Below are 69,035 nucleotides of genomic sequence, written 5' to 3'. Positions count from 1 at the left end.
TAGACAAATGCAGTGTTCTGAATTCGGGTTGTTATAACACAAGTGATAAATGCAAAATGGGAAACATATTTAGAAGAGGTTACTTGTGAAAAAGACTTAAGGTTTTTTTACAGTACTGTACAGTATGTTGGCACATCGTTTACATCTTTCAGACAACGCGGGGAATCAATACAATTTGCAAACTGGGTGTGAGAATACCTAATCAGAAGTGTAGAACAAAACGATGTTATTTAAAAATTGTTTCATTTACTAGTAAGGCTTCATTGAGAATATTTCGTGCAATTTGGGACAACACGTGTTAGTTTTGAATAGAGAAGACTAGGAGGGGGACCAGATACAAGTGTTCAAGATCCTCAAAGGCAGTAAAAAAATTAACTACAGACTCTGATACCGCGGTAAAGTTAGCTTGAAGTTCGAAATTTATTTTGGAACGTCAATAACAATAATTAGAGTTATGAAAACACTTACATTGTGCATAAGGTGATTTGGGAAAAGTCTGAGGTTCTGCCTAGTGTGTAAAATATGCAGGTGGTTCGCGTGAACACCTGTTGAGCAGTATTTCTCGCACTGTGAACTTGTGGACACAGCTGTCCCGCAGTGCTCCAGTTGGTGCGTAATTGCGCGTCAATCAAAAAGCAAAGGTTTAAAAAAAGACAATTACAGGAGCTGACTGCTAAGGTTATGGAAAGGTTGTGATAATGTTCACAAATCGCGGTCTTTAAAATGCTTGCGGTTTGAAGGCTTTAAGTGTTTCCCTTTCAAAGGTTTTGGCAACAGAATATTTGTGTGTGGGCAGAAAAAAACGGCGTAAAATGGACAAAGTGAAGGCTGAGAAAACATTCACAAATCGCCTTATGTGTAAACAAGACCAGTGTTTTCGTAACTCTCGTAGGTATCGTGACAGCGCTCTTGACGTTCCGAAGTGAATTGTGATCTTCGAGCTAACTTTACTGCGGTGAGCAAAGTCCGTCCATGTTTGTAGACCAAGCCGATACGCTATCTTAATTCCTTTAAGGCTATCCACACAATGCCAGAATCGTCCAATGGCAGTGCAGGCGAGGCGGAGACTCCTGCTTATTGTAAGGATTGCTTCTGTAAAGACCGGGCGCTCCACTGAGCTCCGAGCTGCAGTTTTGTCTCCTGCGCGCCCGCGTCCGCCCGCCCGTCTCCATGGCCACCGCCTCCGAGGTCGAGTCCATCGACGAGTTTCTCTTCAAGTACAGGGGCTTCGTCTTCCCCCGAGAAGGCGACATCTCCCCGGAATACATCGACTCGCTGGAAGACTTCGAGATACGCGACAGTGACGTGTTCCTGGTAACTTTTCCCAAGTCTGGTAAGCTCTTTTCCAAAATTTCCAAGAAAGGATCTGTAGGGCGAGTAACGTTTCAGAAGCAGGCGATATATGAGCTTCAGTGTCCGACTTATTAAGACTTACTAAGGCAGCTGCCTTGATACAAAGCTGATACAGTCCCACCTGTGTCTGTTCATCCTAAACTATTCAGCGGTTAAGAGCTGTTCAGTCAGTAGTGTAGGAACAAATGCTTGTGCAGAAATCAGTGGAGAACTTGAACACCGTCGCCTTTCACCACAGTGCAGCACACACAGGTCAAGTCTGCTGCGCAAGCTTGTGAGTGTCTGTCTAGTGCTCTGAATGGGCAGACAGGGTATGAAAGCAGGTAGCAGCAGCAGGCTCAGATGAAATACAGTGTTATAAAGCTGTCAGTAAGTATCCAGCTCTCTAAAACCTGTTCTACAAATGCTGTGTGTCTTTGAATGTTCTGTAAGGTATGGCTTGTTGTACAATTGCCAGCTGGCCTTTTCCATAAGTCCTGTGACAGCGTGGTGTGACCCTGTCAAGCCAGGTGATCCGCTGGAATCTGTCTCATGCGTTTGCTGTCTGTCCCACAGGCACCGTGTGGACCCAGCACATCATCACCCTACTGCACGAAAATGACTACCCAGGCGCCCCAGAGATGCAGACCACCTACGAGCGCATGCCCTGGCTGGAGTTTCGGTACAATGGGCGAGACGACACCACGCGCCCCTCGCCCCGCCTCTTTGCCTCGCACCTGGGACACTACCTGGTGCCCAGGGGGCTGCGTGAGGGGAGGGGGAAAGTGAGTCTGTCTGAGTGGGGAGTGGGGGGTGGGGGGTGGGGGGGGGGGGGGGGGAGGGGGATCTCTGTGGTCCAGATAGGCCTGGAGGTCTTCCCAGGGAGCTGACAGCACAAGACGTAGGGCCACAGGGCACAGGGCAGCCCCAGGCGATTGGCTGTTACACATGAATAAAGCTAAAACGCACCCCAGCCGGGCTGTGTAGGCACTGCAGCTACTGCACAGTTGTGTGAAAGTTTCAGTCACACATTAAGTGACCCCCACAGTTTGCTCAGTTTGCCTCCACAGGTGTATTACAATAGCGTTGAGTGGTACTGGTGCAGTTCAGTCCTCTGTACTGGACAGGTGTCCCAACCAGGGTGTACACACTGCCCTGTGCCCGCTAGCTCACCACAACCCTCTATTGATAAAAGCGATGAATAAAAACGGATGAATGGAATACTACAGCTTCGTCTAGGTGAGAGGAATCGAGCTCGCCCTTCAGGGAGATTCAGTTCACCTTGAACAGAAACATAATGAGGTGCTGTACATGTGGGGAGCGAGTATGAGGTGTTGTAGCAGCTAATCCATAATCGTATCTACCTGGTTTGTCCGCATGAACATGATTTTGATCCTCTCTGCACACTGTTAAAGGATTCCTTTTTGCACAACAGAATAGAGATCTAACAGGACTTGGCTGGCAGCCGCAAACAGCAATTTGGTAGAAGATCGCCGAAGATCATGACCGATCTGTTCTTATGCATAACGAAGGAGCAGCGATGAGTTGAGTTGAGAAAAGTAGAGTGTCTAAGACTTCTGCACAGCAGTGTATATGTGCTGCGATCTGTTGGCTCGGGTTTGCTGGTTCAAACCCGGGCAATATCATTGGGTCATGGTGACTGGAATTGTTCAGGCTGTCCTGTGTGAGTGCTGGAGATCTGCCAGGATGGTGTGGGATTATAGTTGGAAAGGATGCAGAGTTATCTCTGTGGCTGTTCAGGGCCCCTGGCAGTTAATAGTGTAATTAGATCTCTGTAAGACCTGGCAAATCCAGATTGGGTGTGCGTGTAAAAGGGTGTTGGAAGGATTTAAAAAGAAACAAATAAGCCGTAATTATCAATCCACTGAAGCAATAACAGAATAGAACTGACCTCAGGCACAATCAGGAAGAGATTTAACTGAAAACCAGTCTGAGACCATGACCAAAAGCAGATTTTCATGGCTCACATCTGCAGCTGGGGGATACAGTTCAAGTGACCAGCTATTAACTGGACTTCTGAACTGAACTTGGACTGGAGACTTGGGGGGCGTTGACCTGTTCTGGCATGTGTTTGCACTGTGACACTGTGCTCTGCTGAATCTCATACGAGAAAAACCAATGTCAGGGTGCAAAGAGGAACCAAAGGTTACCGTACAAGCCTCTGTGGTCTTACAGTGACGCCATTGCCCTCTCTAACTCTTCGCCCAGTGGCGTTATAATGAATATGTCCCTGTAGATCAACATGTTGAAGGTCAAGGGTGACAATATTCACGTCGGCAGCTCTGTGCAGTTTGCAGTGCAGTCAGATCCTGTAGATATCGGTGAAAGACCCTTGTCCTGTTAGGGCAGTCTGTACACACAAAGCTCACACAGACTCTAAAAGGTAAAGTCTAGGAGTGTTTATTTCAGTTCCTTTTCAGGCCACAATACAAGAAACACAAAGACAGCTTTAAAAACAAGACATCCAACACCACTATATCTATGCGCACCCTTTTTGCACTAAAAAAGCATCATTGCACCCATGTGACAATGTACATTCCTAAACATCTAACCGATTAACCAACTAATCCCCACAGAGAGAGATCTTTGTGTATCATTTCAATTTCAAGTCAATTTTCCTACTTGTAGCGCATTAACAGTTTTGTTGTCTCCTTTTGCTTTGTCTGCTTGGTTTGTTTATTTTAGGTCATTTATGTCATCCGGAACCCCAAAGATATCTGCGTTTCTTACTATCATTTCTCCAAAATCATGGTCAGATTTGTTACACCGAAGGACTTTGATGAATCGCTGGATCGGTTCCTGAGTGGCAGGAGTAAGTTCAGTTCATGTTTCTCCAGACCTGGAAAAGAAGGGCTAGGATTCAGAGGGGTTTTTCCATTAAGGAGCCTGGGGATCACATCCAAGGCCTTATTCCAGAATGATCCCTACAGTCTGGAGATCACAGCCAGGGTCCCAGTCCAGGATGAGCCCCTACAGCCTGGAGATCACAGCCAGGGTCCCAGTCCAGGATGAGCCCCTACAGCCTGGAGATCACAGCCAGGGTCCCAGTCCAGGATGAGCCCCTACAGCCTGGAGATCACAGCCAGGGTCCCAGTCCAGGATGAGCCCCTACAGCCTGGAGATCACAGCCAGGGTCCCAGTCCAGGATGAGCCCCTATAGCCTGGAGATCACAGCCAGGGTCCCAGTCCAGGATGAGCCCCTATAGCCTGGAGATCACAGCCAGGGTCCCAGTCCAGGATGAGCCCCTACAGCGTGGAGATCACAGCCAGGGTCCCAGTCCAGGATGAGCCCCTACAGCCTGATGTTAAGTGCTGTAAAAATCCACAAAAGGGTCCAGTGTCCAAAAAAGTATACAAGACTCCATAGGGTATAGATCTTTTAAAATCATTTTTCACTTGGTGACTCATCATCTACCTTCTTGTTGACAACGTGAGTCATCTTGCCTGATGAGGTGACTGTGAGATCTCCCTTGATCTTTTCCAGTGGTCTCTGGATCCTGGTTCGACCACGTCCGGGGATGGTACACTCACAAAGATGACTTTAACATCCTTTTCTTAACCTACGAGGAGATGCTCAAGGTACGTATCGACTCACCATGGCTGTGATCATGTCTGTGTTGGGTTCCTGACAAATCTTGCATCATGAGGATGCTGGAGAGCACTGTGGATTTTAAGTCTTACAGAGGAGTTCTCAACTGATAGAAAAGCATGTGCAATCAGATTGTCATTAAAAATATGGTTGCTTATCTTTTGTTTTTTACCAAAGTTGATTTCTTTCCACTGAACAGCCCCACCGGTCACACGCACAGCAGATCAGTGCTTTCTGCATAGTATCTGCAAAGGAGGGGTGCAAAATACAGTATGTGCAACTGCTCCAAAATATAAAATGCATTTACAGAAATATTCAGGATGATGGATGTAGAAGGGTAATTTGGTAAAGAGCTGGTGCCAAAATGAAATTTTATTTAAATTTGGAGACATCTTTTGAAAATTCCTCTGTTAGGCTCTTCTCAGAAAACCACACGACTCTGGTCCATCAAGCTGGAGATTTGTTTATTATAATAAAGGCAGGAGGATGTGAGCTCTCTCTGCATGCTGTTCCCCTCAGGATCTGCGCTCCGCAGTGGTGAAGATCAGCGAGTTCCTGGGGAAGAATCTGGACGACTCGGCCATTGACAGGATCGTGCAGAAGGCCACCTTCAAAAACATGAAGGAGGACCCCAAAGCCAACTACGAGTTACTGCCAGAAGATTTCATTGACAAGAGCAAGGGGAGGTTTCTGCGCAAAGGTAAAAGTGAAAGTGTTGTCCCACTCATTGCTGTGCTGCTGGTCTGCTGCACTGGGCCTTGGGACAGCACAGCATTTGGCTTCACCTTCTCAGCCAAGGCTGAGCATCTGTAATGGTTCTCTCCTCATTGCATCCTGACATGTTTTTTTCAACTTGGAGGAAAATCAGATCGTTTTCAGCACAGCAATGTCCTCCTGGTGAGACTGTTGTCCGAATATTACATCAAGTTCTGGAAGAAATTTTCTATTGCTATTATCCCCAAACATGTGTGCTTCATTGTTTATTATGCTTCATTAGTTTTAGTACTTTATATTGTTGGGGATAATTGATGCAGGTGCTTCTGGCACCAGCTGGGAAGTAACTGAGTGGCTGAGAGCAGAGGACTCACAAACAGGACAGTTCCAGGAATAGGACAGATGCATCCTGGGATAAGAGTCTCAGTTCTTCTTCTCTGATTCTGCTGTTGGAAATGCAGGCACCATCGGCGACTGGAAGAACAGTTTCACCGTGGCGCAGAACGAGCGCTTTGACCAGGTGTACCGGGAGAAGATGAAAGGGCTCCCCCTGCAGTTCATCTGGGATATCACCGAGCTGCAGGCCTGAGGCACCGGCCCTGTTGCCCGGGCAACGGCTGTGGAAGGGGGCGTGTCTCACATTGCTTTCTGGGTGTCCAAGCTAACGACCAAATCCATACTGTGATCAAGCTCGTTTTCTGTCTTTCTAGACAACAATTCCCAAATTGTTCTCCAGGGTGTTCTGGAAGTCTCTCAGGCAGCTCTGTGAAGTTGGCCCTCTACAAACAACACACACAATAAAACACAGCAGGAGAAGGAAATGGTGCAGGAAAACTGAACCAGTCTCATTCGGTAGCGATCAGCCAGTGCTGGTCTGTACCGCTGCAAACAGCACCCGAGATGCTTTCGTTTTCAAAATATAGCGCCTTCCTTAGTGGGGAGTCACATGACTCTTGGTGCTGTCATGGGGGTGGGGGGGAGAGTTGAGTGATGTTATGGCCCCAGAAAAGAAGGTGCTGCTGTTCCCTGGAACAAAAGCACCTCAGACACTACTTTCAACAGCACAACCCCCCCACAGACAGAGCACTAGCGAATGTGGGGTGCGTTTCATTGGTCGTGCTGTTTTTAGGGGGGCCAGCTTCACTGTGCTGGGACGCTGCCTCAAAAAGAAACTTCTCCCTGCCTCTTTCCTGGCCTTTTCCTCATAGTGCTGAATGAGTTTCTTAATCTCCCTCCTGTGTCTCTCCTCCCTGTCTCCTCCCCAGCTCCCTCTCCTCTCTCAATCCCAAATTCACTCTTTTCAGCCTCTGTCTCTCCGCTCGCTCTTTTGCCAGCTCCTCCACCAGCACTCTTCTCCTCTCCTCGCCCCTCTCCTCCCTCAGCCTCTTCTCTAGCTCTGCAATCCGTTCCTCCAGCTCACTGATCTTCTCCTGCCCTTTCTGGATCTGCAGATCCTTCCTCTTGAGTTCATTCTGCATTTCCTTCTGGTGCTTCTCCCTTAATCCCTCCACTTCCCTCTGCTTGACCTCTGCCCTCTCCCTCAATATCTCCTCCTGCCTCTGTCTGATCTGAGCCTCTGCCTGCTGGTGCATCTCACTGCTGTAGTTGCTGCCCTTATTTCCTGTGAACACGTGCTCTACTTTCTCCAGGAGCTCTGTGACCTGACTGCTGTCACACCCTCTGCAGCCAGAGGGTGCTCCTACTCTGTCCTGTCCCTTGTTTCCTGTGCTTTGCTCTCCTTCCGGTGTCTCTCTCTCTGGGGCTATATATTTCTGGGTCTCTCATTCACCTTCGCTCAGCATTGACGTTTGGATGTCCTGAGACCCGCCAGGCATCAAGTCGCCCCACGTCCGCTGCCTGAGGGCATTGATTTCTATACGACTCCTGAACAGCTGAGCCTGGGCTAACCCCCTGTTCCGCCACTACTCACATGGGTCTTTTTCCACTCTCCTGCCATTCCACAGTTTGTCCCTTCCGACGTCCGTGACAACTGCGATCATCCATGTTGTTGTTGTTGAGGACGTGATACCTGTTCCCACATCTCTCCACAAGCCATTTCAGGTCTTTGCTGCCTTCCTGGAGAAACTCCTCGATTGTCTTCCCCTTAAGCTCATCCATGTGAGTTAAAATGACCAAGGTGTGCTCCACAGCCCCCCTCCCCGAAAATCTCCTGGACCATCTCCAGTAGGCTCTTCTCTACCCCTGATGACCGGCCCACTGGAATCACCAGGAGAAAAGCGTGGGGGCCTGGGGAGGACAGGTTAATACAGAGCCCCACATCCTTCTTCACTTCTTCCTGAGAGAGTTCTGTGTGGATCCAGTCCGGCGTGTCCACCACAGCCACCCGCCTCCTGGCCACTCGTCCCTTCCTCTTCTCACTGTGTCTCGTCACCGGAGAGCTGCTGGCTTCAGAGGAAAACAGCTCTGCACCCAGAACGGTGTTTCCTGCTGCACTTTTCCCAGCCCCAGCCCCAGTCTGTCCCAGCAGCACCAGTCTGAGGTCGGACTTACTGGAAGGCTCTGGGATGTCAGGACTGGAAGACAGACCAGGGCTTGTCTCTGGAACTGCACCTCCAGTCACTGCAGGACAACAGCAGAAGCATGGTTACACCTTTTGGACAACCCTCGTCACTTCAAAGAAAAACATTCTTGGGCAGTGTAAGCTGCAGCCTTCTTTGCTCTCATGAGTGTAGAGAAAGGAAGTCACTAGCAGTTTCTGGAGGGTTAGTATTTCTCTTTAGCTGGAGCTAACCATTTACTTGACCTTAACCTTACTTGACCTGATTTAATCTAAGTGTCACATTTTTCTACTCATGTATTTACTGCATCTAAACAGATGATGGTTTGAACGAAAGCCTGAAGACCCTAGTTTAGAACCTGCAGTAGCTGAGTGTATTGCCCCTGATACATATTAATGAGGAACACCAGTACAATCATTGGCTGATCGTTTATACAGCATGAATTGCACTCACTGCTAGGACGGTCATCATCAAAGCTGCTCCTCCTCTTCTTCGGTAGAAGATTTTTCTCTGCCTCTCTCGTCATCTCCTCTCCCTCCAGTGCTGTTCTGATCTCCCCTTTTCTCTTTCTCATACCCTCTTCATGCCCGAGTTCCCTCTCTCTGCTATCAGCCCTTATTTTCAGCTCCTCCTCTTGTGCACCCAGGCTTTTCTCATCTTCAAGATGACTCTTTTCCCTGAGGAAGACCTCTCCTTGGATTCCTGCCATCATCTCCTCTATTTTCTCCAGGAGCTCTGTGACCTGGGTGCGATCCTCCACATTTTTGTTGTTGAGAACATGATACCTGTTCCCACATTTCTCAATAAACCTTTGGAGGTTCACTCCTGCTCTCTCGATGTGCTGTTCAATGCTTGTGTTTCTCAGTTCATCTATTCCCTGACAGTATGCAAGTACCCCCACTGTTGTTTCATAGATACATCTGTAATAAAAAGTGATGGCTCTCACTGAGACCCAGTTAATGTCGTCAAAGAAATGAATACCGAAATTGTTCTTCCATGAACCGTTATTTGTTTTCATCAATAATGGCGAAACTCTCACAAACATAGTGTACAATGATGAGGATGAAGACTAAATGGCTTTACAATTTTTTTGGAGGGTATTAGGACGAGACAAAAGGACCTGTTTGGCTAAATGAATTTCATTATATTAGGTCCACTGTTCTTAAAGGACAGGGCAAATAGCAAGGTGATCGTAATGGGTACAGTCTTAGTGCTACAACTGTATGTGGATGGCAAGGTGGCCAGTCGAGCTCATACCGTATAATAGTGTGCAAGTGCTGTTGTGTACCATTTTGTGCTGTGTCTTTTGCATCAGTCCCTTATTCCCAGTGGGTCTTATCCACCCACCAGCATCAGGAACCCTTTTTCCTTTTAACTGATTGGCACCCAGACAATGACGAGATTTTTTATGCTGTATTAATTACAGAAAACAAGAGCACCATGGTGGTAAAAAGAAAACCCTCTAATAGGCAAAAAAAAGACATTTACTGTAGTCAATCTCTCCCTGGTACAAACTAGTTTGGCTTTAATGAACCTCACCTGGGTAGGGCTGGGATTCAAGAGAGTGAGATCTTGTTGTTGATAGGCTTTGGCTTTCTTGTGGGCAAGTTTCACACAGTGAAAACATGGGTGTTGGGATACATACAGTTACATACATACATCTATGAGTTCATGAATTAAAGGATGTGCTGTATGTATTGCTCAGACTGTCTGATTGTTATTATATTTGTAAGTAACTCATGTGAAACTTTCCTATAGTTATTGCAAATTCAGTACTGGCAGGGGACACTGCTGGATAAATTAGCAATAGTTTAGCCTGTAGTATTTATTATTATTATTATTATTATTATTATTATTATTGCCAAAATAGACTTCTAATTCAGAAATATTACCATGTCTTTGTAGAACATTTTTTTTTCAATTTTGTTTTGAATTTGATCTTTGTCCTCTAGGGGGATCAATATACTCTACAATGAACAACTTGACTGTTTTAACTTACACATACAGTAAATGTACATGAGATCATGTACTGTAATTATACAGTGGATAAGAGGCATTCTTGGCTTTGACTCAGAAGGCCAATTCATAGATTGCTTATCTGAGTCCTTACTGTATCTATAGAGACCTTTTCCATAACTATACAAGAGGCTGAACTGATTCCAAACTCTAAAGAATAATAAGAGATTATAGTTCTTTATACGCACTTCAGTGTCAGTCTGAGTCTCAGTCTCTCTTTTCTTCTCAAAGAGAAAAGGGAAAATAAGCTGCCTTAGTTGTAGCTGTAAGAAGTGGCTTTCAGGCTCTCACACTGGAAAACAAACAGCCTCCAGCCTCATGGAACCTGTCTGGGGCAGTAGGTAGGGTGATCTGGCAGTGTTCCGATTCTGCTCCTGGGCATCACCCTCTCCATGTCTGCTCTGTGCTCCATTGATCCTGTCTGGCACTAGGATGTGTAGCTGATCTTGCTCCATTGACTGCTGGCGTCCTGTCAAACTGCCCGTGATCTGTGCATTGCCATCTTGGGCAGGGGAAATATTAGAAAAAGAAAGATCGAAACCGCAGGTAAAGCTTCACAGTCTATATAAACCAACCAAGGTTATGTAGAGGTTATTTACCTCTCTCTGAAACTCCATCCTAACCCCTCCAAATCTCTGTGTGCCCTGTAAAACCCATAAATGAAACCTGGCACACCACTGCTGTTAACAATGTTAGTGGTGTAAGCGTGGGTTTTAATGAAGACAACGAGATCCACCTGCAGAGAACAAGTCTTTATCGTGGCAGAGACAGGACATACATTCATACAACCAAGACACAGTGGCAAAACTGATGCCACACTGGCCTCTTGCCCCACGGCCTCACAGGGACAGGAAATGACACCAAACAGACTCATCACTGCAGGGACATACTACACATGTGACGCAAAATTAGTTAACCAAATCAAACCTATCCTACAAATACCTTTACTAACTACCTGCTATACTGTAGTAGGTTTTGTTGGGGAAACATTTGTCCCTTCAGTAAACTTCTCTTTAGATTTCTATTAAGAACTCAATAGACCTCTCCTCTCCAGATACAAGGTTCAATTATCTTGTAGAATTAATTTTTTTTTTTTCCCTAAAGCATGCATTATTATAGAATAAACAATTTCATTAAATAATAACCCGTTTATGATCATGTCAGGCTAATTCGAACCATGAGTCATATAAGGCATTCAAGGGAAATATGTTTAATTTCTGTATGTTTCAATAACAGCGGAATTACTGTACGGTGTTATAAGTTGATATTTATTTTATTTAGAGACTAGGAATTCAGTAGAATTAAGATGCCCAGTTTCCAGTCAAATCGTCAGGCAGAACGTGGGCAAACAGCTGGTGGATGAAGCCGATTGTAGACGCGTACAGGGTTTTGCATTTCGGTAGTTAGTAAACTAGACGCGTCTAAAGATGAGGCCAATTTAGCAGGATCTGCAAATACTCTAGACACAGCAAATGAAAATCAAACGGATTTAGGTCAAACTCAGGAAAACACCTGGCAGATAACGTTTAATGTACTGTAGACAAATGCAGTGTTCTGAATTCGGGTTGTTATAACACAAGTGATAAATGCAAAATGGGAAACATATTTAGAAGAGGTTACTTGTGAAAAAGACTTAAGGTTTTTTTTACAGTACTGTACAGTATGTTGGCACATCGTTTACATCTTTCAGACAACGCGGGGAATCAATACAATTTGCAAACTGGGTGTGAGAATACCTAATCAGAAGTGTAGAACAAAACGATGTTTACTAGTAAGGCTTCATTGAGAATATTTCGTGCAATTTGGGACAACACGTGTTAGTTTTGAATAGAGAAGACTAGGAGGGGGACCAGATACAAGTGTTCAAGATCCTCAAAGGCAGTAAAAAAATTAACTACAGACTCTGATACCGCGGTAAAGTTAGCTTGAAGTTCGAAATTTATTTTGGAACGTCAATAACAATAATTAGAGTTATGAAAACACTTACATTGTGCATAAGGTGATTTGGGAAAAGTCTGAGGTTCTGCCTAGTGTGTAAAATATGCAGGTGGTTCGCGTGAACACCTGTTGAGCAGTATTTCTCGCACTGTGAACTTGTGGACACAGCTGTCCCGCAGTGCTCCAGTTGGTGCGTAATTGCGCGTCAATCAAAAAGCAAAGGTTTAAAAAAGACAATTAGCTGACTGCTAATTTTATGTAAATGTTGTGAAAACTTTCACAAATCGCGGTCTTTAAAATGCGTTTGGTTTGAAGGCTTTACTGTATGTGTTTCCCTTCCAAAGGTTTTGGCAACAGGAAATTTCGTGTAAGGGCACAAAAAGACGGCGTAAAATCCACAAAGTGAGAAAGGCTGAGCAAACATTCACAAATCGCCTTATGCACAAGACCAATGTTTTCATAACTCTCGTAGGTTTCGTGACAGCGCTCTTTACTGCGGTGAGTAAAGTCCGTCCATGTTTGTAGACCAAGCCGATACGCTATCTTAATTCCTTTAAGGCTATCCACACAATGCCAGAATCGTCCAATGGCAGTGCAGGCGAGGCGGAGACTCCTGCTTATTGTAAGGATTGCTTCTGTAAAGACCGGGCGCTCCACTGAGCTCCGAGCTGCAGTTTTGTCTCCTGCGCGCCCGCGTCCGCCCGCCCGTCTCCATGGCCACCGGCTCCGAGGTCGAGTCCATCGACGAGTTTCTCTTCAAGTACAGGGGCTTCGTCTTCCCCCGAGAAGGCGACATCTCCCCGGAATTCATCGACTCGCTGGAAGACTTCGAGATACGCGACAGTGACGTGTTCCTGGTAACTTTTCCCAAGTCTGGTAAGCTCTTTTCCAAAATTTCCAAGAAAGGATCTGTAGGGCGAGTAACGTTTCAGAAGCAGGCGATATATGAGCTTCAGTGTCCGACTTATTAAGACTTACTAAGGCAGCTGCCTTGATACAGTGCTGATACAGTCCCACCTGTGTCTGTTCATCCTAAACTATTCAGCGGTTAAGAGCTGTTCAGTCAGTAGTGTAGGAGCAAATGCTTGTGCAGAAATCAGTGGAGAACTTGAACACCATTGCCTTTCACCACAGTGCAGCACACACAGGTCAAGTCTGCTGTGCAAGCTTGTGAGTGTCTGTCTAGTGCTCTGAATGGGCAGACAGGGTATGAAAGCAAGTAGCAGCAGCAGGCTCAGATGAAATACAATGTTATAAAGCTGTCAGTAAGTATCCAGCTCTCTAAAACCTGTTCTACAAATGCTGTGTGTCTTTGAATGTTCTGTAAGGTATGGCTTGTTGTACAATTGCCAGCTGGCCTTTTCCATAAGTCCTGTGACAGCGTGGTGTGACCCTGTCAAGCCAGGTGATCCGCTGGAATCTGTCTCATGCGTTTGCTGTCTGTCCCACAGGCACCGTGTGGACCCAGCACATCATCACCCTACTGCACGAAAATGACTACCCAGGCGCCCCAGAGATGCAGACCACCTACGAGCGCATGCCCTGGCTGGAGTTTCGGTACAATGGGCGAGACGACACCACGCGCCCCTCGCCCCGCCTCTTCGCCTCGCACCTGGGACACTACCTGGTGCCCAGGGGGCTGCGTGAGGGGAGGGGGAAAGTGAGTCTGTCTGAGTGGGGGGTGGGGGGGGAGGGGGATCTCTGTGGTCCAGATAGGCCTGGAGGTCTTCCCAGGGAGCTGACAGCACAAGACGTAGGGCCACAGGGCACAGGGCAGCCCCAGGCGATTGGCTGTTACACATGAATAAAGCTAAAACGCACCCCAGCCGGGCTGTGTAGGCACTGCAGCTACTGCACAGTTGTGTGAAAGTTTCAGTCACACATTAAGTGACCCCCACAGTTTGCTCAGTTTGCCTCCACAGGTGTATTACAATAGCGTTGAGTGGTACTGGTGCAGTTCAGTCCTCTGTACTGGACAGGTGTCCCAACCAGGGTGTACACACTGCCCTGTGCCCGCTGGCTCACCACAACCCTCTATTGATAAAAGCGATGAATAAAAACGGATGAATGGAATACTACAGCTTCGTCTAGGTGAGAGGAATCGAGCTCGCCCTTCAGGGAGATTCAGTTCACCTTGAACAGAAACATAATGAGGTGCTGTACATGTGGGGAGCGAGTATGAGGTGTTGTAGCAGCTAATCCATAATCGTATCTACCTGGTTTGTCCGCATGAACATGATTTTGATCCTCTCTGCACACTGTTAAAGGATTCCTTTTTGCACAACAGAATAGAGATCTAACAGGACTTGGCTGGCAGCCGCAAACAGCAATTTGGTAGAAGATCGCCAAAGATCATGACCGATCTGTTCTTATGCATAACGAAGGAGCAGCGATGAGTTGAGTTGAGAAAAGTAGAGTGTCTAAGACTTCTGCACAGCAGTGTATATGTGCTGCGATCTGTTGGCTCGGGTTTGCTGGTTCAAACCCGGGCAATATCATTGGGTCATGGTGACTGGAATTGTTCAGGCTGTCCTGTGTGAGTGCTGGAGATCTGCCAGGATGGTGTGGGATTATAGTTGGAAAGGATGCAGAGTTATCTCTGTGGCTGTTCAGGGCCCCTGGCAGTTAATAGTGTAATTAGATCTCTGTAAGACCTGGCAAATCCAGATTGGGTGTGCGTGTAAAAGGGTGTTGGAAGGATTTAAAAAGAAACAAATAAGCCGTAATTATCAATCCACTGAAGCAATAACAGAATAGAACTGACCTCAGGCACAATCAGGAAGAGATTTAACTGAAAACCAGTCTGAGACCATGACCAAAAGCAGATTTTCATGGCTCACATCTGCAGCTGGGGGATACAGTTCAAGTGACCAGCTATTAACTGGACTTCTGAACTGAACTTGGACTGGAGACTTGGGGGGCGTTGACCTGTTCTGGCATGTGTTTGCACTGTGACACTGTGCTCTGCTGAATCTCATACGAGAAAAACCAATGTCAGGGTGCAAAGAGGAACCAAAGGTTACCGTACAAGCCTCTGTGGTCTTACAGTGACGCCATTGCCCTCTCTAACTCTTCGCCCAGTGGCGTTATAATGAATATGTCCCTGTAGATCAACATGTTGAAGGTCAAGGGTGACAATATTCACGTCGGCAGCTCTGTGCAGTTTGCAGTGCAGTCAGATCCTGTAGATATCGGTGAAAGACCCTTGTCCTGTTCACACCCTTGTCCTTAGAGTCTGTACACACAAAGCTCACACAGACTCTAAAAGGTAAAGTCTAGGAGTGTTTATTTCAGTTCCTTTTCAGGCCACAATACAAGAAACACAAAGACAGCTTTAAAAACAAGACATCCAACACCACTATATCTATGCGCACCCTTTTTGCACTAAAAAAGCATCATTGCACCCATGTGACAATGTACATTCCTAAACATCTAACCGATTAACCAACTAATCCCCACAGAGAGAGATCTTTGTGTATCATTTCAATTTCAAGTCAATTTTCCTACTTGTAGCGCATTAACAGTTTTGTTGTCTCCTTTTGCTTTGTCTGCTTGGTTTGTTTATTTTAGGTCATTTATGTCATCCGGAACCCCAAAGATATCTGCGTTTCTTACTATCATTTCTCCAAAATCATGGTCAGATTTGTTACACCGAAGGACTTTGATGAATCGCTGGATCGGTTCCTGAGTGGCAGGAGTAAGTTCAGTTCATGTTTCTCCAGACCTGGAAAAGAAGGGCTAGGATTCAGAGGGGTTTTTCCATTAAGGAGCCTGGGGATCACATCCAAGGCCTTATTCCAGAATGATCCCCTACAGCCTGGAGATCACAGCCAGGGTCCCAGACCAGGATGAGCCCCTACAGCCTGATGTTCAGTGCTGTAAAATCCATGAGTCCAGTGTCCAAAAAAGTATACAAGACTCCTAGGGTATAGAGATCTTATTAAATGGCAGATTTTCAAGCAAAATCATTTTTAAAGGACAGACTGTAGAGGATAGGAAGACATTCTGGTTATCATTTTTCACTTGGTGAGTCATCATCTACCTTCTTATTGACAAGTGACCATGAGATCTCCCTTGATCTTTTCCAGTGGTCGCTGGATCCTGGTTCGACCACGTCCGGGGATGGTACACTCACAAAGATGACTTTAACATCCTCTTCTTAACCTACGAGGAGATGCTCAAGGTACGTATTGGCTCTCCATGGCTGTGATCATATCTGTGTTAGGTTCCTGACAAATCTTGCATCATGAGGATGCTGGAGAGCACTGTGGATTTTAAGTCTTATAGAGGAATTCTCAACTGATAGAAAAGCATGTGCAATCAGATTTTCATTAAAAAATATGGTTGCTTATCTTTTGTTGGTACCAAAGTTGATTTCTTTCTATTGAACAGCCCCACCGGTCACACACACAGCAGATCAGTGCTAACTGCATAGTAGCTGCAAAGGATGGTCGCAAAAGACAATAATGAGTGCAAAATACAGTATGTGCAACTGCTCCAAAATATAAAATGCATTTACAGAAATATTCAGGATGATGGATGTAGAAGGGTAATTTGGTAAAGAGCTGGTGCCAAAATGAAATTTTATTTAAATTTGGAAACATCTTTTGAAAATTCCTCTGTTAGGCTCTTCTCAGAAAACCACACGACTCTGGTCCATCAAGCTGGAGATTTGTTTATTATAATAAAGGCAGGAGGATGTGAGGTCTCTCTGCATGCTGTTCCCCTCAGGATCTGCGCTCCGCGGTGGTGAAGATCAGTGAGTTCCTGGGGAAGAATCTGGACGACTCGGCCATTGACAGGATCGTGCAGAAGGCCACCTTCAAAAACATGAAGGAGGACCCCAAAGCCAACTACGAGTTCATGACAGAAGAGGTCCTGGACAAGAGCAAGGGGAGGTTTCTGCGCAAAGGTAAAAGTGAAAGTGTTGTCCCACTCATTGCTGTGCTGCTGGTCTGCTGCACTGGGCCTTGGGACAGCACAGCATTTGGCTTCACCTTCTCAGCCAAGGCTGAGCATCTGTAATGGTTCTCTCCTCATTGCATCCTGACATGTTTTTTTCAACTTGGAGGAAAATCAGATCGTTTTCAGCACAGCAATGTCCTCCTGGTGAGACTATTGTCCGAATATTACATCAAGTTCTGGACGAAACTTTCTATTGCTATTATCCCCAAACATGTGTGCTTCATTGTTTATTATGCTTCATTAGTTTTAGTACTTTATATTGTTGGGGATAATTGATGCAGGTGCTTCTGGCACCAGCTGGGAAGTAACTGAGTGGCTGAGAGGAGGGGTCTCACAAACAGGACAGTTCCAGGAATAGGACAGATGCATCCTGGGATAAGAGTCTCAGTTCTTCTTCTCTGATTCTGCTGTTGGAAATGCAGGTACCATCGGCGACTGGAAGAACAGTTTCACCGTGGCGCAGAACGAGCGCTTTGAACAGGTGTACCGGGAGAAGATGAAAGGGCTCCCCCTGCAGTTCATCTGGGATATCACCGAGCTGCAGGCCTGAGGCACAGGCCCTGTTGCCCGTGCAACGGCTGCGGAAGGGGAAGTGTCTCACATTGCTTTCTGGGTGTCCAAGCTAACGACCAAATCCATACTGTGATCAAGCTCGTTTTCTGTCTTTCTAGACAACAATTCCCAAATTGTTCTCCAGGGTGTTCTGGAAGTCTCTCAGGCAGCTGTGTGAAGTCGCCCCCCTACAAACAGCACACACAATGAGACACAGCACAGACCAGTCTCATTCGGTAGCGATCAGCCAGTGCTGGTCTGTACCGCTGCAAGCAGCACCCGAGATGGTTTAGTTTCCAAAATATAGCGCCTTCCTTAGTGGGGAGTCACATGACTCTTGGTGCTGTCATGGGGGTGGGGGGGGGGGGGGGTTGGGGCTAAGTGACGTTATACCCCCAGAAAAGAAGGTGCTGCTGTATATCCCTGGAACAAAAGCACCTCAGACACTACTTTCAACAGCACAACCCCCCCACAGACAGAGCACTAGTGAATGTGGGGTGCGTTTCATTGGTTGTGCTGTTTGCGGGCGGGGGGCAGCTTCACGGAGCTCTTTAAGGCAGGACTGTCCAGCCCAGGTCCCACAGAGCCAGTGTCTCTGCAGGGTTTCTGGGACTCCTGACGAGTGCAGGCTGGAAGAGCTGGGAGAAGACTGATCCAGTCAGGACAGCGATGAGCTGATTCAGCTCTTCAGGTGCTGAGTTTGAATGAAAACGTCTGCAGTAGATATACAAGCCCTCCATGACCATGACCAGAGACCCCCGACTTTTAAAACTGCTTCTTACCTCCAGTCTGTCCTGGATGTGGAGAAAGATGGGCTTCTGTCCCCTGTAGGCTATTGAGGGAAAAGAAAATAATGTTGGGAAAATATTTGAAGGAGACAGTGGATTATCTAAAAACCAAAAAAAATAACTGAGGAGCTCTATCTTTGGCAACAAAGAGAGAACCCTGCCATACATTAAAGATTTATCCTGAAGAATTGGAGACAAATGATTCTCTTGGAAAGGCCTGAAATCGGTCACAGGCACGTCAAAATAATTGAATGAGGAAGAAGCTCATTGTTTTCTTTTCTTATCTGAACGTATATTAGATATAGGATATTAGAGTGTGCCGTATGACAGGTTATAATGGGATGAATTTGAAATCTAAGATGATTACAATTGTAAACAGTGGTGTTATTGGGGAAATTTATTTCCAGTAGGTCCGTGAATCATTATAAAGGCACCAGACTTAACAAAAAAAGGCTGGAATGCAAACATCCAAAAGTCAGATGTGCTGGTGCGGTGTACTGCACGTGACCAGCCCAGTTCGAGCACTGACTCCACTCTGGGAAGGGCAGAGATCCTGCAGAATTTCGACCTATCGATTCTTCCATCAGTTTTCCAATTGCTTCATCCCATCCCGGTTCACGCGGGGGGTGGGGGCGAGTCTTTCCCAGCAAGCGGCGGGCACAAGGCGGGATACAGCCTGGCCAGGGATCTCTTTTAATTAGCAAGAGCTGAAGACCCCTCATAGCACGTTAAACTGGTCTGGTTAAGGTACAGTAACGCTCTGCTCAATTAGGAGAGTAAGAGCAGGGTGAAAACCTGTTGACACAGCACCCCCTCCCCCCCTCTTCTCCTAACACTTGTGCATGTCACGGGCCTTGTGGCTGTACAGAATCTCAGGTTGTACTCGGCAATAAAGGACAAGAATGAAATTGCCATGTCTGCTTGATTTCTTCAACCGATTAAAACTAGAACAAAAGAAAACCGTTGTTATTATTATTATTGTTGTTGTTGGTGGTGGTGTTGGTGGTGGTGGTGGTGGTGTTGTTATGGGAATTTATTTTCACACACATAGACAAGCACTTTGCAAATCATCAGATTATGATTTTGTTTGGACGTTAAAGAGTCCAGCGCTCTGAGTGTATTTTTTGGTAGATATGGGCAATATTGCCGGTTACCGTGAGGTGTAGCGCAAAGGCTGTTTCCGGCCGATTCTGATTTCTCACAGTATCACACAGCCGTCTCGCAAACCATCAAAACGCTGCTCCACTCTTTCGGTCCAAGCCAGACAGTTCAGCGTCTCAGTTCAGCGACTTTATTTGCGATAGTTCGGAATAATATTGAGGGAGCTGGCTACCAGCTAAGCAAACGCCTCGGATGTCTTGGTTTTGAGAGATTTCATTCTGAACCTCCGACTACCAGTATGAGGAACGGTAGGAGTGAACCCAGCAAAGCCGGGGTCGGGACCGCATATCTGGGTAACAGCTGGTAATAGTTGGCAATGCTTCTCGCGCAAAAAAAAACAGGGAAGCAACAGACTGGTTGATCTTTAATCCACAATAAACTACCGAGTGTGGTGTGGTTGTATAACCATTATAAGACCCGTCCGGGCGCCCCTTCTCGCTCAGACCTGGCAATCCGCTCAGCTCAGAGCCACAGCTCTTCAAGCGCGTCCGCTGTGTCCGTCCGCCCGCCCGTCTCCATGGCCGCCGGCTCCGAGGTCGAGTCCGTCGACGAGTTTCTCTTCAAGTACAGGGGCTTCGTCTTCCCCAAAGAAGAGGTCACTCCGGAATACATCGACTCTCTGGAAGACTTCGAGATACGCGACAGTGACGTGTTTCTGGTGACTTTCCCGAAGTCCGGTAGGTTCAGAGGGGGCAGAAAACGCAGCGATCCTGTACTGTATCTGTCACTGCGCTCCGATGGGTGCCGTTTTGCTAAAACGCTACCCCCGCTCCGCTTTTCACCCTAACCCCTGCTATAGGCCGGATAGGCTCCGGATCACTTTGACTTGTCCAGGAATCTGCATACTGTATTTCTACGGCAGTTGCGGTATTTTTAGTCAATAAGTATAGACCTCAGAATATGCAGTGTGAATTTTTCAATGTTATTACTATTGCAGACATACACACATAGATAAATCACGCCTTCATCTTACTGCTGATAGCTGGTCTCGACACCCTGTTATCTTCTAGACTATTGATTGATTTCGGTCAATCAGTTGATATTCTGAGGCGCCTTCTTTTCCCATGCAGAGCAGAATGTCAAAGCGCTGTGCCCGGTGAGGGAGAGAATGAGTTAATGGAAGTGACGATAGCTCGCCGTGACACCCACACCCGTGTTTTTTTTTTGTGTGTGTGTGGTATATTTCTGATGTGCTGTGTCCGCTTCTGGGGTCACATTCACAAATTGGCTGCGTGGAACGGACTCGCTGTGCCACGCAGGGCTGCCCATTCTTAATCGTGGGACTCAAAACGAGTTCATTTGCGTTTCCTACTGTATATACAGGAGCTGTCTTTGTGCCCCAGACGTGCAAGCTTTTCGGTGCCTGTTGTGCTTAGGGGTTTGATGTGAAGCTTCTTTTTCCCAGTTCGCAGATTCGATACTCCAGAAACCTGAAAGCAAATCCAGTCCCGTCTCTGACTGGAAGTTCCTCGACGTGAGGAAACAACTCGTTTTATAGTACCTTCGTTTCACTAAGGAAGCTGAATAAAAACGTGCTGTACTATAAAAACTCAGGTTCTACACGGGTTGTACTCTTTGTTGGCACTACGGATTTTTTTTCTGTGCTTTTCTGAGCTCATTGATTCCCCATATTTATTGATAGACACGTAAATCGGTCGATCGAATCTCCGGGACGTGTGGGACTAGTTCCAAGACAATCCTTTGAAAACCCCAAATTTCACAGAAACCAATAAGGATAAAAATAAAACCTAGAAGAGCATTTAAGCCTGGGTGTCAGCATTTAGAACACATATTCTTTACTTTTACAGACCTTATACAAATCTGCTTTTACACGGAAACCTGCTCTTCCTGTACATTGTCGCGGACTGTGCGTCCGATTTTCCCGGGCGATAGTTGGAGAGGGCGCATGTACTGTATACTGCACACTGGTCTCGCCACAGAGCCGACAGATCAATCATGCAGAACCCGGCCTCTCGTGGTAATGCGTTAGGACACTGAGTCAGCCGTGAGGAGCAACAACCTCTGGACACGCGAACGCTATTCATTTACACGGATTGTGCGTGACGCTGGATTTTTATGGACCTGTATGGAAGATTTGTTGATTGTTACTGTGTCAGGAGGGAGCAACTCCCTCTCTCCCCGCCTGCCACGAACTTAGACACGGTGCAAACTCTGCCTTTGGGTTTACTGCCGGTGCATGTGTGTGGGCAGTAGGGGTCCATGCACATGGATGCCAGTGCTACTGTCTTACAGCTCTTGGGTCTGGGGTTCAGTTCGTCTTCTCCTGGGGTTCTCTGTCGTTCATAGTCCGTGCTGCCCTGGTGAATCGATCCCTCCGGTTGAGAATGTTGTGATTCATAGAAAGTGATGATGTTTGCCCAAAAGCGGAATTTCTTCCAAAAGTTGTAAAACTTCTTTATTATTTTTTGACAAATGCGAAAATGCCAGCGACGTGGGAGCGTCTGTCACGATTGCAGCCCCTCCCCCTTAAGGGCGCTCCTGCTCTTTCACTTCCGACCTGATTTTGTGCACGTGCACCTGCCCCTTGTTCTAGCCCCTTCTAAGCCCCCCTTAAAAGCCAATCGTTAAGCCGGGCTCTGCTCTGGTTTCCGCACCAGGCGAGTCCGGGACCTGGAAGCGCCTGGTCCCGTTTCCTGTTTTAATCGTATTAAAACCTGCATGACTTTCCCTGGATCGTGTCATCCGCATAGGGTCCGGATAGAGCTGTCCGTTACAGATTCATCATGAACCTCATCATCACCCCAGATCCATGTTTTTTCCACTTAAAAGCAATTTAAGAGATGCCACGATGAACTTTTTTTTTCCAGAGAGAGACGAAACGAAGCAAATTTCGCAGCAGAGGAAAAAAAATAAATGTCCCCCCCCCCCCCCGTGAGTCTTAAAGGAAAATGTTTTATTTTTGAGAGCAACATAGCGCCCTTTCCAAGCAGAACCAGTGGCTGATCTTGTTTTGCGGGAGGGACAGACAGACTGGCTCTTGACCGGCTCAGACTTGGGCACTACAGCCAGGCAAATACCAGTACAGCAACACGCGTGAACACGGCTTCATCAGCGCCCAGCCCAGTCCCATCAAGAGTACAGCGGAGCTGTGATTGACAGTGTATTGTCAGCGCTCAGGAAATCATTCCGATTGGCTGTGCAGCAGCAAATTACGGGCTCATGAGGAGCCAGGTTGTTGCAATAGGCTGTGTGCATGTCAGTCGATGCTAAATGCTTTAAAATGAATTTAAAATGAACGTGCTGTACACTGGCAGTGTTCCTTTAATGTTAGGCGTCTCTCACTGTATCATATGGTTTGCATTGGCATGTTTGTACAGGTGCTTTGGAAAAGCTGGTGGAAGAATGAAACCGGAAGCTGATTTATTTTCCCACCCAGACGTCTCCCTTTCTGCTTCTCTCTCTGCACAACCCCCCCCCACAGGCACCGTGTGGACCCAGCACATCATCACCCTACTGCACGAAAATGACTACCCAGGCGCCCCAGAGATGCAGACCACCTACGAGCGCATGCCCTGGCTGGAGTTTCGGGAAAAGGGGCAGGACTACACCACACGCCCCTCGCCCCGCCTCTTCGCCTCGCACCTGGGACACTACCTGGTGCCCAGGGGGCTCCGCGAGGGGAGGGGGAAAGTGAGTCTGCTCTGCCTGAGTGGGGGGAGTGGGGGGGGGTCTCTGTGGTCCAGACAGGCCTGGAGCTCTTCCCAGGGAGCTGACAGCACAAGACGTAGGGCCACAGGGCACAGGGCAGCCCCAGGCGATTGGCTGTTACACATGAATAAAGCTAAAACGCACCCCAGCCGGGCTGTGTAGGCTCTGCAGCTGCTGCACAGTTGTGTGAAAGCCTCAGTCACACACGTATGTGACCCCCACAGTTTGGTTTGCCTCCACAGCTGTATTACAATAGTGTTGAGTGGTACTGGTGCAGTTCAGTCCCCTGTAATGGGTATACACACTGCCCTGTGCCCTGTGTTTCCTGTGCCCACTGGAAAGCTGACAGCACACAACTTCCTCTGGGGTGGAAGGCGGTAGTGCATCCTGGGCTGTTACACCTGGACAAAGTAAAATGCTGAGCTGCTCAGGCAGTGAAGCTACACAGCTGTGCGGGGTGTCTTAGACACTCACGTATGTGATGAGCCCACCACCGTTTAAAGTATTAAAGATAGATTCAGTGAAGGGGGACCTTGGTTAAACATCCCATTAAAAAGATGCAGCAGACTGGGATCAACAGTCTGTAATTTTGGGTGTAGTGGGAAAAGAAACGAGTGGGGAAGTAAATGCTACTGGTGTCAGAACACCCCCTCACTCACTGTAGCAAACTGATGTTTCTGTGGCTCGCTTTTATCAAATACCATATTTCTGATGGAAGTTCTTATAGGATACGTTCTGTATTTACACTGGCTTTGTCACGCCCAGAACACCTAGACTTCTGTCCTGTTCCTAGTTCCGTTCCCTGGGATTATTCATGTCTTTCCAGTGTGTCTTGTTGTGTAGCCTATTGAGTTCCTGTGTCTGCTCTGCTCCTGACTCAGCATTGAGGGTATGGATGTCCTGAGACCTAGCATCAGGTCGCTCCTGTCCGTGGCCTAAGTTTCTTCCTGACATCGTCTGACCCCCTGAGCCTGGGCTAACCCCAGTGTTGCTCCTTTTTTCGCTACGCATAGGGTCTTTGTTGCTCTCCTGGCCATTCCATGGCATGCCCTTCCCACATCCGTAACAGGCTTCACTGGTCAGGGTTAGCTATGTCACACTGCTGAGCCCTAATAAGGGTGAACCAGCAGTCCATGGCTGCTGCTTCTGACTTAATGAACACAAAAGCCGAACTGGAACTCTATTGAAGAGGTTCTGCTTGGAGAGTTGTAAAACAGCAAAAGCTAATTAGTGTTCCCTTTGACATGATACATTGCCACTGATTCACTATTATATGACCGCCATAATCCTGAATGGTGTTCCCTATCGGATAGATAAGTGACCCTGTGCTGTACTTCTAATATCAGCTGATTTACTGCACTGTGCGAACAGATAAGCTTTCTAAGGTTAAGGTTGTGACCTCCACAGGTGAACTGAGTATATTAGAAAAATAATTTACCTGTGCAGTGAAACAGCTAACAGAGACAGGCCTCGGCATTCTTTTTGTTTTCCCTAAGCCCATTGGTCTTGGGGGAAAAAAAAATAAAGTCACATGCAGTTTTATTGCTGGTTAAACCAAAGTTCAGGTTCCTACTATATAACTGGCACTAGAAATATGCGAGTTTAACACATTCCTTGGTGGTGTACTAACTGGCACTCAAGCTCAGGTCATACTCTTCATACATCGGTTTGCTGGTACTATTGATTAACATTAACCGGAAGACCTTGCATTAATTTCAGCCTCTGGTAGTTTTGGTACAGCAGCGCAGTTACTTGGCAGAACAGGTGGAGAAGCAAGGAATCGTTGAGCCAGTAGCAATAGAGGTGGAAGTCAGTTAGAGTCAGGTTGACAAGAGTTCATGTCGCTAGTACTTGTCAAGCAAGCTTTTCAGAGCAGCATCTACTTGGTATCAAACCCATTGGTTTGTTGTTCTGGCCCCAGAGGGAGGAGTGAGAAAGAGGGAGGCATCATGTCTGCTCTCAGAACAATCTCACTATGCATCAACGCCATTTGTATTGCTGATGTGAGTTTCACTCCAGCAAATTCCATGTGCAGAGAGGTGAAGAGAAGATTCACCAGCCAGCACACTGGGTTAAATGAAAGAAAGGGGGAGAATTTGTTTCCTTCAAACTATTATTAATCACTTTGTGTTGCTTGATCCCTTTTATGTGGTTATTTACAGGTCATTTATGTCTCCCGGAACCCCAAAGATGTCCTCGTCTCTTTCTATCATTTCTCCAAAAGCATGGTCAAGCTGACCACACCCAAGGACTTTGATGACATGCTGGATATGTTTCTTGGTGGCAGAGGTACTGTAGGTCTGCTTCAGGTATCACTAGAACTCGGGGTGTGCTTAAGGTTAATGTCTTCTTCCATCGGCTCCTATAGCCTAAACATCACACTACTGGGAGAGATAGGTCTGGTTTGGGTTTCTCCACAGCTAGGGAACAGGGAACGTCTGAGTGACTAATCTGTTAAGGGTCTCCACATAAAGAGTAGGATGAGCACAATGGAACTGAGATCACAGCCAGGGTCCCAGTCCAGGATGAGCCCCTACAGCCTGGAGATCACAGCCAGGGTCCCAGTCTAGGATAAGCCCCTAGAGCCTGGAGATCACAGCCAGGGTCCCAGTCCAGGATGAGCCCCTAAAGCCTGGAGATCACAGCCAGGGTCCCAGTCAAGGATGAGCCCCTACAGCCTGGAGATCACAGCCAGGGTCCCAGTCCAGGATGAGCCCCTAGAGCCTGGAGATCACAGCCAGGTGGGCAGTCCTGGTGCTGTAGGGCCAGTGTATCTGCAGGTTTTCATTTCAGCTCACCTCCTAACAAGCTCAGTCGTCTCATTATTGGCTTAATGGTATGGAATTTACAGTATCAAGTTCTTTGAAAAGATCTAGAACCTGGAGATACACCTGCCCTCTAGGATCCAGGCTCAGATTGCCCAGCTCTGCCCTAGATAATGAAGGCTTGCTTCTTTGGAGGGCTCGGTAGCTGCTTTGGAAAGATTCCAGTGGATCAGTTTCGACAATGAGGTAGTTACTTCCAAACACAAACCTCTTGTGGTGAGTCATCTTGCCCAATGGGGTCACCATGAGGTCTGCGTTGATCTTTTTCAGTTATCAGTGGGTCCTGGTTCGATCACGTCCGGGGGTGGTACAATCACAGAGACGACTTCAACATCCTCTTCTTAACCTACGAGGAGATGATCAAGGTAACTGTCGGGATTGCAGTCACCTGCTACGCCTTGTTTGCAGGGAATGCGTTCCAGAACTGTCTGCAGATAATGAACAAGGCTCATATTGGTAAAGAGCTCTCCTATACCAGGCGTATACCATGGGTGTACCTAATACACTGTGCAAATCATCAGAAATATTCCTAATATTAAAGACCAGGACAGAAAATAAATACACTACTGCCCGGTTGTCTTAAAGTGACTTTACAGTTAGTGAGTGCCATAGTCTTCAGCAAGACGTGATGAGCCTACAGTGTGTACATGATTATTAATGATGATGTGCGCTAGTCATCGAGACAGGTGTCCTTCGACTGGAAAGATGCCACAGGGAGCAGTGTGTGAGTGGGTACACTGGCTTGCCCATCTGTTTACCAGCTGATGTTGGTAGGATTTCCTCTACTGGGCTGACTGACATAACCAGCAGATCCGAATCACACCTTTTCTTTGCCGTTTGTATTTGCAAAGTAGGATGATGTATTCATGAGCTGGAGATGAGCCTACGTCTTAAACAGGGAAACAGCGAGCAAAGGAAAACAATGAACATGCACAATATCCAAGATGATGTGATTTGTTTTAGCTGTGATTGCATATGAGACTTTTCACGCTGCCTGCTGGCAGTTAAGTGATCATGTCACGTTGGCAAAGATCAAAGGCTCGAAATCAATGCTTCAAAGACATTTATTTCTGTTTCAAGACAACTGCAAAAAAAATACAACTTCCTCTCTCTTGAGTGCCTGGAGGCCATTACCCTCAAGATGCAGACTGGTCTAGCTGTGCCAGATCTGGAATAGCTGTGTCGGTGTTGCTCTGCGTGCTGTTCCCCTCAGGATCTGCGCTCCGCGGTGGTGAAGATCAGCGAGTTCCTGGGGAAGAATCTGGACGACTCGGCCATTGACAGGATCGTGCAGAAGACCACCTTCAAAAACATGAAGGAGGACCCCAAAGCCAACTACGAGTTCCTGCCTGAAGATGTCATGGACCAGAGCAAGGGGAGGTTTCTGCGCAAAGGTCAGAGAGAAGAGAATAGTCCGAATGTTCTTATTCAGGCTCTAAAAAAATGCAGTATTACACCTCACCACATGGAACAAGTAAAGGTTTATTCCCTGCTGAAAAGAGAAGAAAAGCAACACAACATTTCGGCTGCAAAGCCTTCTTCGGGTGTCTTGACACTCTGTGTTTCCTTTCTTCTCTTTTCAACATGGAATAAACCTTTACTTGTTCCTTTGCAGCCTGCACGTGCTGACACAGCTCCCCACTTGAACTACCACACCACAAGGTGCTAGAACCATTTAAATAATGTGCCTGGGACTGTGATGATCTTTTGTTCACATGCCGGGAGATCTCCCAGAAGAAACAGTAGGCTCTTTCATGATCCCAGCTCGTGGTCAGGGTAGCAGTCGGATGTCATTCCCAGAGCTGCGCTGGGAGTTAGCAGAGGGGTGTATCTCCAGTAGGTCGTGACGTTAACTGTAGCTCAAGAGTCTTGCACAGAGCTGAATGAGTGCTGCACAGCACTTGAGCTGAGGCAGAAATGAAAACTCCTGAGTGACTCATGTGATACAGGCTGGCGGTGCTGCCTTGTGCCTTGAACTGGGGTTCCCAATTCCAGTCCTGGGGTTCGACACACCGGCTCTGTTTTTATTCAAGACGAATTCTCCAATCCATAATTGAACACTAACAGATCTAATAACTGGGTGCATTTGAATGTAATCGCTTTCAGTTCCTAACCATGCTGAAGGTCGTAACGTTATGTTTTATTGGTAACTTTAGATATTCAGCTTTGGAGTAGAAAAAAAAAACTTGTCAAGCTTACAATCCGGTGCCTTGTTAGTTTAATTAAGGATTAAATTTAGTAAAGATCTCTGCTGCAATGACAGCCGTAGCCGCACAGCACATGAATGACCTAAAATCTTCAGCCCACATGACACTGCATGAGAATAGTGTTCTGTTGAGCTGGTGGCTCGCTAGTCACCAATGCAGAAATCATGTTTTCCACATACCAAACGTATGTGTCGTGTGTGTGATCTTAAACCGGTATCTCTGTTCTCTGTCCTGTTGGCAATACAGGCACCATCGGCGACTGGAAGAACAGTTTCACCGTGGCGCAGAACGAGCGCTTTGACCAGGTGTACCGGGAGAAGATGAAAGGGCTCCCCCTGCAGTTCATCTGGGATATCACCGAGCTGCAGGCCTGAGGCACCGGCCCGGTTGTCCGGGCAACGGCTGCGGAAGGGGGCGTGTCTCACCCTGGTGCTTTCCGCGAGTCCAAGTGATCCCATCCGCGTTCTGATCAGAGCTAACACTTTTCATGTGTGTAAGCAAATAACAAAACAACCACAACATCCACAAATTAACACATTTCTTCATGGGGAAGCTGGTATCGGGATGACTTTGGGTGTCCACAGAGACTGTCCAGAGAGGTTCCACTGATTTATAACATCAATTTCATCCCAAGATCAGCTCAGAGCGTCAGTCCGCAGCTAAACTCTCGTCACCAGGCATGGCTTTGATCGTACCTTAAAGAAGCCTCAAGAATCACAGGAGCCTTTTAAAATATTTTTAATACTTTTTAAAATACAGTGTTAACTTGAAGATTATACTGTAGTCTTTTGATGGGGTTTTGATTTTAGTTTAAATGAGGAATCCACCTTAGTGAAATAGGTTAAAGAAAAGATCCACCGTATTAGAAGCATACAGTACCTTATTAATTTTTTTTTAATCCGCTGCTATTTTGTATTGCCGTACCAATCAGCTATACAGCAGAAAAATGTCGTTTTCATCGGTCAGCCTGCAACACTGACACAAGCCCACCTCCTACAGTATTTCTTCCAGGTGTGTTGTATGTAGTATATACTGAGGTCTTGATACTCAATCTGTATATGTGCATCATACACATGTAGAGGCTGTACAGCAGGGGGACTGCAGATCGCAGTCTACGCCGACCCAGGCACCCGCCGAGCCCGGGGGATCACGGTCCACACCGGTCCAGGCCAAACCCGTGCACCTGGGAGATCACTAAGCACACCTTGAGGAGCTCCCAGGATCCCCCTGATCTGGCCCGCAGAGAAAATCACAGGCCGCAAGCGAGGGAGGGTGACTGCTCACATTGTTAAAAAGTTAATGCCATTACCCCCGCTCCCCATATCGCTTCAATGATCAGTAGTTGCATTTCTTCACAGCGCGCAAGACAGTAGTCAAGGAAATCGGATGAAATGAACTTGTTTTAATCTCCTTTGTGGTACGACGAGATGTAAGCTGTTGGTTATATTCCTACAGTTGATTAATAAAGTACTCTTTACGAAAAATGGCTGCTTTGGCTGATGTGACGTGACTTTTGGGGAGAGGCCAGAAGAAAGCAGTGTCGAGATTTACTGTTTTACACGACTTACCCGAGGGAACCGGAGGCTGTATGCATTTTTATGTGCGAGTATTTTAAAGCTATAGCATTAAAAATGTTATTGATTAAACGGTATTTTAATTAAAATGATCAAGATTCCTGCATTTGGTGATCTTGATACGCCAAATGACTCACTGTGTCTGGCTCAGTAAAGCTTTAAAAAAATTTAAAGATGGAGCAGTGAGCGACACTGCCGGGAAAATAGCAGCGCCCCGTCTATAGTGGTGTCTCTATCTTTTAGAGTTATTTATTTCCTAATTGACGGGGGGTTCAATTAACTACAGCTCTGCGGCAGGAGCTCCCGAGGCTCATTTGCATATTTTCCGGGGCGCGCCCGTGCGCCGCGAGGCGCTGCGGCGTTTTTGAAACCTGTCCCGACGGTTAGAGGGGGGACAAGCGCCCCAGAAACAGAGGCGGTCCCGACGGGCTCCGTCCGCTTCATTTCACAGAAACCTCTCGGTTTCGGTTCCACCGAGGGCCGACAAGGGAAGCGATGGCGAGCGACTGGGTGAAACTCGCCCTCCCGATCGTGCTGCTAGTGTCTGTCGGATTATCGCCCAGTAAGTGACGAATTAAGCTCTTAAATACTGTTTTCAGAAATAATTTGCCAGGGGGGAAACACCACAATAATAACCATTTGTGGGTTTATGATTGGTAATAAAAAAGAAGTATTTTTTTCTACTATTCGCCTGTAGAGGGAGCCACAGACTCAATGAATTTGCGATTTGAACCCGCCGGGGATCCGACACCGTAATGTGAAGGGGCGGCATCACTGAAGGTCTTGCACTTTAATTAATTCATTGATTATTATTATTATTAATCTTTTTTCCGCTCTGTTGTCTACAGACCTCAGCGGTTAACACTGCTGGTCCTGGAGAGAGACAGGAATTGCAGAGGTTGTAGATAAGGACTGGAATGTGATGGGGGAAAAAAATACCTGGAATACAGTGCTTATTTGTACCAATGAAGTCGATCAGTAATTTAATGAGTTAAGTAAAGGTTTTGTAGCTCCTAAGGACTATGAGTGGTGATCACCGATCCCGAAACAGTTATAGATGATTTGAAAAAACATCTTAGCTTTGAAACTTCGAACATTTTTCAAACTTATCCTCAACATCCTTTTCAGGTCACCCTTTGCACATACTATCGTCATCATGCCTGGACACCGGCTCCTCACACGGATGTTCTGTCTGGAATACACACGCACACATAGAGACATCCACTCCTACTGTGTTTCTGACCTCTGGGGGCCTGTGGTACCCACTGTGTCTTGCTGTTGTGTGTTAACAGTTCCAGCTCACTGTCCCCCAGGCTGGCTGTACTACAAGGACTCCGGCTGCTTCCTGATCTCTCACGACCCCTCCACCATGTTTGAGAGCAGATCTGCCTGTCGGGCTGCGGGAGCTGACCTGCTGGTCATTAGAGACCGCGACAAACACGTACGTCTGCCCCGCCATTCTGTGAGTCGGCCATGTGTCAGGCTGCTCTGTTCCTCCGAGGGGTTTAGTCACACCTTTTAGAATCAACTACAGCCCTGGATGGAAATCAAGCAGGTTTTGTTGGTCTTTTTAAGAGCCCCTGGTCTTAGAGATTCCCTTTCCAGCAGCTATTGTAGTTTCCTCTTAAAATACCACTTTCTAATGACTGAAAATCACCAGTCGAACACTCAACAAGTGATATGTGAAGGTAAGTCATTTTGAGATTATTTGGGATCAAGCCCAGGTAAACCCTCCAGCCCAAAAAGACAAGAGTTCTTGTGAGAGACCAGATGTTTTGCTTGATTCATCAATGTTGTACTGATGAGCAGGTGACCTACAAGGATAACTGGACTGGAGCTCTTTCAGGACCAGGGTGGGAGACACCTGATTCAGAGTGACCTCTAATATCAACTGGATTGGGGCTCTCCAGGGCCAGGGATGGAGACCCCTGATTTAGGGTGACCTCTGAGAAGAAATGGATTGGGGCTCCATTTGGAGGACCAGGGTTGAAGAGCCCTGATTGAGGGTGAATGGTGACCTCTGAGAGTAACTGGATTGGGGCTCTTCAGGACCAGGGTGGGAGACCACTGATTTAGGGTGAGCTCTAAGATGAACTGAATTGGGGCTCTCTAAGACTAGGTTTGGAGACCGCTAATTGAAATCAGCAAGAACTTTAAGAACAGGAAAAAAAATATGAAATTGGTGGCATTACAGCAATGATTAGTTGCATTAAGTGATGAGTACCTCTAATGGAGTGACAACTGGAGAGACAGCTCAGTCATCCATGGCAGGATGTATATTGCAGAAACAGAAGTGCTCGTCATAAGCAATGCCTTGTAACACTTTTAGAGGCAAGAGAGTCTCACGCTCGCCCCCTCATCTTACCATCGGGCCTTCGTGGTCATGGTTTATGAATATAATTCATGGCAGGGCAAGGAGTGGTGGGGCAGGGGAGGGCAAGTTGGGGTTGCCACTAGGGAGCGACTGAGAGCAGGTACAGATTCCAGTCATACAGCGTACACTGCATTGCCCTGAAGGGGAATGTTGTCTCAATTGCCCTAAAAGCAAAAGTTTGGATGAAATTGACGACACTGATCAAACTCTTGCATTTTGCATTGAATGTTACAGGTGTTTTAACAAATAAGGCCAGAATTTATTAGGAATTCCTGACTGTTAAATCTGGTATAGTGCTTATTGAGAACACCATTCAATGCAAAATTTCCAATTACAGTATACTTGTCCAAAAACAAAATTCCTTCATTGCTGATATGTTCTCTTCAGTTTGGCTTGGATTCTTGGTCACTTCAGACTTGTATTTTGATTGAGTGAAGCATATTTTACACTTAAATGAGTGGAAGATTGTGGAAACTCTGAAGCAAGCCTGAATCCTAACCATAACCCAAATCCTTAGCTAGGGTTAGGGTTAGGACTTCCACAAAAGGTAGACAGTTTTTGATGATATTGCTGTGTTTTAGGACAGAAATGATATTTAGGAATAGTGATATATCAATGTTATCTGACCATTTTGTTTCGTTCCATATATGGACATATACACTGCATTACCCTGAAGGGGAATTTTGTCTCAATTACCCTAAAAGCAAACATGTGAAAGAAACTGATGACGCTGATCAAACTCTTGCATTTTGCATTGAATGTACAGGTATTTTAACACATAAAGCCACAATTTATTAGGAATTCCTGACTGTTACTATTGTTAAACCTGATACCATGGTCATTGAGAACACCATTCGATGCAAAATTTCCAATCACGGTATACAGTTACTGAAATGAGTGGGGCTAAACAATATTTGTGCAACAAAAGACTGTGCAGCACATGGAGTATCCACTAACACTTCAGGAGCCAATACAGTGTGACACTGAAAATCTCAGGACCTGGTGCACAGGGTCTTCCTACTATAGCTGTTGACAGCTCTTCCCAAATACGTACCTTAAAGCTCTTCCCTGTGCCTTCACAGAGTTGTCTGTTTTCATATTTCCACCCCATTACATAACACAGCTGTGCTATTCAGTTTCAGTCCCAGTCTAAGGGTTGAAGACCAATACAGTTGAAATTCGTTACTCTTTTAAACTGCGGAATTAGCTGTGGGCGTATCTGACATCTTCCTGCTGCATTACCTTCAAAGTAACTGCTGTTTTCTTCACTGGTCTAGTTTAATGCTAGCCTTTAAACTCCTCTGATGCCCTAGCTAATTGCTGGCAGTGAGCAGAAACCAGGAGAAGGCCGTTCATTTGGGAAAACATTTTGTTGATGCTGGTGGAAGACCGGTTCGTTAATGAGACTGTGAAAGCAGTGACTGTATGCATTGCAAGTAAACTGGGCTGACCCTGAGTTCTCCCCATTGAAAACCTGTCCTTGATTCTTTTCCCCAGGAGTTTCTCAGTAGCCGAGTCTACTGTTCCGATTGCTCCTATTGGATTGGACTGTTTTCTCCCTCTGGAGATCCCCAGCTTGTCTGGGTTGATGGCTCCCAGTTTGCAGAGGATGAGCCCAGGTAGGGAGTCCATGAGATCGAATTTGCAAACTTCTTCCCTTTGATAATTCCAAAGAGAGGTTAATTGGCTTCTGGGAAGACTGGCCCTGGTGTGAGTGTGTGCGTGGATGTGTCCGTCCACCTCGCGCTGGACTGGTGTCCTGAACAGGGGGTACCCTGCCCTGTGCCCTGTGCCCTGTGCCGGTTGCTTGCTGGGATGGGCTCTGCCTCCCCCATGACATTGTATTGGATGAAGCAGTTAGAAAATGGATGGATGGATGATAATGGCATTCAAATTTATTCACTATGACCTAAAACTCATTGGCGATGATATGAAGGTTATTGTGCTTATTGTAAGAAACAGCATGCATGATACACCTGTAACTAAGCCTCAACCCATCCAAATGTGTAAACCTTTGTAAGGTGTGTTATTTTGTTGGACAGGTGGAGATTTTGATTTAGTCCGGACCTGAATTCTCTGGGGTTCAGTGTCTCATATTAAGTATTATGCCCACATCAGTGCTGCTCTTTTTAATAGCGCAAAGCTTTGTGGTTGTAGGCTGTATATTTTGGCAGAAATCGCCCAAGAGTGGTGTCCTGTCCAGTTTCTTCACAGACATGGATGAGCAGCACTACTGTGTGGTGATGGAGCAGAGAGCAGGGCTGGTCTGGAAGAAGGAGGCGTGTGATGCCCTCCGGGGATACGTGTGCGAGATGCCCAACACAGGTGAACTTGGGGTCTTCCTCCAGGTCCTGCGTTCAGCTCTCACCCCTTCCTTGAACCTGTACTGGCCTCATCCTCCCACACGTAACCTGCCCACCTAACCTCAACCCCTGTCACCTCACCCAGCCCAGCGTGTCCAGAATGCTAACCCTCCCTAACCCTAGCTTTGCATTTCAGGTTACCACTGTCCTGAGGGGTGGGACCCCTGGCATGGGAGCTGCTATCTCCTGCAGACCAATACCCCCCTGCCCTGGACAGGAGCTCTGGACATGTGCAGGGCCTACAGGGGAGCTGACCTCCTCTATCTGAACAGCACAGAGGAGAAGGTACTCCAGCCTCTCCCAGCCAGAGGACTTTAATCCGAGACGTCTGTGCTGTTGGTGCAGTAGTTTGACCGTTGAGATAGTTCCTAGATGTCACACTGAATCAGGGTGAATATTATTCAATAAAATCTGTGCTCCTCACATTTTGGTACAACTCCTTCAGTGCTTAGGTTAGTTATGCCCGCACTCAGCCGCAGTACAGAGCTGGCCTACTGCTATAAAGTTTTTCTGCTTTAGCGTGGTCTTGAGATGAATTGTAGTAGGCATTTCGGAGATTATTATTTCCTGTAATTAGTGATGAATCATTTTAGTGAAGTATAAAATAACTAAAAATGAGTGCTTGTGTGAAAGGTGGGCAGGGTGCCTAACCACAGAATGTTTTGTGGGGTTAAAATTCTAACATGAAGTTTTTTTCTCTTCCAAATGAGACTAGATAGGCGTTATTTGTCTGTAATTGTTCATATTAATGTAACATATTAATATTAACCCAGATTGCTAAACTGGAGGGCTGGCATTACTTCTGGCCTTTTTCAATCTGAACCGTGCTTGTTGGTTAATCATTCTTTGTCTTCAAAGACTTGACAATGCCATAGTTCATTTTTTCGGGTTCTATTCTCGGTGTTCAGTATATAAAGACGTGCGCACAAGTAAGGGAGATCCCAGTCCTGAAGGTTGTGAGAATGCCTCACACGGATTGTCAGTAGCTGCAGGCAGGCTCTGGAGTCTCGGGCCTTGTCCTGCCACCCTCTGCATTTTCCTACTGTCTGTCTCTTAGGCCTGGCTGGGGTCAAAGGTCAGTGACTCGTTCTGGACCGGACTGAACGACATTGAGACCGAGTCGCGGTTCTTCTGGACTGCTGGAAACTCCCTCCACCCATCACTGGCTGCGTGAGCTGTTAATTGATCAACCCATCAGTACTTATTTTACATACTGTATAGAATTGCATAGGTGCAAAACCAGTAATGTCGACATTTTCTGTCTGCTAAGTCTGAACTTCATGCCGTATCCTAAAGATTCCAGTACACTTTACAGGACTACTTTATGATTTATTGATTTGCTACATAATCCAGTGAGCACATTTTTAGATGCATTGTCTCATAGAATTACATTGTAAAAGAATGAAAATTTGAGTCACAGAATTCACACGTTAGTCTTCAGTCGTAGAAGTTGCATGGACTTTGTTTTTGCTGTCTCCTTATTTTTTTTCTCTGGTTTCATTTTTCTTAAATAATCCAAAATATTTCATTTCAAATTTTCTGCCAGTATATGATTATATGGTATTTTTTTCCCCACTGGGAAAATATGGCAGACACAAAACATATTCCTAGAAAAAAGATGGATAACCTTTTCTCAGTTTCGCCAGACAACTGTGTCTCTTCCTCTCTCTGGTCAGAGATTTCCGTGAAGACAGGGTGTCTGGGGGGCCCAAGGACTGCGTGAGTCTGGACACGCAGACGGGCATCTTGACAGACATGGACTGCAGGCTGCACAGGCCCTACATCTGCAAACGCAACGAGTGTGAGTGTTGATCTGTGTACAAAGAGCCATCCGGTTCGGAATTCCCTGGAGCACCTTGGACAGGACTAGGTTTCAAAGCTGCCTCTGGAGTGAAGGCGTTGGCCATGTAAATTGAGCAACAAGCCTTTCGTAAGGAATTACAACGCAGTCTTGTATGAATGTCAAATAATCTACAAAATTGAGTATTAGTAATTATTGTAGCATTACATTTTAGAATTAATTTGCTCTTACTTGTACTTTAAAGTTCTATTTACAGTATCTGTTACATAATGCATGATATACTATATTCAGGCTGTACTGAGTTTCTAAATCAAATAAGCAAATCTTACCATTTATGATGCACAGAAAAACCTCCTTAAGAATGTACAGTATGCATGACCAACACCAGGAGACCAAACTGAGGCTCAGTTTTCACCCCCAGCCTGGTGCAGATCAGCAGGCTATGTGTAAGCAAGGAGCCCCAAGCAAACAAACCAAAAAGAAACACTGGCTGAGCATGTTCTTCACAAGCCATGTGCAAAGGCAGACCGTTATTTCACTACTACTGCATGACTCCACCTGCCCTGCCTCTCTGTGACCAGAGTGAGCCGTGTTGAAATATCCGGGCTCGACTTTGTGGAAGAAAGGTTTTGTGTGACGAGAGCCTGAAGACACCTGCTGAGGCCCAGCCTAGATGGGGACTAGAGGAGTTCTCCTTTGCTTCAGTAGATCACCCGAAGGAGACGTGGACCCAGTGCATGGGAGTCGAGGAGAACGTAACTTAATTGCACTCTACAGACATTGAGGGTGTCTATTTTAAGTATAACTCTTGAGGTTCAAAAGGCTCTAAATCCTAACACTGAAAGCAAATGCCATTTCTCCATTGAAAGAGTCCTAAGATACCGTTGTAAAAAAAATAATTTTAATCAGTGCAAACTGATCTCCTCACTAATAAAAATATGATACAATACTACTAAACAACGAAAAAGTAACTCTGTACATTTAAATAAGCGTTATACAGTACCAACAATAATCACACACTGGTGACATCAAGATATAGATATAAAACAATCCAAATGGAAAAGCAGAAGGACCTTCTCACATCACCATAAAGCACTTTGCAGAGTGAAGAGTGAGCATAATTTAAAAAAAATTGAAATTAAGAAACAGCCACACAAATCCTTCTTTTGGTCTTCCGATGTTACTCGTCTGAAAGTCCCTTCAGCGAAAGTAGCTTGTCCCAGGAGAAGGCCAAAGACAAAAACAGAACTGGGCTTCAGCTCTGTAAAGCTCTGCTGTGCACAACAAAAGTCTCCCTCCCTCTGTCCGTACTAGCTGTATGATGTGCAGGATGGGTGTCAGGATTAACAAGATTGATGTTAGACTGACAGAAAGGAAAAAGAACACACGACAGTTGCCATACCATGACTCCACAGAGTCACAGTCCTGTGGATTGCAACACTAATGAAATTGGGATTTCCATATAGTTGCATCCCTATGCCTATCACCATTACACTTCTTTGTATCCTCCACATGCTTATTTGGATTTTGTAACTTGGCCACAGCGGCTGTGTAAGAGTATCATACTGCCATGAGAAAGCTCTCTCTATTCCTGTTTTAAACCTTCTGCCCAGTTTTTGGTTGGTTCTTGTTTTCTAGCTGCAGAGTGGTTTGAAGAAGTGTCCAGCCAAGGGTTAGAGGGCGCTGTTGTAGAGGCCTTTGTGAACACAGAAGAGCTGGCCCAGGCCAAAGAACGGTGTCTGAGGGACAGGCAGGCCTGCGCTGCCATACTGCTGCAGGACTCGCGCTACTATCTGCTGCCCCCTAGTGTCAGGACTGTACACAACCCCAGCACCACCGTCTACTTCAGAACAGGCAAGTGGAGAGTATAGTGAGCACACCCCACCCCATCCCTCTGACACGGGAACCGAACACAATGTATCCATCCCTTTCCTGACCAATACAGGGTCAGAAGGGAGCCGGAGCCTGTCCTGGCAAGCAATGGGTGTACCCTGGATGGGATGCCCGTCCATGGCAGGGCAAACACACAGACACTCACACACTCACACCAGGGCCAGTTTTCCCAGAAGCCAATTAACCCGCCAGCATATCTCTGGACAGCGTGAGGAACCTGGGGCCCCTGGAGGAAACCCACGCCAACACTGGGAGAGCATACATGAAGACAGCACCCCAGGAACTGAGCCCAGAGCCCCAGTGCAAACCACTGCTTCCCTCTGCCGCACCTGGACAAAACCATTTCCTGCCTCCTTCTTACCAGAATGATTTACAAAGAGTGGCAAATGGTAATTGAGTGCGAATTGCAGTTCAATGAGATTTCCAGCTAGCCCTGCCACCTTTCAGCAGGGCTTAATCTGTCATTTTGTCACGTGCAAGGTGTCCTCCGCCTTGCCTTCTTCTTCAGTCTGTGCATTCCAATGATCTCTCTGTAGCCTGGCCTGCCTCTCCGCTCCTCTCTCTCTTTTTCCCCTGCAGCTCTCCCTCGCCGTGCGTTCTCATTCTCATTCCCTCCGTCTCCTGACCTTGTGAATATTTCAGGCTGTGTTCTTCCTTTTCAGAGTGCTCTGCGGGCTACGGTGGGGCGCAGTGCACAGTGTTCACTGAGCCTGTTCAGTGCGACTGTAAGCCAGGGTTCATCACCACCGCTCAGAAAGGTGCAGAAGTGCCACTTTATTTTAAAGTGTAATGTGCCTTTCATCACAAAGCCCCTTTTGGAGAGTATATTGTTCATCAGGCTGAACTTTTTACCCATTGACTTTTTTACTGACTATTTTACTGAGGCAAGTACCTTGCTCAAGGGTACAACAGCACTGCCCCTCACAGGGTGTGAACCTGCATCCTTCCTTTTACAAGTCCAGAGCTCTAATCACAGCTCATGCTTTCTGAATATATCGTATACAGTAGGTCTTAGGGGACACAACTCCAATGGACTGACATGTCTAAGACTGATGGATCTTGGATAATTTGTTGTAATAACTCCGATGATAATCTCAACTCTCCGTATAAAAAAAAAGAGTCTGGAAGATGCTGTAATTTCCTTTTTTGGACACAAGATCAATCAGCAGTATTTTAAAACCACAGAGTAAGGTGGGCTGCTTTAAATGCCTACGTAGTGTGATGCTCTTACTGTAGTTTTGTTTTATCGTCCACAACCTGAAATTCAAGTATTAAACCCATCAGGGTGTGGTCAGCCGGCCTTCGTTGTAGCAGAGGTGCGTTCAGGAGGCTGGTGTCTGTCCTATAGCTCACACTGCTGCTGGAGAAACAACTCTGCTTTCATTGCATCCCGGTTTGGAGATAACGGTGTGATGGATGTGAGTCAGAGCTCTCACTTTAAGATACAGCCCTGCTGCTCAGACAGTAAGATGATATCTTGAAAAGAAGTGCAATGAACTTAGACCTTATATGCTTTATGCACTTATCTGGATGTTAACAATGAAAGGCAGTTACAGTCTTTGCTTGTTTCTCTTTCTCTCAGTGTGTGGAGTCCCTGTGTCATTATGTGACTCCTCAGCTGGTTGTCTGCCTGCGTGCCCAGGTCAGTACACACCCCCGTTCACTCCCACTGTCTCATCTCCGCACAAGAGCTTGCAAAGGGCTCAAGGTTCAAACTGGCTGTTTCTTCTGGGGATTGTGGGCAATACAGACATCTAGAGCACTGCTTCTTTTCACCCTTTTACAGATCAAACCTTCAATTTGCCACTTTCTCCCAGTCAGGATCATAAAACTTTGTTTTTTGCATTACAGAACTCAGATTGACGTACAGTAGGCCACCAGGAGGCACTCCATGAGCAGTGCATTTCTCTTTCCACTGTGCATTTCTCTTATCTGTTGAGACTTTTCTTTCCCAACTTCCAGGAGAAACTGGCTGTCGTTATGCTTAATCAGTGGGATATACAGAGTGACACACAACCATGCAGTCAAGGGGTGTACCAAAGAGTTTGCTCATAGTTTACAGTGAAAGCGTGCTCCTAGTGTGAATTTTACTGCTGGCCACTACAGTAGCACACAGTGACCTCCTCCCCCTATAGCAAACGGAACTGGACCCTACTTCGGCACAGGGGGCTGCCAATTTAATATGTGCAGAAGAGGGCCCAGACTCTAAGATAACACTACAGATGAACCTGTCTGTGACACAGGGAAGAGCAAACCCGGCACGAGGATGGAGGCTCTGATCTTTCAGCTCCAGACCCGGCTCTCTCAGAACCAGGACTTAATGGACTTCCGTGCGGCCCCAGAAAGAAGGAACCTGTTTATTGCCTATGAGCAGCCTTAAAGGTGTAGTCATAAACCATAATACATCCTGATCTCGATTTTTACTTTCCAGTTGTTTATTCTACACATGCCAGCACATCACCTGACACTAATACAGTATATATAATTTACTGTACAGACGCTCATGTTGCAGGGCTGCCTCACAGACCTCCTCTGAAGTTTCTGTAAGCACTCCCGTCTATGGTTATTGGAGATCTGAGGCTTTTTTATCTTATATTTTGCTGTTCAAAACCACTCTCTGAGATGGTTTGAAAAAGCAATATTGTATTTCATGATGTTTCTATCAAAGTCTTGTCCCGGTAAAAGACCAGATGTTATAGGAGCCTTATAGTCTTGACATCTTGCGTCTGAGTCTGGCCTATGTGATTAGCCTACACTGACTGAGACTGACGGAGCAGAGGTGGACAGGTGGCCTAGCACCACCAGGGTCAGATCACCTCTGGCCTGCTGTGCAATGGCGACTCCCTGCGTCAGAGCTGGGAGTACTTAGTGAGAGCTGCATGAGTCCTCGGGCCAGCGCTGGGCCAGCTGTAGGTGCTGTGCAGCCCGCAGTGGGAAACGAGGCATGCGTGCAGTGTTCAGCAGTATGCATGCATGACGCCTTCGATTGTCCTGTGCTAAAAAGATCCAGAATCTGAATGTCGTTCTGGAGTCTAAACTAAAAACATATACAAGTGTGGATTCTTACTTCTTTCCCGTACACAGCATGACTCAGAGGTCGCTTATGGTTCATGGCTGACTTCCCCCTTCCCCTAAAAAATTACAATTACCAGATTATTCACAGCTTAACCCGTGAACCTCCATTCCTCTTCCTTATGATGAGGGTCTTATTAACAAATTACCAATGTAGTTCTTAATCTCTCCATCGACACGCCTAGTTTCAATATTCCAAACTATATTTTGCAAAGTTGGAGAAAGAACTGTTAACACATGTTATGTTACCTAATCTATGTGTAACAGGTTTTTTTTTTTTTGTCCGTCAGTCTCTTTCATATCCCGCTTCCTTCTGTGTCTTTGTGGTTTCCTGGTCTTGATCAAGCAAGAGGAAGATGGCGAAATGTGGAACAGACAGAATGCAGAACCACCACTGTCTACTTCGATCATGTCCCACTGGCCATTAAGACTGCTGCAGCAGTCAGTGAGGCCACGCACCTGGACTGGGTCAGACACTTCAAGGTGTAAAAGCAACGGCAGAGGTGGCGATTAAGTCATGTACGATTTACTAGCAAACAAAGACAAATTGCGGAATTACAGTTGTTTCACAAAAAGGCACGTTTTCATTACAGAACATACATTTTGCTGATAGTTGATGTACACTGCTCCTGGCGTTACATTCATCCCAGATACTGTAAAGTGCATTATTATACTGAATATTGGATATTGCTCTACAAATAATTGTATGTCATTAATGGCAAAACAAGTTTCATCACTTTTTCTGTCATTTCATTGCATGCATTGATTTCAGCAATAGTTTTGAAAAAAAAAATCAGAAATCTATACTTAAAGTTGCAAATAAGCTGCAACAGTTTATTGGCCGGATATGTGAGGGATTAAGAAAAGGTCAGCTTAAAGGCACATTAACTGCCTTTTATTAAGAGGATTTAAATGATTTAAACACAATATGAAATACCATCGCCGGTTTCTTATGGTAGCTGTTTTGTAGCTGCACTTATTTGTCATGGCCACACCGTGTATTATATTTGTAATAATAATGAAACTTTAGTGCAGTCTGGTGAAACCAGCAGCAATTCCATATTTTGCTTTGGGGCCCTGGGGTTTTCAGTTTTTGCTGCAACCCGAGCTCTCGCTGAAGCTTACTGGTCAGCTGGACTGGCCTGCAGAGCAGTGCTAAAATATGGTATCAAGCAAACTTTTAGTCCACTTCAGCAATTTAAGTGTGTAGGGTCTGAGTGCATCTAGCAGTACAGGTGGCCCACAGCTGAGATGGTGTATGGGATACTCCTGTGACCTGCTCACTGGCCGTGAACTCGCGGTGACATTAGTGATAGACGAGCCACTCCTTCTGCAAAGCACAGACCACGTCGAAGAATAATTGGCTCTAACAGGTGTGTGTGTGGTGGAGAACACAGCCCCTTGTTCCCCCCATGCAGACTTAGAGGTTAGCCAAACCAATTAGCCCCAGATACAGTAGGTGATCCACAATTAGAAGGGTATAAGACAGAAACTCATTGGCAATTTCACAATAAAAAAATATGTCTAGGCTGTAATGACTGCCAGAAGATGATTTCTTAATGGATATTACATCTGGAAAATCAGCCTGACTCTTTTCCTCAGTTTTTCTTTGAGATTTTCTGCAGTTTTACCACATTTTCAGGATGTTTCACTACAGTATTATGAGACAGTAACACTGCACATTTCAGGGAATATGTGTATACTCTGATGTGCATATTTTTCTGTTGAATTTAGTTTTAAGTGCGTGTGAAGCAGATGGAATACAGATCTACATGTTGTCTTTGGGGTTGAAGACGATTACAGAAGCGAGTACATTTATGCTTAAGTGGAAATTCTTCCTGAGTGCAACATCCATTGACAATTTATATTAAAATGAGGTTTGAACAATTAACAAGAAACTGTGCAGCGAAAGCCCCTGGCTGGGAGCTTTCCTCTCTCCTCACTTTCACATCCCCTGAGTCTCAGATCAGAAGAGGATGTTTTACCTTTGTGGTCCATTTGCCATTCTGGTTCCTTGGGCATCTTACTTCTTGGAACAGAAAGGTTTCACGAGAAAAGCACATTGGCTTCCTCGTGTCACAGGGGCGTCTTGACAGTGGGAAGAATCCGCGGACGGAGCTCCAATAAGAAAGCAATGACGAACTATGATCTAAAGGTTGAGATGAAAGCCTCTGAATTTTTCATTCTCCACAAACCAGGCTGTGCTGTTTGAGCACAATTAAGAGTCCTTCATTTCTTAACAGGCTTGTTTTGGGCAAGACACAACGCGCAGGTCTGTGAAGTGTGAGTGAACATGCTTGAAATGGAATATTAGAATTGTTATCAAAGTATAACAAGGTTTGTGAAAAATGCTCTACCAAGGCATAGCTGTACCTGGATAGCTTGAAGCTTGTTGGGTCGATGCTGGAATTATTATGGGTCCTTGCGAACATGAAGTGGGACTCCTAGCTTTGCTTCAGAAGAAGAAGCAGAGACAGCTGTCCGTTTTTATGGTTCTTGTACTTTGCCTTTTCTTGCCCTGGTGGACAGATGGTTATTCTTTCCGGAGCTGTTACAGGAATATGGCAAGAAACAGGTCTATCTTTTGCCAAAAGCAGGGCATCCAGAATCTTTCGGATGTCATCTTGGACCTTCCCAATGACACCGAGGCTCTGAACTTGTCCAGGAACAAGATTGAGAAACTTTTTAATGGAAGCTTCCACACCCTGCCTAACTTAATTGAACTCCGACTGGACCAGAATGCCATCTCTTCCATTGATGATGGTTCTTTCAGAAGCATGAGGTCTCTGATGTTCCTCAATCTTTCCTGCAACAAAATCAAAGATCTCCATCCCACCCTGTGGGAGTCACTTCCAAAGCTGACTGTACTGCTTCTCAGCCACAACCATCTCAAAACCCTCTGCCCTCAAAGCTTCCCTGAGCTGCCAAACCTCCAAACTTTGGATGTCTCCTACAACCCCAAATTGAGAAATGTATCCTGCCTCTCCAGCCTGGAATCTTTGGTGAACTTACTGGCCAGCGGGATTGGGAACAAGAGCTTTGAGTTTAGTTTGTCTGTATCCCCAAATCTGCACCACTTGGATCTTTCGGGAAACAACTTGACAAGTCTCCGGTCTGAAAGTCCCGAGGGCCTGATCAATGTCAGCTACGCAGATCTTTCCTGGAATTTGTTTTCCAGCTCCGGAGACCTCGCTGCACTCAATCCAGCCTCCTTGGATCTTCGCAAAAACCCCATCAATGGTTCTGAAGTCCTCCGCCTTCTCTCGAACTCTTCATGGGCACACAATCTCCAGGGACTGAACCTGTCTCTTTCTTCCTCCTCCATTGCCCCCAGATCCATTTTCCTCCAGGATCTCTGCAAGGCCCTGGCAAACCGGGGTACTATATTTCTCTCTCTGACAGATGGGGAGATCGCATCGCAGACACCCAGGGGGTTTTTAGATACTGCTCCACCATCAAGCACCTTAACCTCTCTAAAAATCTGATCAAATCTCCTCACCTCTTCACCTGTGACTGTATGAACTTGAAAGCCTTTGGCTGGACTACAATCGCATCAGGAATCTCTTCTTCTGCAACTCCAACTGCAGTCCTCACCTGCCCAAGCTCACCACCTTAAGCCTTAAAAAAAAACATCTTTACATCATCCCTGGGGAAGCTTTTCGAGGACTGAACAATCTCCGATACCTCTCTCTGGCAATGAATGATATTGGCTTCATCAATACCACAGCCTTCCAGGGTCTGGGGAAACTGGAGACACTGATACTCCGCAACAATGCCATTGTGGTCCTTTTCAACACCATCTTCAAGGATGTGCCCAATCTCAGAGTCCTGAAATTACACAACAACCGTATTATAGGACTGTACAAAAACTCTTTTGGGCTCTTGCCTGCCCTGCAAGTGCTGGATCTGGGGAGCAACAGCATTAACGTCATCCAGAGGGGAACTTTTGACGGATTAACTAACCTCACCTACCTCTATTTGGACCGCAACAAACTCCGCACCCTCCAACCGGTTGTCTTTGAGAATTTGGCAAACCTAGCAGTCCTAGACGTGGTCAGCAATAACCTACACTTTGTCACTTCCACTGTAGATGGAAACCAAACAGTTTCCTCTCCCTTTGACAACCTCCTTAGCTTGCGTATGCTCAAACTAGACCATCAGCTGCCCCATGGCATTGGTATCTTGCCCGGCAGTCTCTTCTCGAATCTGAGATCCCTCCGGGAGCTCCACCTCTCCTCTAACAAGCTCAGCAACCTGGACACACTGCCCTTCTCCCATCTGAGCAATCTTGCTTACCTGGACTTGAGTGATGTGTGTAACGGTGTTGCTGACATGCCCAACCAGACCTTCTCCGATCTCGGGAACCTCGCCGTTCTCATAATGGAGAACTTTGGGCTGACCGAAATCTCTCCGGATCTCTTCAGAGTGTCCACGCTTCAGGTGCTGGTGCTCACCAACAACATGATCCGGGTTGTCCCGGAAGAACTTGACCTCCTCTTGCCCAGCCTCCGATCCCTGGACATCCGTTTCAACCCCCTGGCCTGCATCTGTGAAAATGAGGCCTTCCGACTGTGGGCCCTGCACTCACTCACGCACGTCACCCTATTTTACAGCATCAAATGCTCCCACCCGGCACCCAACAACACCCACTACCTCTCCCAGAATGAGCCTGCTGTGTGCGCAGCCCAGACCGATCTCCTGGCGTTTTGCTTGAGCGCCACCCTAGTTCTGGCTGGGCTAGTGTGTGGCCTGGGTTACGGTAAAGGCAGGTGGCACTTCCTGTATGGCTATTACCTGCTAAGAGCCTGGATTAAGGAGACCCAACTCCGGAGGTCAGGACCTAAAACTTACAAGTAAGTGGCCATCTGAATAGATAATTCTATGATCACCTCAATGAAAGTAGAACTACATCTCTGCCTGGGTGACCTCTGTGTCCACACTTAGAGAATTACTGCCTTAATGTGCCATCTTTATGAATGTGTCTGGCCTATTGGGTTGGAATTAAAACACAATTTCAACAAACAGGTATTTAGCCAATACAGTAGCCTGTTTTTAACCTGTGTATATACAGCCCTGGCTGTAACACATACTCTTTCTTTCAGGACCATCTTTCGTGATTCTCGCAGTTGTTTCTTGCATCTCTCTCGACTTTTGTATAATGACCACCTGCAGCTTTTAAAGTACAGGATTTGACCATCTATATTGAACATCAGTTGCTTTCGTAAATTAATTTGTGACTCAGAGCATGTGCTTCTAGGGTTTTTATGTTAATCAAAATTGATTAGTTAAAAGGAAAATGGCGCTATTTCCTTGAACTAGGATCAAGGTGATTGAATGATTTTACCTTCTATGAATTTAATTATTAGAAATTCTGAATTTTAACAAGAGCTATAAGTGCCCTATAAAGTATAAAGAATCAATATGTTTGAAAAAATATTTTTACAGAATGAACACCCGCTCAGATACAGTGACATGCCTAGTTTTCTGAGACTGATGCCTATAATTTTACCAAATTTAGCAAATTATAATTGCTGTATTTAAATGTACTTACTGTATGCCAGGACAAAAGAGGGGACTTCCTTGAAAATCACAGCCATTTCCTTCTGAAGCTTATATGTCTTGGCTGCAGGAAGAATTTGAGATTCTCCTTAAATGCTTTTACATCTCACATTAAAGCTTGCTTGTTGAAAAGAGTGTTTTCTAAATATTAAGCTTAAATATGTATGTTGTTTGATCATCTCTTCCTTTATATTTTGTTTCTCTGAGCATGCCTTACACAATTCTGTTTAACAAGAAAAGGGCTTGTAAAATGTGGATCGTTATTCAACTACCCAAGTCATATGAAGATAACCCAGAGTCCAAAAGGAAGCAGAGTTCTGGCACAGTATAAGACACAGTGCAAAAGCATTGCAGTGAGTCCCACAGTGAGGCAGATACACAGTGCAGGCAGACCACAGCAGACACGCTCCTGATCTGAGGGCTGATGCCCAGTGTATTGGTTTCACTGTTTTACTAACACTTGCAGCACAGCTCTTTTCCCCCATATGGGAAAGTGCGATTTGTCTGATCTCCAATGACAAACAAAGAGGGAACAATTCAGACACTGTAAACTGCTATTGCCATCTGTGTCTCGCCCTCCCTCCTCCTCTGCCTTTCTCTCTCCTATTTTCTCTCCCTCCTTCTATCTTTCCCTCTTCTCTTCTCCCTCCCTTTCCCTCTTCCTCTGTCCCCCCCACATCCCCGTCTCAATTCTTCTCTCCTGCCCCTTCTCTCATTCTTCCTCTCTGCCCACCCCTCCCCCAGGTACGATGCCTTTGTGTCCTACAGCTCCCAGGATGAGGACTGGGTGTTTAACCAGCTGGTGCCCAATCTGGAAGGGGATGGAGGCGCCGGGGGGAGGGGACACCAACTGTGCCTCCATCACCGCGACTTCCAGGTGGGAAAGACCATTGTGAGCAACATCGTGGAGGCGGTCTACACCAGCCGCAAGATGCTGTGCGTGGTGACGCCACACTACCTGCACAGCGAGTGGTGCTCCATGGAAGTGCAGGTACGAGCAGCTGCCTCCTCCTCCCCCTCCCTGGAGATGCACGATGAGCAATCATCCACGGCTTTGTACAGCCCCGCAAACTGCTTGGAGTTCTGAATTCAGTTCCCACATCATTTTCTCCTGTGCAGCAAGATAGCATGCAGCTTACTGTCTCTGCCTCACAGCTCTTGGCTCCTGGGTTCTGTTGTGGACCAGGACACGTTCTGCTTGGAGTTTGCATGTTCTCTCCTTGTGTTGTTGTGGAATTACTGCGGCAGTTTTCCCCCTCCTTTTTAAACAGATGATTTTCTGAAATTACCGAGCAGCCAGTTTGACAGGGAACTTTGTTTTCTGCTTCTCACTGTAGAGTTCTGTCTACATATTTCTCAGGTGGAGAAAAAACAGCAGAAATCGTTACAAGCTTTTCGGTGCCAGTGATATTAATGATAGTAACGTGTGGTCAACACATTTGCACCTCTGAAGGTGTGGTCCTGAGATTGCTCTTTACGCTGTGATATTTAAGCAGTGAAACTGGTCTCCCAGCAGGCAGCAGGACTCTCAAGTCACTACACTGGCAAAGTTCCTGGCCTGCAGCTCAGCTTGCCCTCATGTCCTGAGGTGTCGTTGGAGAGTTGTCCCCCGGACTCCCCTGGAAGATGGTGCACAATTCACCAGCTCATCTGGCCAGTTAGCTCCCCACACAGCCGCAATCCCTGTGTGATTGGCTCAGTCCACCATGAGCTGTGCTAATTCCACTGGATGACTCTCACCCTGCCTCTCAGTGTGAGGAGAAGCTGACGGCCCAGTAACATGTGTTATAGTAGTGAGGTGCATTGATTACCAACTGATGGTTCAAAATCTGGGGATACATAAAAAGATCATCTGTGGTTCCTATCATGACCTGTCAACAGCTGTGCAATCTAGTGCTTCCCTCTAGTGGCAAGAGACAACATAGTCTCTCATGGTGTTATAAGTATTTTGACTGTTCTTTTTGTAAAAAAGCTGAATTTGTTCAGCGCTGCTAGGGTGATAAAGGACAGTACATTGATGTACAGTATACCCTCTCTTCCCCCTTCACCCTCTTCCTCTCCTTGTCGGCCCTCTCTCTGTACTCTCTGCCCTCTGTGCAGGTGGCTCTGTACCGGCTGTTTGACGAGCACAACGATCTGCTGGTGGTGATCTTCCTGGAGGACCCGCCCCCCTGGGTGCTATCCACCTATCACAGGCTTCGCCGGCTCGTACGCAGGAAGACGTATCTGCAGTGGCCGGCCAGCCCCGCCCAGCAGGTCCTCTTCTGGGCTCGCCTGAGGGATGCCCTACAGCTGCCCGAGAGAGAGGAGGGTTCCCAGCCTGGCGTCCTCTGAGTGTCCTGGTCTTCTCCGCTCAGCAAAGCTGCTCCTGTAGAGGTCACCCTCCTTCTGGGTTTCTTACTGCAAGTGTTGAGAGACATTTGTGGGTCTTTTGTTAATTTGCTTCAAAACTGTCCCACCCTTACAACTGAATAAATAACTCTTACAAAAGCCAAGAATCCCTGATTACTGACAAAGGAGTCCATTTATGTTGTCAGCATCATGTTTATGATGCCTCCATTATAAGCATGCTGGATCGTGTAATTGCTTCTTATTCAGACAAACTGCTAAAGGAAAGACAGTCCTGACAAATATCACTCGATAAAGGGCCTCCAGTTTGTCATATGAACCTGGTTCAGCTCCCTTGAAACTGGTCACCATGTGAAAGGTTCTGAGTCAGATTAGGATCAGTGGTTTTTAAAATAAGGCTTAATTATAGTACAATTTCATTCTGTGTAATCAAAACTAGCAGTTACCTGCCAGTGGCCAACAAATTTCTTTGGGAGAGTACAACTTCGGGACTACTTGTTGGGTGGCATCAGGCCTGATGATGATGCAGAATTGTCTCAGACCAGACCACCCTCAACCATCCTAAAGCCTCTGACTTGTAAACGCCCCTCGATTGGCCCATAGTCAAAGGGGGTTATGAAGCGATGCCCATAACCGATAGCATATCATGCCATCAAATTAGAACGCACACATTTAACAATAAGGTTATGCTACACTGATGACGTTTTTAAATCTGTTGCTGAAGCTGCTACTCTCTCCTGTGGATTACAGTACAACTGGTCTTCTACAATGTCCAGTGTTCAGTATCCAGACTGGATTTTGCCTTTTTACTATTTATCATGCAGAAGGTGTACTAGTCTTTGCAGTATGAATGACAATGTGTTTTAGTTTCAGATACTGTGGCAACCACAGTAGATGGCTTTTTCTGCTTTTCTTTGTGGGAAGGTGTCTCTTTTGTTCCAGGGAGGTGACTGTTTCAGGGCTACTCGATCTCATTAACAACATATGCATGCGTAGCCCCTGTCTAGGGTTAAATACTCTTCAGCATTAATTCGCTATGAAAATGATAACAGTCTCTCTGTCAGACCTAAGGGATCTTAATTTCAACTGCAAATGGGGTATTGAGACAGGCAGGTTTTTAAAGCTTCCACTAAACTTTAAGAATATAGCGCATTAAGCTTTTGCTAAACTGCAGTAATTATAGTACCTTGAGACAAAATGGTATTGCGTAATTCTTCACGAAGGGTAGAATTAAATGCATCTGGAATATTGTATTATTTTCAAGGTGCATCGTTTGGGTTCTCTGGTTAACAGATTTGCAGTGAATGGCAGAATGTGCCCAATCAGAAGAACAGTCACGATAGTCTCTATTATCAGCTGGATTGGGACACGATAATGGAAAACCCCAGGTTTTTGCCCTTCACATCGGGAATTGGCAGAACCTACTGCACCCTTATGGTCATATCTGCCACGTGGCTAAGACACCTGGGCCTGAAGAGCTGTTTTTCCAGTTGCATCTAAAATTAAGCAAATTTGCCTGGAACACACTGACCTTTTGGTATATTGACACCTTTGCATAATCACCACAAGGCAGCAATGACGTATTCTCCTGTGTAGGAAAAAACAAACAATCAGTGTATAAGATCTGCAATTTCTTTATTGTTTAATTTTTTATGGTTGGTGCCCATATTCAATACATTGTCACTTCCTGTTCATTAATAGGCTACCATGTTCCCCACAGAAGTGATAATATTGGTCACGTAGCCTTATTGGTTAACGGCTTTGTCCTAGAAAATGATCCAGACCAAATGTTCACTCATGTTCGACCCATTAACTCCTTTGCAGTCTCAGAGAGGTTAATCTGAAAGTAGTTTAAGAGACCATTATCTGACACAATTTCCAGTAAGAGAAGCACGGACAGACAACAGCACAGGGGCTTATTTCATTACAAGGGTCCTCAGCTGTGGGTTCTTGTGTATCCAAGCCAGCGACAGGTGTGGGATCTGTCCAAGCATGGCGCCATATTCTGAATATGTTTGTACAGACAGATGAGTGAGAGGATAACATACTACAGCCCTTCAGTTTATAAAACCTGAAATGGTTCTGCCAGCTGTATAATGGAAGACTAAGCTGGTTTCACTGTGACTATAACTGAATGGTAAGACAAAGGTGTGTGGCCATTTTTTCCAGGAAATTTTGAATTATAGAGCTACTGTACTCCTGGACTTTGAGGTCTGCTGTGCCTTTGGGATTTTACTCTACTCTGGAGGCTTTATGACTTGATTTCAATCAATTGTTTGCTTCATCGGTCTACATTACCACGAATGCCAGGTCTTTATAAATCGCAATAACACTGGTAGGGACCAGAAATCTATTTCGCAGGCATGGCATTGAACTAGTTTGTCTTAAACACAGACTTCAATACAGCCTGGTTTTCAAAAGAGCCCAGATAAAAGCTTGTTCAGAAAATGTTTTTTAAACTCTGATTTTGGTCACCAAATTAATTTTTAAAAACTTTTTTTATAAAATGCATATTGTAAAGTATTTGGTTTAGTCAATCTTAGAATCATAAACAACTTATTTAATAACATATTTTTTCCTAAATGTATTAATTACAACAGTTTGTTTGCGACCAAAAGACACCCAATCAATATTAGAATATGTGCTGCTACCATTTTGTTTTGCTGTTGGGATACTGCAGCAGTATTTTTGAAGAAGTTATAATTTTATGTTTTTGTTTTTTGCCCTGGGTAAGTGCCTGTTCTTCATGGTCTATGTGCATGACCCTGCTGTATACTTCCATAGTAGGTGCCAAAGTGAATATGACTAGTCCTTCCTGTGACGCTGAAGTCTTGCATAAAGACTGAAAGGGTTTGATCCTGCGTTTCATTGTCCGGGCTCAGGAGCTGTGTCCTTCCTCTTGTAAAAGGGTCTTTTGAACTAGGCCGTAAACCGATCCTGGGCCTTTCCTAGCCAGGGTGTGCCCAGGCTTCTCTGGTATACCTGTGGGACCATGCTTGAGGAGGTGGTGCTGTGCTTTCTGGGGAGGGGAGGAGAGGAAAGAGGGTTAGAGAGACACAGCAGCTGGTGAGCAGAACCTTTCAATGGAAGATTGTAATTTGAGATTTCTGAGAAAAAAAATAATAACGGAGGTAACAAAAGTTCTCCTTTTTTTTAAACAAAAAAAAAGAGCCTTAAAGAAAAAGACGTCCATGGGGAAAACAGCAAACATTCTGTGGTACACAAGAAAACTTGTGTTTTGTCATTTTCCAAAAAAGCATTGTGAATGTAGCTATCATAAAATCAGCCCATTTGTTGTTTCAGAAGTCAGATATCTAAATTGCATCTCTTCTTAGCACATAATAGCTATATATATATATTTGCTGTTGCTGCTTGAATGCATATCTTGTTTTGAATCTGCAGTTGCTTTTTTTTTACTGTCTGTGTGGAGTTTGTATGTTCTTTCTGTGTTCACATGGGTTTCCTCCCACAGCCCAAAGACATGCTGGTAGGTTAATTGGCTTCTGTGTGCCCTGTGATGGACTGGTGTCCTGTGCAGTGTTTATCCTGCCTTGTGCCCGCTGCTTGCTGGGATAGGCTCCAGCTCCCCCAACAACCCTGTGCTGGATGAAACTCACAAGAAAACTGACAGATGGATGAATCTTCTGCCCCATCCAATAAGCCTCTTCTGTGTTACCAGTAATGAAGTCCTGACCACAGCTGACAAATGGCACAGACAAGGCTTGACTCCGGTGATCTTCATGGAACTGGAATCTCACCCAAGTTCAGAATGAGCCCATTTGTGTTTGCCAGAGTATTCAGAGCACAGATGCCAGAGCACATAAGGTATCACAAGGAGCACAAGTCTATAGCTGCAGATGTGCAAAACTGGGCTTCTCCGTCTTCTACTGCTCTGCTGATGATGGGAGTTGGAAACTGTAATTCTGAGCTGGCCAGGCTTTCATTGGTGGAATTATAAGGGGTTTGTTTTGCCAGTGTTGCCTTTACACTTGTAACATGACTGTGCAATGACAGTCAGCACAAACAGAACTTGACAAATTAGAATAACATGCCAGATTTGAGGCTGTGCAGCCCTTTCACAGGCCGGATAACTTGCAAGCCCTGCCGAGTCCAACTTCTCTCCCTCCTGATGCTCCCGGCATCAGTTAAGCTCTCCTCCTTATCGGAGATCAGGGAAACCTGTTTAGGATTAATTCATAAACAATCTGCTCCAGTGTCCACTGCAGAGCTTTCCAGGGGCTCAGACTGCACCCCAGAGAACCATGGGGGCGGATACAAACAAAGAATTCATACATTGGGGAAAAAAAACAGGAATCTGTCCATCTGACTGCTAATCTGTCTAGATTTGTCTGGCTCTGTCTGTAGATCTGTCCTCCTTGTGTATACTATATCTGATGATTTGATTCTTTGGTTTACCAATTGGACAGACAGATGGATCGATGCATCAGAAATGAGCATTCTGAGGCAATGATCAGAAATCTAATCGTATTGTAGGTGTTACTGCTGTGCTGCTTTCAGTGTCTTCATTACCTGTAATGACTGCTGTAGAATGGTGCTGGACTATTCATTTAACAGGGAGGTCCCTAACCCAGTCCTGGGAACTCTTAAACCTGAGGTCTAACTTACATTACTGAACCCATCATTCATCTATTATGATACGTGTTTATATCTAAAATGATCAGAGCATAGAAATGGAATTAATCTGAACTCCTTAAACACACAGGAGACTGCCTTTTAACTGTCACATTTTACGTGGAATGTCAGATCTCCAACTCTTCGATAGAAATAAGAACACATTTGATTTAACGGACATAATAATATCTGGCCAGTATCCAAGAAAGCCATAGTTACCCTGTTCACCGTTACAGGCTAGTGAATATTAAAGCATGAAGTTATTTTAACCTGCTTTGACTAATCTCCATTGTCATGTCATTTACCAAACCGTTTTATACCATACGGTGTCGCGGGAAGCTGCAGCCTACCCGGCAAGCAATGAGCTCAAGGCAGGGTACGCCCTGGACAGGACACCAGTCCATCGCAGGGCCAGTGCAAGCCAATCATACATGGGGACAATTTGGAGGCACCAGTAAAGGCCGAGCGGGGAAATTTGACCCGGACACTAGGATAACTCCCTACTCTTATCGAGAAATGAGCACTGCGAGTCAGAACCTCAGTTTAACGTTTCATCCGAAAGACAGCGCCCACTACAGTATAGTGTCCCCGCCACTATACCGGGGCATCAGGACCCACACAGACCGCAGGGTGAGCGCCCCCTGCTGGCCCCACTAACACCTCTTCCAGCAGCAACCTTAGTTTTTCCCAGGAGGTCTCCTATCCAGGTACTGACCAGGCTCACACCCTGCTTAGCTTCAGCCGGTATCCAGTTAAGAGCTGCAGGGTTAATCTCCATTGTCGTCATCACAAATTAATAATTGGGGAGAGTTACAGTAGCTTAGTCTGGCTCAAGAGGAAATGAAGTACTTGCGCAGTCACCATGACATCCCAGAATAAACAGAAGTGAAACTAGTGCACGTCATGGGTTTTCACTGCAGAATGTCTGTGATACTCACTCACACTACAGCAGGCATCGTGGTTCATCACGATAAAAGCAACGTGATTGTACCATGGCCAGCTCTGATAGAATCCCATAAGGCACGATCATGCCAAAATAAAATTACCAGGCTGTAACTCTGCTGCTTTCAGCGGCACTGAGGCCTTACTTCATGTCTGAGCCTGGTTCAAGATCATAGATGAAAAAAGGTAATTGTGTGGATGTTATCTTTTAATAAACTTGAGTTGATTAAATTCCGCCTGGATGTCCCAGTGGCCCTGAGAAATGGAGTCCAGGGTTCGAGCCCCAGAGTGCCTGACGGGCCTTCCCCCAGAGATCCGATTGGTCTTGAGCAGTACCGGGACAGTGGCCAAGCCCGGGTCTGGACAGAAACGGCCCAGTAGGCTCCTTAACCAGCTCCTTATTGTCTCAGAACGATTCCCCCACTGAAGAGAATTGCAGATTAGGGATCATCGGGAATGAAAATCCTAACACCTTGTAGCTCTCAAGAACCACAGCTGGCCCTGCCTGACTTAATTGAACTAATTAACTCATTATTATTGGTCATTCCTCACATGGGACCCCTCTGGTTTGGAGGGAGTACTGGTCCGGGTTCCTCACACACCTGCAGGTTTTCATCCCAGCTTGGCTTCATTCCACGAGCGAAGCCTGAATTGAACAAGCGAATTGCTGGATTGAGATATGGGCTGTAAGTTTTTTTTTTCTTCTACTCTGAAGGCTACGCATTTTGTTTCACTTCTGAAATGCAATATTTAAATGGCAACCTCTAACACGTTTTAGTGCTGAAACCCATCAAACAGCTCAAACGGATTTCATTGTGCAGTGAGGGAAGAGCTGAGAGCTGGCCTTGAAGAAAACCCGGCAGTGGTGTGTGTGTGTGAGAGAGAGAGGGGCGTCCGGTCCCAGACACAGCGTGAGGGCTCTTCGGTTATCATCCTATCTGGAGCTGGTGCTGCACTCCAGACACCCTTCCCGAAGTTATTAAGACCCTTTTACCGTCTGCCCTCGTCTTATTGAAACACTCCCGAGTTTCGCTTTGCAGAAATCCGGGGTCCTTGCGCCTTTTGAGGGACGCATCCCAGGCCAGCAGAAACAGGATTCCTCATTTAGCTGCGGTCTGACGGAATCCACCACCACCGGGGTTTAAAACGCTGCAATACACGCAGAGGACATGAGGATTTCTTGTTCGTCTGTTTGTTAGTTTTTTACAGCCGCTCGAACTCCGTCACTGAAGCCGGCTAGCGGAGCCCTGTACAGTACTGCGACAGTGGGCGACCCACAAACACCTGCCGTCGCCTCTACATCCGCTGGCCACTGCACCTGTCTCAATAGTCGGACACGTCCTCTCGGCTGGGCTAAAACCGTCTAGAAATTACCCCTATTGAAAGTGAGAAACGCAGGGTGTGTGTGTGTGTGTTTCTCCGCGCGTTCGCCCCAGCTCCTCGCCAGGAAACGGACAGAACAAGCTCCTGCACAGGAACCAGCCCCAATAACACTGAGCAGACGGGAAGCAAATATCGACCTTGGTCATTTATTCATTCAGTACAAAAACCCGTGTTACACCAGCGGGCGTCGGTCTGCAGTCGGTTCTGTGAGTGGGGGGTGGTTAGTAGTGATGGAGGAGAGACGACACTAACTTTAAATTCTGGCGAGAACGTGAGGAGTATTCATCCCGGCCAGGCTGAATCTGGAGAAGACCGTCAGGGCTGGGGAAGATCGTTCAAACTGAAATTATAGAAACATTTCACCCCATCGTTTCCGTTATTTCCGCTCTAGGCGCCACAGGTGGCAAAGGAGAGGAACGCAGAGTAAAACTTGACAGGGAGGCAAAACACAACATTTCGTCCGCCACCGTCACTTCCAGCTTTATACTTGTTTAGGAATCGCTGCTGTCTCTGCTGAGCGGTAATTCAGCTCTTGAATGATGCTCCGTTTCTGTCGGGAAGGACTGCGCTAGCAGGGCGCTCGCCTATCTCAGTTTTGACGCACACGACCCACGCCTTTGTCTTACACTGACTTACGGAAATGTTGTTTTTTTTTTAATACCAGCACATGAAAATTAAATTGTAGCCCAGGACACGGCAGGAGAGGGGCGGAAAGACGACAAAAAGAATAGTTACTTTAGAACTTGGTTCGGAATATAAATGATTTTTGGACTGGGGCGGGGGGAGAGACGCTCAACACGAGTACTTACAGGGAGTCATCTGTCACTTGTGCGGAGTGCGAGCGCGTTTTAACAAGATGCTACCGCTGATAACGACAGGCTTTACTCGCCGGAAAGAGAGACTTTAAAACGCGCTCGTTCGCTTTATCAGTCCCTGGGTATATATTCTATTAGGGTTAGAGGCGAAGTTTTTCACCATGTTGATCAAAAGGATGTTACTCGCTCTCTCGGGGACGTCTCTGACTCTTTTCCTCGTCGTGCTTGTGGACCTGCAATTGCGCACGGAGGAGCGACGGAAGCCGGGCACCGCTGGCGGTCTCGGCGGCTCCGGCCCCAGACAGCGCCCGCCGGCGGAGCTCACCCGCCCCGAGAGCCACCCGGCGCGGCCGCCAGCCGGGAACTCGGTCCGCTCCGCCCAGCGCCCGGACACCGCCGCCGCGATGAACCGGAGCCTGGCGGACCTGGAGAGGCAGATCGAGGACAGGAGACGCCGCTTGTCCAAGCGCGGCGGGCAGCGGCGCACCCCGACTCCGGCCCCCTCGGGCGCCTTGCGGCTGCAGGACGTCTTCATCGCCGTGAAGACCACCGAGAAGTTTCACAGCACGCGCCTGGCGTTGCTCCTGGAAACCTGGATCTCGAGGACTAGGGAACACGTAAGTGTTGTTTGTTTGTTTGTTTGTTTTTTTCATTGCTAGAAATCATTAGCAGCTCGGAAACTCGGACTTGACCGTGCTGGATTATCACGGGATTTCCGACGTGAAACAACATAGATACTCTGAAACAAAAGCGAGCTTTATCTCCTTCAGATTCCGGGATGTTGGTTATTGCTACAGTACAATGGACATATTTTCACCTGGACTGCCTCCCGAAAGTAGCGCTATATAATGACACCCTTGGGCCGAGTACAGAAAACATCTACCGCAGAAGCACATTGCGTTTTCCCTTTCGAGAAGACAATCCGGCACACACCTATAATCTTAGAAAATGCACCCTGAGTGTCCCAACAGAAACTTAAATTTGCTTTTGCTTTTCCGGTTCAAAGTGGGGGTTTATTTTTTTTTCTAAGATAAAAACACAGTACAGTACACGATACATGTAGGGCCCTATTATCTGAGACGCACTGCATTGCATCTTCATGAATTTTGTTGTTGCTTAGTCAATTCAATGTACATAAGACCTTTTTTGGCAAAACTCTGGATAGAATAAGAAAAATTTCATTCAGTGCAAATTATTAGAGGAAAGTAATTAGCTTTCAGATGACATGAAGCTGGTTTATCTCCGTCTCAGTCTTCATCTTTTATTGCTATATTTCTATCGGTCCTGGGGTGCACAAGTTTCTTCCTAGGATAATGTGGAGGATGACAACATTTTTCAAGATCGGAACATTTAAAAATTGAGCACGAGAATGCTCAAGAGCCAGCCGCACAGGACAGTGGTTTGTGATGAGGAAACGGGAAGGTTCTATGCAGGACGTTTGGTTTTTCGCTGTACTGCTCGTTAGTGAGGGACTGGGGTGGGTCCAGTGTCCGAGGGCCCTGTGACTTCTGCAGCAGCTGTCTGTCCTCCCCTCCTCCTCCTGTGTACGTCCGTCCAAATCTTCAGCTTCGGGGCCGTGGGTCTACAGGACCCGGTGTTTGGATTGAACCCCTTACTCAACCCAGTCAGACTGAGACTTCCCCTCTTTGTCTGTAACACTTCCGAGTGAAAACACCATAACGAGGCTCACAGGAGTCCAGCCCTGCAGAAATGGACCGTTCATCCTGGAGCTCCAGGACTGAGCACGCCGTGTTGACAGGCGAGCTGAAAGCACACACTGCCCATTTCAGACTTGTCGCCTTATTCCTGGTAAATTTGCACGTGCAGGTGCGTGTCATTAAAAGCAGTATTAACACCCCCCCCCCCCATCCTGGTTCCTTATCCCCGTGTCACATTTCACAGCGTATACCTCATTCCAGGTGGCTACACTGACTGGTTCCCGAATTCGGAACTGCATGTGTCTGGGAAAAGCGCGGTCGAGCGGATTATCGCCAAGAACTGACCGGCCTCTGCCCTGGTGGGCACTGTCTCGGGGAGGGCCCTATCTCCAAGCCCCACCTGGGGGCCGCAGCATCGCGGGCAGTGCAGGCCAGGGCAGACGTGCTGGAATCTCCGTTTATCTTCCTGCTTGATTCTTCGGACGGAGTCTCCTTTGCGCTTTTATTAATCCTTCCCAGCGACAAAGCTGCAGAAGCAGTGCAGGATTTACTAATGAGCGCAGGAACGGACATGCGTTCGTGCTCAGCGACTCCTCTGGAGGAGAGCTGTCTTTCTGGACCTCAAACGGCACTTTTCCGATTTGTACAGCAGCCTGCAGCCGGTAAACCGTGCTTGAATGGCTCTCCCATACAAGACTAGTCTGCTTAATTATAGCAGCAGGCCCATTGCCTTGTCTGCGCCCTCGGTTGCGGGCACCTAACAGAGCGCCGAGCTGAGCTGTTTCCTGTTATGACTGCTTGCGTTTCTTGCAAAACAAAATGGCCACTTCCTCCTCTGTGATTGCACTTCACCCTGCTGTCTGCAGCACAAACATCCCTCCTAGAGAATTGCTTAGTGTGTGTGTGTGTGAATGGAGAATACGATGAATCAGGGGACAAAATTGGCAGGAGGTTGTCAATTAGATGACGTGAACGTGTCCCCACACTGAAAGAGTAAGATGGGATCATCTTCTGAAACTAATAAACGTACCACCAAAGTAGTGAGTCAGTGCAATATGAAGGAGAGAATATGGTAAAAAGAAACTTTGTCCAGCTATCAGCCATTAATTCAACAGGTGCTGGCCTGTTTTGAAAGTCATACTCTTTTTATAACAAGATCTTTTTTTCCTTAAAGATTCACTGATGTATAGTTTGACAGAGTGTGCAAACTATATGAATCGCCTACTAAATCACATCTGATTACCACAGGAGGTCTGTGGATTGACAAGAATTGTTTCCTTTTTGCTGCAAGATATAAAATCCAGTGCATGATCAAGTGTTACAAAAGAACCAGACAATCATTGTCAATGAAAGTTGGTACAATTCGACACTATTGCTACACATTCTTCCACTTAATGTTATAAATTAAGTATAGGAGAAATGGCTGCTGTGTGTCTCCCAGCTGAGGCTGCTGGTGCAGAATGGTGACTGTGTGTCTCCCAGCTGAGGCTGCTGGTGCAGAATGGTGACTGTGTGTCTCCCAGTGGGGGCTGCTGGTGCAGAATGGTGACTGTGTGTCTCCCAGTGGGGGCTGCTGGTGCAGAATGGTGACTGTGTGTCTCCCAGCAGGGGCTGCTGGTGCAGAATGATGACTGTGTGTCTCCCAGGAGGGGCTGCAGCTCAGAAGAGGGTCCCACTTCAAGGGGGAAAGTGTTCAGGGGATCTTTTAGGGTGCAAAGGCCTACACTGTCCATCCAGTCCATTACTGTAGCTGGCGTACTGATGAGCAGTGCAGTGTCAGTTGTGACTACAATGTTGGATGCTCTCCTTGATTCTCGGGTTGACTGGAGGAAGCGCAGCTGTGCCAAGAGGAAGTTGTCGCCGCAGACCGACCCCTGTTAGAGAACGGAAACCGTTGTGAAAGGGAAGTCTGCAGCTCAGGCCAGAACAAAGAGCCCGTTCCCTGCTTCCGTGTTGATTCAACAGGGCTCTCTGTGGGTCGCACATCACCCTGCCTTATCGCAAATGCGCGCACAACTGTTTCCCTAGTCATTTTTTGTTTAACCGAGTCGCAGTGTTGTTTTTACAGAGCTGTGATCTCACTTATCTGACCCTCTTCGTTTGAGAAGGGCCATACCGGTGCTGGCCGGTAAAGGCTGTATTCCTAGACCTAGAAACCCTGGGACATCCTGGAAAACACAAAGGAGGCTAGGAATAGCAGCCGGAAAAAACAGGGAATTTAACGACGTTGCATCTGGCTCTGCGCTGATACCCCCCGGGTTTCCTGTTTACACAGGTAACCAACTGACCTCCTGCCTGCATCGTCCTGCCTTCACTGCTCACAAAGAGCCCCGATCTTTTATTTTCTGCCTGCTCCCATTCTTCCTCCCCCAGACGGCTTGTGTATCCCCACGAGTTCCACCCCGATCCCTCCATCCATGCCCGATTGGGAAGCCGCTGGTCTGAGAATCGGCTGCCACCAGCTACGCCGGGAGTGTCAGGCACATGGTGCTGTTACGTGTGACGCCGTGCCTGGGCGCACATCTGTGCTCCTGAGCATGTCGCGGGCATGTGTTAGCCAGCTGTGCTTCCTGGTAGAATTATTTTTTTTTTCCATTGATCTACCTGATTTTGAAATGATTTTAGTCTTTTTAGAGAAAGGGGCTTGGGAGGTTTCCATTCTGTACCTCAAAAAGATGCTGGACTCTGGGCCATGACTTTCCCTTGACTAGCTCCCTCTTCTCTCTGATTGTGCTTTTATTGTTCCAGTCCAATTGTATAAGTATCTTCCAACACATGTGTAAAAATCAAAAGTGCATTTCTGAACGACGAGACCAGATCACAGCCTCCGATATACTTCCGCATGCATTCCTTGTACAATCAGCCGAGTGGAAGAATGGCCTTCACATACACAAGCCTTACTGCAGGCCTGCCTGAAAGAATGAATTTTCATGCATTCTAATAATGGGGGTCAGATGCAGGGTCCCAGAAAGTCAAGTGTCTTTTTTTTTTTGTGGCACTGATCCATATCCTTCTGGAATACTGGACGATGTTTAGTGCTAGTAACAACATGCAGCCTTTTTCCTTGAATTCAAGGAAATTCCAGCCAGAAATGGCCTGAGTTGGGGAAGAGGTTAGGGGACGACCTTCTGGCTGTGGTGATAAGCAGGGGTGGTGACCACACTCAAAAGCCCTCGCTTTTCATTTGTTTAACCTCTGACCTGTTTTATAGCCCTGTAGAACGGCTGAGGGTTAGTGAATTGTCTCGCCTGGTTTCTTTGAATTATTCTGCGCGAGATCGGTGATTTGTCTTCATGCTGTGGGACATGGTCTTCCCAGCCGATGGAATCTGAGATGAGAACACAGCGCAAGTTGAATGCATCAATCCTGAACGTTTTCAGGGCACAGCAGTGACGTCTCCGATGGTTTCTTGGGGTGCCGCACAACAGTGTTGGGGTCTGGGGAACCATTCTGCATGATCTGCTGCACGTGGACTGGTATCAATGCCATTATTATTTGGATTCTCTGGCTATTATAAATTGCAGTAAAAGGGTGATCCCTTGATTTATTTTCCTATGGAACATTCCGGAGGGAATCCAGAAGGATTTTAGCCATGTGTATTGTTTTTTTGGTTTGCGTAAAAATCAATCGCAGCTCTATGCTCCCCATCACAAATTCTATTCTGTTTTTGCAGACGTACATCTTCACAGACAAAGGGGGTGAAGACGAAAGCTTGAGAGGTGAGACTGAGAGGCCTGGGTTCAGCTCCTGCATGCAGCGCGGATGTCCACATGGACTGCACTCACGATGTGTCAGGAGCACTTCACATTACAGTGACATCACATGAGTTTGAGCTGGGCTGCTTGGCTGTGCTGTACATTCAGACAGATCCTGAAAGTCTGCTTTCAACCAGCGGAGAAAGATCAGGTTATATTATTTTGTCAAGTAAGGCTCCTGGCATTGGGTTATAAAGAAGAATCGAATTGACAATTGTGCTCGTGCTTCACTTTGTAACTCCTCACTGGCTGGTGGTGTCTCTAACACATCGCCACGCCACTCTCCCCTGTGCTGTCCCAGTCCAGCCAGTGCCAACGGTGAGACTTTAGAGAAACAGAATAGCTCAATTCCCTCTTCTTGTTTGTGAGTGCTGGGATACTACCCGATTAGGAGTGTTTGTAAGCAGAGTCATTATGATTAACTTTTTTTCATGAAATGGCTTGCCGAACCTAAGGATAATACAAAACAATACAATAAAAAGTAAAAGAAGAAAAAATTAAACTAGAATATACTGGTTTTTACAGACAGAATGTAGGCCAAGCAGACACTGTCCCCAGAGTGTGTTCAGACTTGGGGCCTGGCCTGTGCTATTCAGGTCACGCTCAAACTCCCAGCCAGTGCTTTAAGGTCCTCCCGCACTGTGGAAAGTCTTCTGTGACCTGTGAGTTTTCAATGCCACAATACACACAAGGCAGTAGTCCTATTCATGCGTCAGCAGTCGGGGGTAAAGGTGTAATGGTGCATAGGGGTTACAGGCGCTTGGCTCCGGTTCCTCTAACGCCAGAGGATTTCTGTTTAAAGGTTATAATGCGGTGGTCACCAACTGCTCCTCGGAACACAGTCGCCAGGCCCTGTCCTGCAAGATGACCGCGGAGTACGACGCCTTCATGTCCTCTGACAAAAAGTAAGTCCCGTTTCTCCAGCCCGCTGCAGGATGGGTAGCCAGCACTGCCATCTCATCCGCTCGGTAGACCGATATCTGCCATTCCAAGAATCTCCACGCCCTCTGACACCAGCTCTAACCTCCCCCCCCCCCCACCCCAGACCTCCTCCTGTCGGAGAGCACAGCGGCACACATTTTAAAAACCCAATCGCTTCTGAGCAGCAGTGACAATTGTTTCTGGAGTTTTGTCACACATACTAGGCCTGCAAGTAGGCAAAGAGAGATCTGCTTCTACACTGTATGCATCGCCTGTATACTTCACTATAAATTCCTTTCATTACAGACAGCGCTGCGTAAGGCTGGCATGATACGTGCTTTTAAAACTTGTCAGCAGTGACTTGCTAGGAGTTACGGAGACTTGCTGATGCGTCTCTAATATAATATAGAGCTATAGATATTGGTTTATTTCCAGCAACTCTGCAGTCAATTTATGGACTTTCCAGATCTCTGTAATGAAGAAGAGAAGAAGGCTTCCCCTGAGGGCCTGCAGCCCTTCAGCTGAAACCAGTGATGAAGGCTTTTAATAAGGGTTTTGTAAGTCTGAGAAGCCCCTCAGGTGTGCTCGGTAAAGACAGCACGGTTTTGTGCAACGTGTTACACTCGGGAAGTAATGAGCACCAGAAACGCAGGGCCTTGAGAAGATGATAGAATCAGCAGATTTGGAAATCGGTGCTGAGGGACTAGGGTTTCTGAAGCTTCAGAAGGCGATGAAGAGCAAGACTCCCACAATAGCGCGCTATGGCTGCCGTCATCCAGGTGGGGGCTGCACATTGGTGTTGGCAGTGGGATCCACGTTACCTGTAGAGCACTTTGAGTGGAGTGTCCAGAAAAGCACTATAGAAGTATAAGCAGTTTATTATTTTTATTATTATTGCTATTGTTAGAACGGCGTACTGTGTTTTGGGGCGCAGGTGGTTCTGTCACGTGGACGACGACAACTACGTCAACCCCTCCGCGCTCCTGGCCGTCCTGTCGGCCTTCCCGCTCGACAGCGACGTCTACATCGGCAAGCCCAGCCTGGACCGGCCGATCAGGGCCTTCGAGCAGTTGGACAACAACAAGACGGTTTGTCTCGGGGGGGGCCCCGTGTCCGCATTCTCCATCCCCTTTCCTCCTGGGGGAATCCTCCCTGCCGGCCTGTAACCATCCTGGCAGATTCAAGTTGCCACCAACACAAAAATGGACAATGACAGCAAGCCTCCCTGACAAACTCCATTGCAACTAATTCAGACTTCAAGAGCAAGTAACAGGGTCCTGACAAAAAACTCCCCCTGCACGAACCATTCGAGACTTGGTCATTATCGCAGCTTATTTCAACTGGGCCCGTTAAATGCATAATTCATTTCTCTGCTAAATCTGCACAAATGCAAGTAGGTTTCTTTGAAGTAGGTTTCTTTTGCAGACTTGGCAGAAGTGCCTAGCTCCCCTGTAAATAGATGTTAAGATCATGCAAATTACTTTGTAGCCATTTTTTTTAGAGTAGAGCCTCTCCAGCATTCTCTCGAAGAAGGCCTGCTCTATTTCATGTAGTCTGTACCTTTTTCAATAAAGCATATTGAATAATAAAGCAATAAGCGGGGATCAGTGTACATAATCAGGGAAGGGCAGTGAACATAAGATCCATTTGATTAAGTTTTATCTAAAGGTTTTGCTAATTAATGTTCGTTTTCTGATATTAGTATTGCAACATGCTTGATTTGGGGTACTGCTGATGTACACAATTGGAAGGACTAGAACTTGGTGTCCTGCTCACTGTATGAGCACAGAGGGGACAGGAAATTCAGCGGCCCTCCATGAGACACCAGTCTGGTGTCAACGTCTGGTATCCTAGGGAATAAAACCCCTGCATCCTCTCTCCTCTGTTGCAGACAGAGGTGCGTTTCTGGTTTGCGACCGGCGGGGCTGGGTTCTGCTTGAGCCGCAGACTGGCGGAGAAAATGGCACCCTGGGCGAGGTAAGGGGCCGGGCCGAATCAGGGGAGGTGTGGGGGTGGGGGCTTAGCTCCCTCACCCCGATTTCCTCTGCCCGTGCCAGATTTCTTGGGCTGCACTGAAAATGTGGCTCCCGTTCCAGTCTTCCAAGGCCAGAATCCTGTTTTTCTAGGTCTCCTTCGATCTTGAATGAGAGTTATATTTGTGCAGTGAGGTCTAGGAGGAGCGAAGAGAGTACACCAAGACCCGCTGTTTCTTCTGAATCGGGGTGTGTCCCCTCAGTGCAGAGCTCCTGCGGGTGTCTGTGTGAGATCTCGGAGCTTGCGTGGGAAGTCTCCGCAGCCCTGTTTGCCAGGCTCTTGCCCGTGCGCGTGCTGTAGAACACTCTGCCCAGGTCGGTCTGAGATGATGTCTTGTGTCACCTGGCCTCTCATGACCGTATCTTTTCCAGCAACGTTCCCAAGCTCAACTCTCCTCAAGGGGGGCTGGACAAGCATGCTCTCGATGCTGACGCCCTGCTTTTTCTTTACCCCCCATGTCTCCCGTGGCACAGTGGCCCCCGGTTCGAGCAGTCCTCGGCCGCGATCCGGCTCCCCGACGACTGCACTGTGGGCTTCATCGTGGAGCGTAAGCTGGGGGTCCCCCTGGTCCACAGCCCCCTCTTCCACTCACACCTGGAGAACCTCCTGCTCATCACCCCACAGCAGATACCCTGGCAGGTTGGTGACAGCATCCTGTCTGACACCCTGTACCCACTGACTGCAGCCCAGCTCACTTTCTGCTGATTAGAGCAGGGCGCCATTGAATGTGTTGGCTATACCAGAGCACATAAATTTTCTAATGACTACTTCATGATGAACTATGGTTTCAGTTAGCCCAACTGTGCGTATTTCTCCTTTGCTATGACAGTGCAGCTACGATGCTGGACCTGTGCTTTCTCTGCATCGTAGCCTAAGTACATGTGCTTTATGGTGTGTCTTGTTAACTTGTATGTAGGTGACACTCAGTTATGGGATCTTTGAAAACAAGCTGAACAGCGTGGAGCTGAAGGGAGTCTTTTCAAAAGACACCGACCCCTCCAGGTCAGTCAATCTGTGTGTGTGTGTGTCAGTCAGAGCATCACCTAGTGGTCAAACAATGCCACTTCAATTTCCACTGTAGGGAAACCTGTCCACATGTTGCTTCATCTGTCAAAGTAACACACCTGTATTTTTTGTCATTGCTTATTTATATATTTTTATATATTTGCAACAACTGGTCGGGCACTCGTTTTTATAGCTGTGTTCCCCCATAATTCATCAGCACTGCCTATTACTACAGTCCCCGAGGGAGAATGAGGACCTCTGCACAAAGTCCTGGTTTACAAAAGTTTGGAAGAGCGGGGCATTGCTTCAGGGTTCTGTAGGCAGTACTGCTGCACAGTTCCAAGATATCCAGGATAATTGAAACCTACCTAGTCTTGGCAGGACTGGTAAGAGAGTGCATGGGGTGGAAATTTCAAGCTCGTCTGGATGTGAATGGTTTCTGACCTGCTCCTGTAATGCACCTACAAGCACTGTGCAATGCTGCAGCTCCCATGCCTGCTCTCTGAGACCAGCCTTCAGCTGCTCCAGATGCTCTGTCTGTTCAGGCCCACGCCCAGGTTAAAGATCCAGACCGTCCGCCGCAATGTGAGCAGCGCGTTTGCTGAAAGGAAGTCACATGGCTGTTTCACAGGGTTACGATTGGCCGATTCCCCGGGCATGTCGAGAACAGAACTTGAGGCACGCGTGCTGGAAGCAGGGTCTGATCAGACCACCAGTAGGCCACATACACAGGACAGTGGAGGAAAGCAATAATCCCACGTTCCTTAATGGCCTGGAACAACTGCGTCTGGATGATTCTACATGGTTAATTAATTGAACAACCTGATCACCTTCCAGACCTCAAGGGGTAGTGAGTAGTGGTGGCCAACGTCTGGGTTTGATCTTGCAAATGGATCGGATCAGCACGTTTGTTTGACGTTTTACAGATGTTGGATTACTTACAAGTGATGAATAAAACCAGCCAGCACACTGTGAACTGATCAGTACTGATCAGGTCAAGCTACCGAGCACCTGCAATTGGACCAGATGGAGTCAAGGTGTCAGTTCTGAGCTACAGACATACATTATGTGAGATTTCAATACTCTGAAAGACAAGCTGATGTATATTCAGCTCAGGACTGCGTTGAAAACCAAAGGAGAGGGATAAATTAGTCTTCTCTGTTGAATACACAGCAAGCTGTAAATACATCATTCTTTTATTATAGATTGTAAAGCAGAATTTGAAGATAAATGCAAACAATATCTCTATACTGTAATTGAAGTGATGGACATCGACTGAAAATACAATTGCACTGATACTCCGTTCTGTCACTTTGCAAATTATATAGGCTTGTACGACTACTATGTTCTGTGCAAAAGTTTGACAGAAATCAGGGAATTGGATGTTGAACCGTGTATTCTGTCATAATTCCAGGTTCAAGACAATCCACTGTCTGCTGTTTCCCAGCACCCACTGGTGTCCCCGACAGTATGCACTTTGACCCTGGTGGTCCTGGGCGACAGCGTACCAATCCTGGGGGTCCCTAGTGCCCAGTGAAAGACGAGAGCCCTGGCTGGAAGGAGACTCAGACCAGGAACACTGTTCCCAGTAAAACAGGACATGAGCTCTTTGGGAACGCTATGTGCACTGTCCGTTCTGCGGCTTCCAAACATGCGCACAGAGGCGGGCCCTGGCGGCTCAAAGGTGACGTCTCCCAAAGCTTCCTGCGCTGCTTCCGGTTTGCCAGACATTCCGTTCAATAAAGATCGCGTTCATCTTTACGGGTGTGGCGTGGCTTTCATGCGAAAGGTGGGTTGTAAGGTCCTTCTGATTGGGTCGTCGGTTTGTGGAAAAGGAGGGAAGGGGGGGTGGGGGAGAAGGAGCATCGTCTTTTATCTCCGTTTTCAAGAACGCTGCTAGTGACGCCCGAGTCTTGCTTCTAAAATACATCTTGATATGCAGCGTTGATCAACGGCACCTCGAAGTATTTAGCCCAGTAGGCATGTTCGCGTCGCTGCCGCCGCCGTTGTCTGAGTAATATTGTTCGTCGCGGGTTGGCGCAACAGTGGTTCAACACTGCCTGTACGGACGGGAACTGGATGGGGACGAATATTCTTTTTACAGTTTGTAGCTGAACGTCCGCGCTCCCTCTCTCCCTGCTCTCCTCCGTAACCAATCAGAAAACGCAGCAAGTCACATCAACGTAAACCCATCCCCCACACTGAAACGGAGAATTATTTAGAACTGAAAATATTTTAAACTTCTTAACTACATCAAACAACAATAGCAGACCCTAAGCTTACAATAGTAGCCGTTTCAAAGACAAAAAACGTTTTCTCTTAGTCACCTGTACTGTGCTGCAGGCTCGCTCACGGAGGCGCTCCCTGGCACGTGGGGGTGGAGAGAGGGGGTCAGAAACCAGAGAGGAAGTGCATTTAAAACTCGGAAATCTGGGAAATCACTTCTTTACACAAAGGGTGGTGGGGGGTGTGCATCAAGCTGCCTTGCCATGTTGTTTTAGCCGATGGCCTGGTTTCTACGAAGAAGCAGCTGGATGAGAACCTCAGATCAATTATCCGCTTACACTCTCACGTAGGCTGAAGACTTCGAATGCTCCCCTCTCCCTTTC

General features: G+C 46.7%; 6 protein-coding genes and 1 pseudogene across 6 annotated transcripts; 6 read left to right on the top strand and 1 right to left on the bottom strand.

Moving 5' to 3' along the window:
- Positions 1-1,170: 1,170 nt before the first annotated feature.
- On the top strand, positions 1,171-6,252 carry LOC148821646 (amine sulfotransferase-like). The gene is made up of 6 exons (XM_088931307.1): positions 1,171-1,333; positions 1,909-2,117; positions 4,039-4,165; positions 4,838-4,932; positions 5,462-5,642; positions 6,118-6,252. Exons 1-6 carry the CDS (start codon positions 1,171-1,173, stop codon positions 6,243-6,245), a joined length of 903 nt encoding a protein of 300 aa, XP_088787433.1. The 3' UTR covers positions 6,246-6,252.
- A 1,326-nt stretch (positions 6,253-7,578) lies between these two features.
- On the bottom strand, positions 7,579-8,249 carry LOC148821645 (GTPase IMAP family member 4-like; annotated as a pseudogene).
- Positions 8,250-10,823: 2,574 nt separating this feature from the next.
- LOC148821644 (amine sulfotransferase-like) lies at positions 10,824-19,388 on the top strand. Its single transcript, XM_088930597.1, has 6 exons — positions 10,824-13,005; positions 13,581-13,789; positions 15,700-15,826; positions 16,218-16,312; positions 16,861-17,041; positions 17,517-19,388. Exons 1-6 carry the CDS (start codon positions 12,843-12,845, stop codon positions 17,642-17,644), a joined length of 903 nt encoding a protein of 300 aa, XP_088786723.1. The 5' UTR covers positions 10,824-12,842; the 3' UTR covers positions 17,645-19,388.
- Positions 19,389-20,007: 619 nt separating this feature from the next.
- LOC148821643 (amine sulfotransferase-like) lies at positions 20,008-29,780 on the top strand. The gene is made up of 6 exons (XM_088930529.1): positions 20,008-20,272; positions 23,038-23,246; positions 25,427-25,553; positions 26,360-26,454; positions 27,303-27,483; positions 28,543-29,780. Exons 1-6 carry the CDS (start codon positions 20,113-20,115, stop codon positions 28,668-28,670), a joined length of 900 nt encoding a protein of 299 aa, XP_088786655.1. The 5' UTR covers positions 20,008-20,112; the 3' UTR covers positions 28,671-29,780.
- A 4,969-nt stretch (positions 29,781-34,749) lies between these two features.
- On the top strand, positions 34,750-37,357 carry LOC148821642 (lectin BRA-3-like). The gene is made up of 3 exons (XM_088930747.1): positions 34,750-34,892; positions 35,665-35,777; positions 36,284-37,357. Exons 1-3 carry the CDS (start codon positions 34,836-34,838, stop codon positions 36,417-36,419), a joined length of 306 nt encoding a protein of 101 aa, XP_088786873.1. The 5' UTR covers positions 34,750-34,835; the 3' UTR covers positions 36,420-37,357.
- A 6,044-nt stretch (positions 37,358-43,401) lies between these two features.
- Positions 43,402-49,288, top strand: LOC148821641 (uncharacterized). The gene is made up of 4 exons (XM_088929968.1): positions 43,402-44,806; positions 44,904-46,205; positions 47,677-47,923; positions 49,033-49,288. The coding sequence occupies exons 1-4, from the start codon at positions 43,788-43,790 to the stop codon at positions 49,264-49,266; spliced, it is 2,802 nt and encodes a 933-aa protein (XP_088786094.1). The 5' UTR covers positions 43,402-43,787; the 3' UTR covers positions 49,267-49,288.
- Positions 49,289-56,427: 7,139 nt separating this feature from the next.
- On the top strand, positions 56,428-68,185 carry mfng (MFNG O-fucosylpeptide 3-beta-N-acetylglucosaminyltransferase). Its single transcript, XM_088930098.1, has 8 exons — positions 56,428-57,670; positions 62,385-62,430; positions 63,269-63,371; positions 64,322-64,475; positions 65,279-65,364; positions 65,895-66,060; positions 66,338-66,423; positions 67,841-68,185. The coding sequence occupies exons 1-8, from the start codon at positions 57,215-57,217 to the stop codon at positions 67,905-67,907; spliced, it is 1,164 nt and encodes a 387-aa protein (XP_088786224.1). The 5' UTR covers positions 56,428-57,214; the 3' UTR covers positions 67,908-68,185.
- The last annotated feature ends 850 nt before the right edge of the window (positions 68,186-69,035 follow it).

This window comes from Atractosteus spatula, chromosome 13, assembly GCF_055471065.1.
Source record: "Atractosteus spatula isolate fAtrSpa1 chromosome 13, fAtrSpa1.hap1, whole genome shotgun sequence".
Taxonomy (NCBI): Eukaryota; Metazoa; Chordata; class Actinopteri; order Semionotiformes; family Lepisosteidae; genus Atractosteus; species Atractosteus spatula.
This window is presented reverse-complemented; position numbering and strand designations above follow the sequence as displayed.

Bases quoted from the DNA above. Each gene is read 5' to 3' on its own strand.
- LOC148821646 (XM_088931307.1), top strand. From the start codon at position 1,171: ATGGCCACCGCCTCCGAGGTCGAGTCCATCGACGAGTTTCTCTTCAAG. The intron at 4,166-4,837 runs GTAAGTTCAGTT...GATCTTTTCCAG, and splicing joins TCGGTTCCTGAGTGGCAGGA to TGGTCTCTGGATCCTGGTTC. The intron at 4,933-5,461 runs GTACGTATCGAC...TGTTCCCCTCAG, and splicing joins CCTACGAGGAGATGCTCAAG to GATCTGCGCTCCGCAGTGGT.
- LOC148821644 (XM_088930597.1), top strand. From the start codon at position 12,843: ATGGCCACCGGCTCCGAGGTCGAGTCCATCGACGAGTTTCTCTTCAAG. The intron at 13,790-15,699 runs GTGAGTCTGTCT...TGTTTATTTTAG, and splicing joins TGCGTGAGGGGAGGGGGAAA to GTCATTTATGTCATCCGGAA. The intron at 15,827-16,217 runs GTAAGTTCAGTT...GATCTTTTCCAG, and splicing joins TCGGTTCCTGAGTGGCAGGA to TGGTCGCTGGATCCTGGTTC.
- LOC148821642 (XM_088930747.1), top strand. From the start codon at position 34,836: ATGTGCAGGGCCTACAGGGGAGCTGACCTCCTCTATCTGAACAGCACA. The intron at 34,893-35,664 runs GTACTCCAGCCT...TCTGTCTCTTAG, and splicing joins TGAACAGCACAGAGGAGAAG to GCCTGGCTGGGGTCAAAGGT. The intron at 35,778-36,283 runs GTGAGCTGTTAA...CTCTCTGGTCAG, and splicing joins CTCCACCCATCACTGGCTGC to AGATTTCCGTGAAGACAGGG.
- LOC148821641 (XM_088929968.1), top strand. From the start codon at position 43,788: ATGGGTCCTTGCGAACATGAAGTGGGACTCCTAGCTTTGCTTCAGAAG. The intron at 46,206-47,676 runs GTCAGGACCTAA...CCCCTCCCCCAG, and splicing joins AAGGAGACCCAACTCCGGAG to GTACGATGCCTTTGTGTCCT. The intron at 47,924-49,032 runs GTACGAGCAGCT...CCCTCTGTGCAG, and splicing joins GGTGCTCCATGGAAGTGCAG to GTGGCTCTGTACCGGCTGTT.
- LOC148821643 (XM_088930529.1), top strand. From the start codon at position 20,113: ATGGCCGCCGGCTCCGAGGTCGAGTCCGTCGACGAGTTTCTCTTCAAG. The intron at 26,455-27,302 runs GTAACTGTCGGG...TGTTCCCCTCAG, and splicing joins CCTACGAGGAGATGATCAAG to GATCTGCGCTCCGCGGTGGT. The intron at 27,484-28,542 runs GTCAGAGAGAAG...TTGGCAATACAG, and splicing joins GGGGAGGTTTCTGCGCAAAG to GCACCATCGGCGACTGGAAG.
- mfng (XM_088930098.1), top strand. From the start codon at position 57,215: ATGTTGATCAAAAGGATGTTACTCGCTCTCTCGGGGACGTCTCTGACT. The intron at 66,061-66,337 runs GTTGGTGACAGC...ACTTGTATGTAG, and splicing joins CACAGCAGATACCCTGGCAG to GTGACACTCAGTTATGGGAT. The intron at 66,424-67,840 runs GTCAGTCAATCT...TCATAATTCCAG, and splicing joins AAAGACACCGACCCCTCCAG to GTTCAAGACAATCCACTGTC.